This window comes from Lolium perenne, chromosome 3 (genome assembly GCF_019359855.2).
Source record: "Lolium perenne isolate Kyuss_39 chromosome 3, Kyuss_2.0, whole genome shotgun sequence".
Taxonomy (NCBI): Eukaryota; Viridiplantae; Streptophyta; class Magnoliopsida; order Poales; family Poaceae; genus Lolium; species Lolium perenne.
Window position 1 is genome coordinate 44,494,601 of NC_067246.2, and position 72,089 is coordinate 44,566,689.

The 72,089-nt window shown below is 44.0% G+C and overlaps 2 protein-coding genes and 1 long non-coding RNA gene across 3 annotated transcripts; 1 reads left to right on the top strand and 2 right to left on the bottom strand.

The window, feature by feature from the left end:
- Positions 1–48,353: 48,353 nt before the first annotated feature.
- On the bottom strand, positions 48,354–49,706 carry LOC127338193 (uncharacterized). The gene is made up of 2 exons (XR_007874234.1): positions 49,623–49,706; positions 48,354–48,406 (listed from the first exon to the last, which is right to left on the bottom strand). It is a non-coding gene; the product is annotated as an uncharacterized lncRNA (long non-coding RNA).
- Positions 49,707–49,724: 18 nt separating this feature from the next.
- LOC127339313 (uncharacterized) lies at positions 49,725–51,819 on the bottom strand. Its single transcript, XM_071827167.1, has 5 exons — positions 51,753–51,819; positions 50,614–51,612; positions 50,124–50,242; positions 49,841–50,017; positions 49,725–49,760 (listed from the first exon to the last, which is right to left on the bottom strand). Exons 1-5 carry the CDS (start codon positions 51,817–51,819, stop codon positions 49,725–49,727), a joined length of 1,398 nt encoding a protein of 465 aa, XP_071683268.1.
- Positions 51,820–64,940: 13,121 nt separating this feature from the next.
- On the top strand, positions 64,941–65,437 carry LOC139837864 (uncharacterized). Its single transcript, XM_071827168.1, has 2 exons — positions 64,941–65,063; positions 65,105–65,437. The coding sequence occupies exons 1-2, from the start codon at positions 64,941–64,943 to the stop codon at positions 65,435–65,437; spliced, it is 456 nt and encodes a 151-aa protein (XP_071683269.1).
- The last annotated feature ends 6,652 nt before the right edge of the window (positions 65,438–72,089 follow it).

Consider the following 72,089-nt stretch of genomic DNA (forward strand, 5'->3'; position numbering starts at 1 on the left):
GATGCAAAGCCTGTTGTTGAACATCAGCGTCGTCTAATTCCTAAGATGAAGGATGTGGTAAGAAATGAGGTATTAAAACTTCTTGAAGCTGCTATTATATATCCTATTGCTGATAGTAGATGGGTTAGTCCTGTGCATTGTGTTCCTAAGAAAGGAGGAATGACTGTTGTGCCTAATGATAATGATGAGCTCATACCTCAAAGAGTAGTTGTAGGGTATAGAATGTGCATTGACTATCGAAAAGTTAATAAGGTTACTAAGAAAGATCATTACCCTTTACCTTTTATTGATCAAATATTAGAAAGGTTGTCTAAAAATACTCATTTTTGCTTTCTTGATGGTTATTCTGGGTTTTCACAAATTGCTGTTAAAACTAAGGATCAAGAGAAAACCACTTTCACTTATCCTTATGGAACTTATGCTTATAGTCGCATGCCTTTTGGTTTATGTAATGCCCCTGCTACTTTTCAAAGATGCATGTCTGCTATTTTTCATGGCTTTTGCGAGAATATTGTAGAGGTATTCATGGATGATTTTTCTGTCTATGGGAATTCTTTTGATAATTGCTTGCGGAACCTTAATAAAGTTTTGCAGAGATGTGAAGAAACTAACCTTGTTCTTAATTGGGAGAAATGCCACTTTATGGTTAATGAAGGAATTGTATTGGGACATAAAATTTCTGAAAGAGGTATTGAAGTTGATAGAGCTAAAGTTGAAGCAATTGAGAAGATGCCCTATCCCAGGGATGTTAAAGGTATTCATAGAGTTCTTGGTCATGTTGGGTTTTATAGGAGGTTTATTAAAGACTTTTCCAAGATTTCAAAACCTCTTACTAATCTTCTTCAAAGAGATGTACCTTTTGTTTTTGATGATGATTGTAAGGAAGCTTTTGAAACTCTAAAGAAAGCCTTAACAACTGCTCCTATAGTTGAACCTCCTGATTAGAACTTACCATTTGAAATTATGTGTGATGCTAGTGATTTTTCTGTAGGCACTGTTCTTGGACAGCGAGTAGATAAAAAATTGAATGTTATTCATTATGCTAGTAAAACTCTTGATGCTGCTCAAAGAAATTATGCTACAACTGAAAAGGAATTGTTGGCTGTAGTCTTTGCTTGTGATAAGTTCAGATCTTATATTGTTGATTCAAAAGTTACAATTCATACTGATCATGCTGCAATTAGATACCTTATGCAAAAGAAAGATGCTAAGCCAAGGCTTATTAGATGGGTGCTTCTGTTGCAAGAATTTGATTTACATATTGTAGATAGGAAAGGTGCTGATAATCCTGTTGCTGATAATTTGTCTAGATTGGAAAATATTGCTTATGATCCTGTTCCTGTTAATGATAGTTTTCCAAATGAACAATTGGCTATAATAAAGGTGAGCTCGCGAGATAGCCCTTGGTATGCTGATTATGCTAACTTTATTGTCTCCAAGTACTTGCCTCCAACCTTTTCAGCCCAACAAAGGAGGAAATTCTTTTATGACTTGAGGCATTATTTTTGGGATGACCCACACTTATATAAAGAAGGAGTGGATGGTATTCTGCGAAGATGTGTTCCCGAATATGAACAACAAGAGATATTGAGTAAATGTCATGGTAGTGCTTATGGAGGACATCACGCCGGAGATAGAACAGCGCAAAAGGTTCTACAATCAAGTTTTTATTGGCCAATTCTCTTCAAGGATGCAAGGAAGTTTATTTTATCCTGTGATGAATGTCAAAGGGTTGGTAATATCTCCAGATGCAATGAAATGCCTATGAATTATACTCTTGTTATTGAACCATTTGATTGTTGGGGATTTGACTTCATGGGACCTTTTCCCTCTTCAGAAGGTAACACTCATATACTTGTTGTTGTTGATTATGTTACTAAATGGGTGGAAGCCATACCTACAAAAAGTGCTGATGGTGAGACCTCTCTAAGAATGCTTTTAGATATTATTTTTCCTCGATTTGGAGTTCCTAGATATATTATGACTGATGGAGGTTCTCATTTTATTCATGGTGGATTTAGAAAAACTCTTGCTAAATATGGTATTAATCATAGAATTGCTTCTGCTTATCATCCTCAAACTAGTGGGCAAGTAAAATTATCAAATAGAGAGATTAAATCTATCTTGGAAAAGACTGTTAATAAAACTAGAAAGAATTGGGCTAGTAAATTGAAGGAAGCACTATGGGCTTATAGAACTTCTTATAAAAATCCCATGGGTATGTCACCTTATAAAATGGTTTACGGAAAAGCTTGTCATTTACCTTTAGAACTAGAGCACAAAGCTTACTGGGCTGTAAGAGAACTAAATAAAGATCCTAAACTTTCCGGTAAGAAAAGATTGCTACAATTGAGTTCTCTAGATGAATGGAGAAGTGAAGCTTATGAAAATGCTAAACTCTTTAAGGAGAAAGTTAAGAAATGGCACGATAGAAGAATTATCAAAAGAGAATTTAATATTGGGGATAAAGTCATATTGTATTGGTCTCGTCTCAGATTCTTTGCAGGGAAATTACTCTCAAAATGGGAAGGACCATATGTCATTGAGGAGGTGTATCGTTCAGGAGCAATTAAAATTAGCTCTCTCCAAGGCGATGCCTCACAAGTGGTGAATGGACAAAGACTCAAGCATTATATCTCAGGTGATTCTTATAATGAAGATGTTGATGTTATTCGAGTGGAAACACCTGAGGCTTTCATCAAAGGTCAAATTGACAGTTCGCCAGAGTTCGACTTTGAATAGGTAACAGTACTGGTAATGAAAAGTTCGCGTTTTACTTTCCGAACAATGTTTTTGCTGTTTTTGGAAAATATGAAAAATTACGAGATCGAAACGGAGTGGAGGAGACGCACGAGGGCATGCCCCCATAGGCCGGCGCGGGCCCCAGCCTGGCCGCACCGACCTATGAGGTGGCCACCTCGTCGCCCCTCTCCGACTCTGGTTCGACCTGGTACTTTCCTTGTGTAGTAAAAATTCCTGCTATATAATCCCCCGGACCCCTGGAGGTCCGTATATCGTTTTCTCGACGTGTTTTGTTTCGAGCTGTTTCTGCCAGGATCTGTTTTCAATTTAGAAGCACCATGGTCTCGAACAACAAGGGCAAGGGGGTTTCGGATGAAGATATTCAAGATCCCAAGTGGAAAGAGGTGGACGAGAGCGTCAAGGAAGAATATGAAGAAGAAGTGGAGGATGATTCGCACGTATACCCGCGAGCTACCATCGCAAGCATCGAGGTGGTGGATAACCCTTTTAGTGCAAAGAGGAGCGCAAGAATTCGCACCGGAGGAAGGGTTCCACGTCATTACCTAGCCCCAAAGACATCTTCTTCAGGCACTTACCACCCCTTCCGCAATCTAATTTACAATAGTCAAATTGAAAGGACTCCCAAGGCAGCATTGCCTAGCAATTGGGATATAGATCGTTCTAACACTGCAGGAAGGATGAAGCCTGAAGTTGAAGAGTGGGGAAATAACTCCAAGAGTTGGGACTCGCCGTCGGACATACTTCTTAACCGCGTTGAGCACAATTCGGAGATGACCCGCAACCTCATGTACAAGATTGATGAGCTTCAGGAGCTTGTTGAGAAGCTTGTCAAGAATTCATCACCACCACCGCCGAAGGAGTAATTCATCATCGGTATTGGCATCCCCTTGGTTTGTTCCAAGCTTGGGGAGTGCTGCGGTATCACATCATCACTATCTTTAAATTTTTACTATCAAGTAGTGTCATATCATGAGTAGGGAAGTTATCATATAAGATGGGTTGCAGTGTGGAAGTATCTCTCCTTTAGTTGGTTGTCTATGTATCCCTTGGTGTGAGTTATCGTTATGGAATATTAATGAGAAGTCCTATCATTTACATATTGCACATCTTATTTTAGCTTGCAATCTCTATTATATGATTGATCTTGTTATTAGTATTGGTATCACTTTGGGAGCATTGAATAAATCTATTTGGTTTTGGCGAACTTAGCATTGGTCAATAGCAACAACACTTTGAGGTTTAAGTAGAAAAGAGAAATACATGTAGATATGTTGTTTCATTGTCTCTCTTTCTTGTTAGCTCCTTAGCTTATTATTCTGAAGTTAAAATTGTTTGTGCTTACAAGGAAGATGCATGATTGTTTCTATCACATGTATATTTGTTTGTTTCCCTCCACTCTTGTGCTTGCTAATTAACCTTGCTAGCCAAAAACCTGTACTGAGAGGGAATGCTTCTCGTGCATCCAAACCTTAACCCAAAAACATATGCCATTTGTGTCCACCATACCTACCTACTACATGGTATTTCCTGCCATTCCAAGTAAATACTTCATGTGCTACCTTTAAACAATTCAAAATTTACTATCTCTTATTTGTGTCAATGTTTTATAGCTCATGAGGAAGTATGTGGTGTTTTATCTTTCAATCTTGTTGGGCAACTTTCACCAATGGACTAGTGGCTTCATCCGCTTATCCAATAATTTTGCAAAAAGAGCTGGCAATGGGGTTCCCAGCCCCGATTAACTAACCTTCATAATTTTATAAATAGACACTCCTCCATGGTATGTGATTGTTGGAAGGCACCCGAGGATTCGGTTAGCCATGGCTTGAGAAAGCAAAGGAGGGGAGGAGTGTCATCTAAATAAAACTAAAATAAAAGGGCACTCCTCCATGGTATGAGATTGTTGGCAGGCACCCGAGGATTCGGTTAGCCGTGGTTTGTGAAAGCAAAGGTTGGGAGGAGTGCCAACCTAAAATAAAACTTTATGGGAGCCGCTCTTCGAGAGTTTGTCTGGCAAGGGGGTTAGAGTACCCTCTACCATTCGTTGACAACAACAAACACCTCTCAAAATGTTACTTTTATTCTCTTTATATGATTTCAAAACTGAAAAAGCTCTAGCACATGATTTAATCCCTGCTTCCCTCTGCGAAGGGCCTGTCTTTTACTTTATGTTGAGTCAGTAAACCTATTTCCCTCCATCTTAAGCAAGCATTTGAGTTGTTGTGATCAAACCATCTATATTGTGATTTACTTCATCATGTCTTTTACTCTTCCTTGTTGAGTACAAGTTTTATCCGAATGAATATAGCTTTGAAAGTTATCAATGATTATGAGGAGATTATTATGATTGAGTATGCAAGTTGTGCCATATAAACGTTAACATGAGAGCGCTGCTCAATAGATAAGTGATGACCCACAAGTATAGGGGGTGTATCGTAGTATTTTTGATAAGTAAGAATGTCGATCCCAACGAGGAGCAGAAGGTGTTGACAAGCAGTTTCGATGAAGGATTCACTGTAAATGCTCACAGACAAGTATTCAGGGGGTTTTGATGTAACAGTTGAATAAAGTACGAGTAAGTAAAGTGCGAGAGTAACAATTGCAGCGAGTGGCCCAATCCTTTTTAGCACAAGGGACAAGCCGGTTTGTTTACTTATAATGACCAAACGTTCTCGAGGACACACGGGATTTTAGTCTAGTGCTTTCGCTACATACGGCTAAATAATCTTCATTGTTATGATAAGTGTTGTGTGGGTGAACCTACGCTAATGTACCGCCCTTCCTAGGACTAATACATACTTGTGATTATACCCCTTGCAAGCATCCGCAACTACAAGAAAGTAATTAAGAATAAATCTAACCACAGCCTTAAACTCTGAGATCCTGCGATCCCTCCTGCATCGATATACCAACGGGGGTTTAGGTTTCTGTCACTCCGGCAACCCCGCAATTGGCAAACGAATACAAGATGCATTCCCCTAGGCCCATAAATGGTGAAGTGTCATGTAGTCGACGTTCACATGACACCACTAGAAGAATAACACCACAACTTAAATATCACACCATTGAATATTACTCAACCATAGTTCACTACTAACATTTAGACTTCACCCATGTCCTCAAGAACTAAACGAACTACTCACGAGACATCATATGGAACATGATCAGAGGTGATATGATGATGAATAACAATCTGAACATAAACTTGGTTCAATGGTTTCACTCAATAGCATCAACAACAAGTAGAGATCGATACCGGGAGAGTTTCCCCTATCAAACAATGAAGATCAAACCCAAATTGCTACGGCGGTGACGGTGTCCAGCGGTGGAGACGGCGGTGATGATGGTGGAGATGATGATGATGGTGATGGAGATGATGTCCAGCTCGATGACGGTGACGATGGCGTCGATTTCCCCCTCCCGGAGGGAATTTCCCAGCGGATTCCTGCCTGCCGGAGAGCTCTTTCTCTCTGGTGTTCTCCGCCCCGCAGAGGCGGCTGTAACTCTTCGCGAGGTACCCTCTGTGGCTTAGGTTTTCGGGACGAAGGATTTCGCGAAGAAAAGGAGGCGAAAGGGGCTGTGGGCCCCCCACACCACATGGCGGCGCGGCCAGGCCATGGGCCGCGCCGCCCTAGGGTGTGGGCCCACCCTGGGTCCTCCTGGCTCCTCCTTCTGGCTTCCTTTGTCATCTTGAAAAATAGGATTTTTGGTATAATTTCCTTCCACAGTTGATCTTCCGAAATATTGCGTTCTGACGGTGCTTTTTCCCGCAGAATCCTGGCTCCGGTGCTTGATCCTCCAATAATGATGAAACATGCAAAATAGATGAAATAACATAAGTATTGTGTCTCAATATGAAATATATCAATGAATAACAGCAAATTATGATATAAAATAGTGATGCAAATTGGACGTATCAACTCCCCCCAAGCTTAGACTTCGCTTGTCCCCAAGCGAAACTGAGCTCGATAGACAGGACCACATGTTTATGGAGTGAAGAGTCGATAAATAAAATACGGACAAGAAGCATCATATTCATTCACACAAGACATTATAGTAAACAACCTCTTATAACTCAACTTGAAACAAGTATAAGGTAATCACAAATAAAGGTGCATAAGAAATCATAATTGGTGATGGCAAACTTCGTTCTTGGTCAGAGAACAATTAACAGATTATATTTATCTCATTGAGCAGCGCTCTCATGTTAAAGTTTATAAGGCACAACTTGCATACTCAATCATAATGGTCTCTTCATGATCATTGATAACTTGCAAAGCTACATTCATTCAGATAAAACTTGTACTAAACAAGGAAGAATAAAAGACATGATGAAGCAAATCACAATATAATAGTTTGATCACAACTACTCAAATGCTTGCTTGAGATGGAGGGAAATAGGTTTACTGACTCAACATAAAGTAAAAGACAGGCCCTTCGCAGAGGGAAGCAGGGATTAAATCATGTGCTAGAGCTTTTTCAGTTTTGCAATCATATAGAGATAATAAAAGTAACATTTTGAGAGGTGTTTGTTGTTGTCAACGACTGGTAGCGGGTACTCTAACCCCCTTGCCAGACAACCTTTAAAGAGCGGCTCCCATATTATTTTCATTTTATGTGGCACTCCTTCCAACCTTTCTTTCACAAACCATGGCTAACCGAATCCTCGGGTGCCTGCCAACAATCTCATACCATGAAGGAGTGCCTTTTTATTTAGCTTTATTATGATGATGACACTCCCCCCAACCTTTGCTTACACAAGCCATGGCTAACTGAATCCTTCGGGTGCCGTCCATCAATCACATACCATGGAGGAGTGTCTATTAGTTTAATTAATTTGGGATTGGGAATCCCATTGCCAGCTCTTTTTGCAAAATTATTGGATAAGCGGATGAAGCCACTAGTCCATTGGTGAAAGTTGCCCAACAAGATTGAAAGATAAAACACCACATACTTCCTCATGAGCAATGAAACATTGACACAAATAAGAGATACTAAGTTTCGAATTGTTTAAAGGTAGCACATGAAGTATTTACTTGGAATGGCAGAAAATACCATGTAGTAGGTAGGTATGGTGGACACAAATGACATAGGTTTGGGTTAAGGTTTGGATGCACGAGAAGTATTCCCTCTCAGTACAGGTCTTTGGCTAGCAAGGTTAATTAGCAAGCATAAGAGTCGAGGGAAACAAACAAATATACATGTGATAGAAACAATCATGCATCTTCCTTGTAAGCACAAACAATTTTAACTTCAGAATAATAAGCTATGAGCTAACAAGAAAGAAAGACAATGAAACATCTACATGTATTTCTCTTTTCTACTTAAACCTCAAAGTGTTGTCGCTATTGACCAATGCTAAGTTTGCCAAAACCAAATAGATTTATTCAATGCTCCCAAAGTGATACCAATACTAATGACAAGGTAAATCATATAATAGAGATTGCAAACTAAAATAAGATGTGCAATATGTAAATGATAAGACTTCTCATTAATATTCCATAACGATAACTCACACCAAGGGATACATAGATAACCAACTAAAGGAGAGATACTTCCAAACTGCAACCCATCTTATATGATAACTTCCCTACTCATGATATGACACTACTTGACAATAAAAGTAAAAGGTAGTGATGATATGATACCGCGGCACTCCCCCAAGCTTGGAACAAACCAAGGGGATGCCAATACCGATGATGAATTACTCCTGCGGAGATGGTGGTGATGGACTCCTCCCGCGCTTCTTAATAAACTCCTTCAACTTCAGTTTCTCAGCTTGACAATTCTGCACTAAGACTCGAAGAGATTCATTGTTATCTGAAGTTGGCGATGACGACCTTGTGATGCGAATCGAGTGGTATTCCAGCATTCTTCGGAGACGGCAATTCTCCTCTTGGAGTATCTCCACTTCTCTTCTTAGAGCCCGATATTGATCACAAAACTCATCGGTAGTCCGTAGAACTTCTTCCAACATGGGGAAGGAGTCGAGGCTAAGAGCGGGTGGTAAAGGTCCCTGCAGGTTATGAGAAAAAGAACGTCGAGTGTCAACAGATCCCACCAAGATTTGCTTGCTTCCTCCGGCTTGCTGCTCTTGTCTTGATGGCACCTCCTTCACTTCTTCCTCCGAAAGCCCCTTGCCCTTGTTGTTGGAGGCCATGGTGCTTCTAGACCGAAAACAGATCCTGGCAGAAACAGCTCGAAACAAAACACGTCGAGAACACGATATACGGACCTCCAGGGGTCCGGGGGATTATATAGCAAAAAATTTCTCGACAAAAGGAAAGTACCAGATCGAACCAGAGTCGGAAAGGGGCGACGAGGCGGCCAAACCATAGGGCGGCGCGGGCCCAGGCTTGGCCGCGCCGGCCTATGGTGGCGCCCCCTCGTGCGTCCTTTCCACTCCGTTTCGAACTCGTAATTTTTCATATTTTCCAAAAACAGCAAAAATATTGTTCGGGAAGTAAATTGCGTACTTTTCTGTACCAGTACCGTTACCTATTCAAAGTCGAGTTCTGGCGGACTGTCAATTTGCCCTTTGATGATAGCCTCCGGTGTTTCCACTTGAATAATATCAACATCAACATTATAGGAATCACCCGAGATATAATGCTTGAGTCTTTGTCCATTCACCACTTGCGTAGCATTGCCTTGGAGAGAGCTAATTTTAATTGCTCCTGAATGATACACCTCCTCGACAACATATGGTCCTTCCCATTTCGAGAGTAATTTCCCTGCAAAGAATCTGAGACGAGACCGATACAATAGGACTTTATCCCCAATATTAAATTCTCTTTTGATAATCCTTCTATCATGCCATTTTTTAACTTTCTCTTTAAAGAGTTTAGCATTTTCGTAAGCTTCACTTCTCCATTCATCTAGAGAACTTAATTGCAACAACCTCTTATCACCGGCAAGTTTAGGATCTTTATTTAATTCTCTAATAGCCCAATAAGCTTTGTGCTCTAGTTCTAAAGGTAAATGACAAGCTTTCCCATAAACCATTTTATAAGGTGACATTCCCATGGGATTTTTGTAAGCAGTTCTATAAGCCCAAAGTGCATCCTTCAATTTACTAGCCCAATTCTTTCTAGTTTTATTAACGGTCTTTCCCAAAATAGATTTAATCTCTCTATTTGATAATTCTACTTGACCACTAGTTTGAGGATGATAAGTGGAAGCAATTCTATGATTAATACCATACTTAGCAAGAGTTTTTCTAAAACCTCCATGAATAAAATGAGAACCTCCATCAGTCATAATATATCTAGGCACTCCAAATCTAGGAAAAATAATATCTAAAAGCATTCTTAAAGAGGTCTCACCATCAGCACTTTTTGTAGGTATAGCTTCCACCCATTTAGTAACATAATCAACAGCAACAAGTATGTGACTGTTACCTTCTGAAGACGGAAAAGGTCCCATGAAGTCAAATCCCCAACAATCAAACGGTTCAATAACAAGAGTATAATTCATAGGCATTTCATTACGTCTGGAGATATTACCAACCCTTTGGCATTCATCACAAGATAAAATAAACTTTCTCGCATCCTTGAAGAGAGTTGGCCAATAAAAACCTGATTGTAAAACCTTTTGCGCGGTTCTTTCCCCGGCGTGATGTCCTCCATAAGCACTACCATGACATTTACTCAATATTTCTTGTTGTTCATATTCGGGAACACATCTTCGCATAATACCATCCACTCCTTCTTTATATAAGTGTGGGTCATCCCAGAAATAATGCCTCAAGTCATAAAAGAATTTCCTCCTTTGCTGAGCTGAAAAGGTTGGAGGCAAGTACTTGGAAACAATAAAGTTAGCATAATCAGCATACCAAGGACTGTCTCGCGAGCTCACCTTTATTACAGCCAATTGTTCATTTGGAAAACTATCATTAACAGGAACAGGATCATAAGCAATATTTTCCAATCTAGACAAATTATTAGCAACAGGATTATCAGCACCTTTCCTATCTACAATATGTAAATCAAATTCTTGCAAAAGAAATACCCATCTAATAAGCCTCGGCTTAGCATCTTTCTTTGTCATAAGGTATCTAATTGCAGCATGATCAGTATGAATCGTAACTTTTGAATCAACAATATAAGATCTAAACTTATCGCAAGCAAAGACTACAGCTAATAATTCTTTTTCAGTTGTAGCATAATTTCTTTGAGCAGCATCAAGAGTTTTACTAGCATAATGAATAACATTCAGTTTTTTATCTACTCGCTGTCCAAGAACAGCGCCTACAGCAAAATCACTAGCATCACACATAATTTCAAATGGTAAGTTCCAATCAGGAGGTTCAACTATAGGAGCAGTTGTTAAGGCTTTCTTAAGAGTTTCAAAAGCTTCCTTACAATCATCATCAAAAACAAAAGGTACATCTTTTTGAAGAAGATTAGTAAGAGGCTTTGAAATCTTGGAGAAATCTTTAATAAATCTCCTATAAAACCCAGCATGACCAAGAACACTACGAATACCTTTAACATCCCTCGGATAGGGCATCTTCTCAATTGCTTCAACTTTAGCTCTATCAACTTCAATACCTCTCTCGGAGATTTTATGTCCCAATACAATTCCTTCATTAAGCATAAAGTGGCATTTCTCCCAATTAAGAACAAGGTTAGTTTCTTCACATCTCTGCAAAACTTTATCAAGGTTTCGCAAGCAACTATCAAAAGAATTCCCATAGACGGAAAAATCATCCATGAATACCTCTACAATACTCTCACAAAAACCATGAAAAATAGCAGACATGCATCTTTGAAAAGTAGCAGGAGCACTACATAAACCAAAAGGCATACGTCTATAAGCATAAGTTCCATAGGGACAAGTAAAGGTGGTTTTCTCTTGATCTTTAGCTTTAACAGCAATTTGTGAAAACCCAGAATAACCATCAAGAAAACAAAAATGAGTATTTTTAGACAATCTTTCTAGCATTTGATCAATAAATGGTAAAGGGTAATGATCTTTCTTAGTAACTTTATTAACTTTTCGAAAATCAATGCACATTCTATACCCTACAACTACTCTTTGAGGGATGAGCTCATCATTATCATTAGGCACAACAGTCATTCCTCCTTTCTTGGGAACGCAATGCACAGGACTAACCCATCTACTATCAGCAATAGGATATATAATACCAGCTTCAAGAAGTCTTAATACCTCATTCCTTACCACTTCCTTCATCTTCGGAATTAGAAGACGCTGATGTTCAACAACAGGCTTTGCATCATCTTCCATATTAATAGCATGTTGGCAAATAGAAGGAGAAATCCCTTTCAAATCATCAAGAGTATAGCCAATAGCGCCTCGGTGCTTCTTCAATATTTCCAATAACCTTTCTTCCTCAATCTCTGAAAGCTTAGAACTAATAATAACAGGAGATATTTTCTTATCATCAATATGAGCATATTTAAGGTTATCAGGCAAAGGCTTTAATTCAAAAACAGGATCTTCCTTTGGTGGCGGTGTTGTACCCAAATCTTCCACCGGTAAATCATGCTTGAGAATAGGTTGGCGGAGAAAAATTTCCTCCAGCTCATCTCTTTCTTTCCTAAAAACTTCACTCTCGCTATCCTCCAAATGTTGCTGCAAAGGATTATTAGGAACAAGAACAATAGATGCACACTGCTCCATTTTAAAATCATTATTAGGCAAATCAGCTTTATAAGGAGTTTTGGTAAATTTAGAGAAGTTAAACTCATAAGATTCACCAGAAAATTTAGTCAAAATTTTCTCTTTCTTGCAATCTATAATAGCTCCACAAGTATTTAGAAAAGGTCTACCAAAAATAATAGGACAATAAACTAGCAGCAGAACCAAGTACCAAAAAGTCAGCAGGATATTTAATCTTACCGCATAAAACTTCCACATCTCGAACAATACCAATTGGAGAAATAGTTTCTCTATTAGCCAGCTGAATAACCACATCAATATCTTCAAGTTCACAAGAATCAATTTCGTGCATAATCTCCGTGTAAAGCTCATAAGGAATAGCACTAACACTTGCACCAATATCACATAATCCATAATAGCAATGATCACCAATTCTAACAGATAGCATAGGAACACTAGCTTGTTTGGGTTTATTAGGATGTGAAACAATATTAGAAGCATCTTCACAGAAAATAATATGACCATCCTCCACATTTTCAGTCACAAGATCTTTAACTATTGCAACAGCAGGTTCAACTTTTATTTGTTCCTCAGGTTCTACAGGTTTCTTTTCACTTTTATGAACTGCACTATTTATAACAGAGTACTCCTTCATTTTAGCAGGGAAAGGAGTTTTTTCAATATAAGCTTCAGGAATAATATGATCAGCAGTTCCAACTACAACGCATTTATTAATAGATGAATCAATTTTATCTTTATACGGTTCATGATACTTATCAAAATTCTTCTTTGGCAATTCATAATGAGAGGCAAAAGCTTTATAAAGATTTGCAGCAACTTGAGAATCAAGACCATATGTAGCACTCATATTACGAAATTTATCAGTATCCATAAAAGCTTCAATGCATTTATAATCATAAATTATACCTGATTCTCTATCCTTGTCGTTCTCCCAACCTTCAGTATTTTCTTGGATCTGATCAAGAAGGTCCCTTTTAAACTCTTCTTTGTTGCGTGTAAATGATCCAGAACAAGAAGTATCCAGCAAGGTCTTGTCTTGAAAAGAAAGTCTTGCATAGAAATTATCAATAATAACATTACCAGGAAGCTCATGAATGGGGCATTTGAGCATTAAAGACTTCAATCTCCCCCAAGCTTGGGCAATACTCTCTCCATCATGAGGCCAAAAATTATATATGCGATTCCGATCCTTGTGAATTTCACTTGGAGGATAGAACCTAGAATAAAACCGGGGCACAATATCATTCCATTCAAGAGAATCCCCATTATCCAGTAATTTATACCAATGCGCCGCCTTACCAGACAGCGATCAAGAGAATAGTTTCTTCCTCACTTCATCCATAGCAATACCTGCACATTTGAATAACCCGCATAATTCATGCAAAAACAGTAAATGATCACCGGGATGGACAGTTCCATCCCCTTCATAGCGGTTATCCATAACACGTTCAATAATTTTCATAGGTATTTTATATGGTATCACTTCCTCACCTGGCGCCTCATCCACTACCGTTGCAGTAGTAGTAGATTTCCCAAATAAAAATTGAAGAGAAGATCTCTCCATAATGACTTATAGCAGCAGGCAGAAATAAAATCAGCACAAACAGTAAAGGTTTTCCTTACCAATTCCACTTACCAATAGCGCTTCACTCCCCGGCAACGGCGCCAGAAAATAGTCTTGATGACCCACAAGTATAGGGGGTGTATCGTAGTATTTTCGATAAGTAAGAATGTCGATCCCAACGAGGAGCAGAAGGTGTTGACAAGCAGTTTCGATGAAGGATTCACTGTAAATGCTCACAGACAAGTATTCAGGGGGTTTTGATGTAACAGTTGAATAAAGCACGAGTAAGTAAAGTGCGAGAGTAACAATTGCAGCGAGTGGCCCAATCCTTTTTAGCACAAAGGACAAGCCGGTTTGTTTACTTATAATGACCAAACGTTCTCGAGGACACACGGGATTTTAGTCTAGTGCTTTCGCTACATACGGCTAAATAATCTTCATTGTTATGATAAGTGTTGTGTGGGTGAACCTACGCTAATGTACCGCCCTTCCTAGGACTAATACATACTTGTGATTATACCCCTTGCAAGCATCCGCAACTACAAGAAAGTAATTAAGAATAAATCTAACCACAGCCTTAAACTCGAGATCCTCGCGATCCCTCCTGCATCGATATACCAACGGGGGTTTAGGTTTCTGTCCTCCGGCAACCCCGCAATTGGCAAACGAATACAAGATGCATTCCCCTAGGCCCATAAATGGTGAAGTGTCATGTAGTCGACGTTCACATGACACCACTAGAAGAATAACACCACAACTTAAATATCACACCATTGAATATTACTCAACCATAGTTCACTACTAACATTTAGACTTCACCCATGTCCTCAAGAACTAAACGAACTACTCACGAGACATCATATGGAACATGATCAGAGGTGATATGATGATGAATAACAATCTGAACATAAACTTGGTTCAATGGTTTCACTCAATAGCATCAACAACAAGTAGAGATCGATACCGGGAGAGTTTCCCCTATCAAACAATCAAGATCAAACCCAAATTGCTACGGCGGTGACGGTGTCCAGCGGTGGAGACGGCGGTGATGATGGTGGAGATGATGATGATGGTGATGGAGATGATGTCCAGCTCGATGACGGTGACGATGGCGTCGATTTCCCCCTCCCGGAGGGAATTTCCCCGGCGGATTCCTGCCCGCCGGAGAGCTCTTTTCTCTCTGGTGTTCTCCGCCCCGCAGAGGCGGCTGTAACTCTTCGCGAGGTACCCTCTGTGGCTTAGGTTTTTGGGACGAAGGATTTCGCGAAGAAAAGGAGGCAAAAGGGGCTGTGGGCCCCCCACACCACATGGCGGCGCGGCCAGGCCATGGGCCGCGCCGCCCTAGGGTGTGGGCCCACCCTGGGTCCTCCTGGCTCCTCCTTCTGGCTTCCTTTGTCATCTTGAAAAATAGGATTTTTGGTATAATTTCCTTCCACAGTTGATCTTCCGAAATATTGCGTTCTGACGGTGCTTTTTCCCGCAGAATCCTGGCTCCGGTGCTTGATCCTCCAATAATGATGAAACATGCAAAATAGATGAAATAACATAAGTATTGTGTCTCAATATGAAATATATCAATGAATAACAGCAAATTATGATATAAAATAGTGATGCAAATTGGACGTATCAATAAGTATAACCTGTTAATTGTTCTCTGACCAAGAACGAAGTTTGCCATCACCAATTATGATTTCTTATGCAGCTTTATTTGTGATTACCTTCTACTTGTTTCAAGTTGAATTATATGAGGAAGTTGTTTACTAGAATGTCTTGTGTGAATGAATATGATGCTTCTTGTCCGTATTTTATTTATCGACTCTTCACTCCATAAACATGTGGTCCTATTTACCTAGTTCAGTTTCGCTTGGGGACAAGCGAAGTCTAAGCTTGGTGGAGTTGATACGTCCATTTTGCATCACTATTTTATATCATAATTTGATGTTATTCATTGATATATTTCATATTTGGAGATGATACTTATGTTATTTCATCTATTTTGCATGTTTCATGATTATTGGAGGATCGCGCACCGGAGTCAGGATTCTGCTGGAAAAAGTGCCGTCAGAATGCAATATTTCGGAAGATCAACAATTGACGGAAATTATATGAAAATTCCTATTTTTCCAGAAGACGAAGGGAGCTAGAAGGGGGAGCCGAGGAGGGCCGCCGTGGGCCCACCTCATAGGTCGGCGCGGGCCAAGGCCTAGCCGCGCCGCCTTGTGGGGAGGGGGCCCACAGCCCCCTCTGGCCTCCTCTCCTTCGCGTATTTCTTCATCCCGAAAACCTAAGCTCCAGGGGGACAGTCTTGAAGAGTCACAGCCGCCTCTGCGAGGCGGAGACACTAGAGAGAAAAGAGCTCTCCGGTAGGCTGAGATCCGCCGGGGAAATTCCCTCTCGGAGGGGGAAATCGACGGCATCGTCACCGTCATCGAGCTGGACATCATTGATACGTCTCCGACGTATCGATAATTTCTTATGTTCCATGCCACATTATTGATGTTATCTACATGTTTTATGCACACTTTATGTCATATTCGTGCATTTTCTGGAACTAACCTATTAACAAGATGCCGAAGTGCCAGTTGCTATTTTCTGCTGTTTTTGGTTTCAGAAATCCTAGTAAGGAAATATTCTCGGAATTGGACGAAATCAAAGCCCAGGGGCCTATTTTCTCACGAAGCTTCCAGAAGTCCGAAGGAGAGACGAAGAGGGGCCACGGAGGGGCCACACCATAGGGCGGCGCGGCCCCCCCCCCCTTGGCCGCGCTGGCCTGTAGTGTGGGGCCCCCGTGCCGCCTCTTGACCTGACCTTCCGCCTATAAAAAGTCTCCGTGACGAAACCCCCAGTACCGAGAACCACGATACGGAAAACCTTCCAGAGACGCCGCCGCCGCCGATCCCATCTCGGGGGATCCAGGAGATCGCCTCCGGCACCCTGCCGGAGAGGGGAATCATCTCCTGGAGGACTCTACGCCGCCATGGTCGCCTCCGGTGTGATGTGTGAGTAGTCTACCCCTGGACTATGGGTCCATAGCAGTAGCTAGATGGTTGTCTTCTCCCCATTGTGCTATCATTGTCGGATCTTGTGAGCTGCCTAACATGATCAAGATCATCTATCTGTAATTCTATATGTTGCGTTTGTTGGGATCCGATGAATAGAGAATACTTGTTATGTTGATTATCAAAGTTATGTCTATGTGTTGTTTATGATCTTGCATGCTCTCCGTTATTAGTAGATGCTCTGGCCAAGTTGATGCTAGTAACTCCAAGAGGGAGTATTTATGCTCGATAGTGGGTTCATGTCTACGTGAATGCGGAGGAGTGACAAGAACCACTAAGGTTACTGGATGTCTTGTTGCCACTAGGGATAAAACATTGGTGCTATGTTCAAGGATGTAGTCACTGATTACATTACGCGCAATACTTAATGCAATTGTCTGTTGTTAGCAACTTAATACTGGAGGGGGTTCGGATGATAACCTGAAGGTGGACTTTTTAGGCATAGATGCAGTTGGATGACGGTCTATGTACTTTGTCGTAATGCCCAATTAAATCTCACTATACTCATCATGATATGTATGTGCATTGTCATGCTCTCTTTATTTGTCAATTGCCCAACTGTAATTTGTTCACCCAACATGCTGTTCGTCTTATGGGAGAGACACCTCTAGTGAACTGTGGACCCCGGTCCAATTCTCTTTACTGAAATACAATCTACTGCAATACTGTTCTATTGTTTTCTGCAAACAATCATCTTCCACACAATACGGTTAACTCTTTGTTACAGCAAGCCGGTGAGATTGACAACCTCACTGTTTCGTTGGGGCAAAGTACTTTGGTTGTGTTGTGCAGGTTCCACGTTGGCGCCGGAATCCCTGGTGTTGCGCCGCACTACATCTCGCCGCCATCAACCTTCAACGTGCTTCTTGGCTCCTCCTGGTTCGATAAACCTTGGTTTCTTTCTGAGGGAAAACTTGCTGCTGTGCGCATCATACCTTCCTCTTGGGGTTGCCCAACGAACGTGTGAAATACACGCCATCAAGCTAAATTTCTGGCGCCGTTGCCGGGGAACTGAAGAAAAGTTACACCACAAAGATTTCTATCTCCCACGTCAACTGCACGCCAGCAGTAAATTTCTGGCGCCGTTGCCGGGGAGATCAAGACACGCTGCAAGGGGAGTCTCCACTTCTCAATCTCTTTACTTTGTTTTTGTCTTGCTTAGTTTTATTTACTACTTTGTTTGCTGCACTAAATCAAAATACAAAAAAATTAGTTGCTAGTTTTACTTTATTTGCTATCTTGTTTGCTATATCAAAAACACAAAAAAAAAAAAATTAGTTACTTGTTTTACTTTATAATATCATGCATGTTTTTATTTCACTAGTTAAGCATAATGGAAAACAACAAAAATATGAGAGATCTTTATGAACTTTATCTTGAATTAGGACATGATGTGTTTGAAGAGAGAATTAAAAAACCCATGGAACTTTATATGCATGCTAATGGGAATGTTATTACTATGGATGCTTTGAACACCATTGTTGCTAATGCTATGGAAAATTCTAAGCTTGGGGAAGCTGGCTCTGATGAGCATGATCTTTTTAGTCCCCCAAGCATTGAGGAGAAAATTTTCTTTCATGATTACAATATGTCTCCTATATATGATGATAGCCACTTTGTTGAATTTGCTCCCACTACAACTAATAAAATTGATTATGCTTACGTGGAGAGTAATAATTTTATGCATGAGAATCATGATAAGAATGCTTTATGTGATAGTTACATTGTTGAGTTTGCTCATGATGCTACTGAAAATTATTATGAGAGAGGAAAATATGGTTGTAGAAATTTTCATGTTACTAAAACACCTCTCTATGTGCTGAAATTTTTGAAGCTACACTTGTTTTATCTTCCTATGCTTGTTACTTTGCTCTTCATGAACTTGTTTATTTACAAGATTCCTATGCATAGGAAGCATTTTAGACTTAAATGTGTTTTGAATTTTCCTCTTGATGCTCTCTTTTGCTTCAAATACTATTTCTTGCGAGTGCATCATTAAAACTGCTGCTGCCCATCTTAATGGCTATAAAGAAAGAACTTTTTGGGAGATAACCCAAGTGTTATTTTGCTACAGTACTTTGTTTTTATTTTGTGTCTTGGAAGTTGTTTACTACTGTAGCAACCTCTCCTTATCTTAGTTTTGTGTTTTGTTGTGCCAAGTTAAGCCGTTGATAGAAAAGTAAGTACTAGATTTGGATTACTGCACAGTTCCAGATTTCTTTGCTGTCACGAATCTGGGTCCACCTCCCTGTAGGTAGCTCAGAAAATTAAGCCAATTTACGTGCATGATCCTCAGATATGTACGCAACTTTCATTAAATTTGAGCATTTTCATTTGAGCAAGTCTGGTGCCATTTTAAAATTCGTCAATACGAACTGTTCTGTTTTGACAGATTCTGCCTTTTATTTCGCATTGCCTCTTTCGCTATGTTGGATGAATTTCTTTGATCCACTAATGTCCAGTAGCATTATGCAATGTCCAGAAGTGTTAAGAATGATTGTGTCACCTCTGAATATGTCAATTTATATTGTGCACTAACCCTCTAATGAGTTGTTTCGAGTTTGGTGTGGAGGAAGTTTTCAAGGATCAAGAGAGGAGTATGATGCAACATGATCAAGGAGAGTGAAAGCTCTAAGCTTGGGGATGCACCCGGTGGTTCACCCCTGCATATATCAAGAAGACTCAAGCGTCTAAGCTTGGGGATGCCCAAGGCATCCCCTTTTTCATCGACAATATTATCAGGTTCCTCCCCTGAAACTATATTTTTATTCCGTCACATCTTATGTGTTTTGCTTGGAGCGTCGGTTTGTTTTTGTTTTTGTTTTGTTTGAATAAAATGGATCCTAGCATTCACTTTATGGGAGAGAGACACGCTCCGCTGTAGCATATGGACAAGTATGTCCTTGGTTTCTACTCATAGTATTCATGGCGAAGTTTCTTCTTCGTTAAATTGTTATATGGTTGGAATTGGAAAATGATACATGTAGTAATTGCTATAAATGTCTTGGGTAATGTGATACTTGGCAATTGTTGTGCTCATGATTAAGCTCTTGCATCATATGCTTTGCACCCATTAATGAAGAAATACATAGAGCATGCTAAAATTTGGTTTGCATATTTGGTTTCTCTAAGGTCTAGATAATTTCTAGTATTGAGTTTGAACAACAAGGAAGACGGTGTAGAGTCTTATAATGTTTTCAATATGTCTTTTATGTGAGTTTTGCTGCACCGGTTCATCCTTGTGTTTGTTTCAAATAAGCCTTGCTAGCCTAAACCTTGTATCGAGAGGGAATACTTCTCATGCATCCAAAATACTTGAGCCAACCACTATGCCATTTGTGTCCACCATACCTACCTATACTACATGGTATTTTTCCGCCATTCCAAAGTAAATTGCTTGAGTGCTACCTTTAAAATTCCATCATTCACCTTTGCAATATATAGCTCATGGGACAAATAGCTTAAAACTATTGTGGTATTGAATATGTAATTATGCACTTTATCTCTTATTAAGTTGCTTGTTGTGCGATAACGATGTTCACTGGGGACGCCATCAACTTTTCATTGTTGAATTTCATGTGAGTTGCTATGCATGTTCGTCTTGTCTGAAGTAAGAGAGATCTACCACCATATGGTTAAGCATGAATATGTTAGAGAAGAACATTGGGCCGCTAACTAAAGCCATGCTCCATGGTGGAAGTTTCAGTTTTGGACAACAATCCTCAAATCTCAAATGAGAAAATTATTAATTGTTGTTATATGCTTATGCATAAAAGAGGAGTCCATTATCTGTTGTCTATGTTGTCCCGATATGGATGTCTAAGTTGAAGAATAATCAATAGCGAGAAATCCAATGCGAGCTTTCTCCTTAGACCTTTGTACAGGCGGCATAGAGGTACCCCTTTGTGACACTTGGTAAAAACAATGCATTGTGATGACCCGGTAGTCCAAGCTAATTAGGACAAGGTGCGGGCACTATTAGTACACTATGCATGAGGCTTGCAACTTATAAGATATAATTTACTTGATGCATATGCTTTATTACTACCGTTGACAAAATTGTTTCATGTTTTCAAAATCAAAGCTCTAGCACAAATATAGCAATCGATGCTTTTCCTCTATGGAGGACTATTCTTTTACTTTCAATGTTGAGTCAGTTCACCTATCTCTCTCCACCTCAAGAAGCAAACACTTGTGTGAACTGTGCATTGATTCCTACATACTTGCTTATTGCACTTATTATATTACTCTATGTTGACAATATCCATGAGATATACATGTTACAAGTTGAAAGCAACCGCTGAAACTTAATCTTCTTTTGTGTTGCTTCAATGCCTTTACTTTGAATTATTGCTTTATGAGTTAACCCTTATGCAAGACTTATTGATGCTTGTCTTGAAGTGATATTCATGAAAAGTCTTTGCTATATGATTCACTTGTTTACTCATGTCATATACATTGTTTCGATCGCTGCATTCACTACATATGCTTTACAAATAGTATGATCAAGATTATGATGGCATGTCACTCCAGAAATTATCTGTGTTATCGTTTTACCTGCTCGGGACGAGCAGAACTAAGCTTGGGGATGCTGATACGTCTCCGACGTATCGATAATTTCTTATGTTCCATGCCACATTATTGATGTTATCTACATGTTTTATGCACACTTTATGTCATATTCGTGCATTTTCTGGAACTAACCTATTAACAAGATGCCGAAGTGCCGATTCTTGTTTCATTGCTTTTTGGTTTCAGAAATCCTAGTAAGGAAATATTCTCGGAATTGGACGAAATCAAAGCCCAGGGGCCTATTTTCTCACGAAGCTTCCAGAAGTCCGAAGGAGAGACGAAGAGGGGCCACGGAGGGGCCACACCATAGGGCGGCGCGGCCCCCCCCTTGGCCGCGCCGGCCTGTAGTGTGGGGCCCCCGTGCCGCCTCTTGACCTGCCCTTTCGCCTATAAAAAGTCTCCGTGACGAAACCCCCAGTACCGAGAACCACGATACGGAAAACCTTCCAGAGACGCCGCCGCCGCCGATCCCATCTCGGGGGATCCAGGAGATCGCCTCCGGCACCCTGCCGGAGAGGGGAATCATCTCCCGGAGGACTCTACGCCGCCATGGTCGCCTCCGGTGTGATGTGTGAGTAGTCTAGCCCTGGAGTATGGGTCGATAGCGGTAGCGAGATGGTTGTCGTCTCCCCATTGTGCTATCATTGTCGGATCTTGTGAGCTGCCTAACATGATCAAGATCATCTATACGTAATTCTATATGTTGCGTTTGTTGGGATCCGATGAATAGAGAATACTTGTTATGTTGATTATCAAAGTTATGTCTATGTGTTGTTTATGATCTTGCATGCTCTCCGTTATTAGTAGATGCTCTGGCCAAGTTGATGCTAGTAACTCCAAGAGGGAGTATTTATGCTCGATAGTGGGTTCATGTCTCTGTGAATCTGGAGGAGTGACAAGAACCACTAAGGTTACGGATGTGCTGTTGCCACTAGGGATAAAACATTGGTGCTATGTTCAAGGATGTAGTCACTGATTACATTACGCGCAATACTTAATGCAATTGTCTGTTGTTAGCAACTTAATACTGGAGGGGGTTCGGATGATAACCTGAAGGTGGACTTTTTAGGCATAGATGCAGTTGGATGACGGTCTATGTACTTTGTCGTAATGCCCAATTAAATCTCACTATACTCATCATGATATGTATGTGCATGGTCATGCTCTCTTTATTTGTCAATTGCCCAACTGTAATTTGTTCACCCAACATGCTGTTCGTCTTATGGGAGAGACACCTCTAGTGAACTGTGGACCCCGGTCCAATTCTCTTTACTGAAATACAATCTCTTGCACATCTTGTTCTACTGTTTTCTGCAAACAATCATCTTCCACACAATACGGTTAACTCTTTGTTACAGCAAGCCGGTGAGATTGACAACCTCACTGTTTCGTTGGGGCAAAGTACTTTGGTTGTGTTGTGCAGGTTCCACGTTGGCGCCGGAATCCCTGGTGTTGCGCCGCACTACATCTCACCGCCATCAACCTTCAACGTGCTTCTTGGCTCCTCCTGGTTCGATAAACCTTGGTTTCTTTCTGAGGGAAAACTTGCTGCTGTGCGCATCATACCTTCCTCTTGGGGTTGCCCAACGAACGTGTGAAATACACGCCATCAAGCTAAATTTCTGGCGCCGTTGCCGGGGAACTGAAGAAAAGTTACACCACAAAGATTTCTATCTCCCACGTCAACTGCACGCCAGCAATCATCTCCATCACCATCGTCATCATCTCCATCATCATCACCGCGGTCTCCACCGCTGCACATCGTCACCGCTGTAACAATTTGGGTTGGATCTTGATTGTTTGATTGGGGAAACTCTCCCGGTAATGATTTCTACTTGTTATTGATGCTATTGACTGAAACCATTGAACCAAGGTTTATGTTCAGATTGTTATTCATCATCATATCACCTCTGATCATTTTCCATATGATGTCTCGTGAGTTGTTCGTTTAGTTCTTGAGGACATGGGTGAAGTCTAAATGTTAGTAGTGAATTATGGCTGAGTAATATTCAATGTTATGATATTTAAGTTGTGGTGTTATTCTTCTAGTGGTGTCATGTGAACGTCGACTACATGATACTTCACCTTTATGGGCCTAGGGGAATACATCTTGTACTCGTTTGCCAATTGCGGGGTTGCCGGAGTGACAGAAACCTGAACCCCCGTTGGTATATCGATGTAGGAGGGATAGCAGGATCTCAGAGTTTAAGGCTGTGGTTAGATTTATCTTAATTACTTTCTTGTAGTTGCGGATGCTTGCAAGGGGTTTAATCACAAGTATGTATTAGTCTTAGGAAGGGCGGTGCATTAGCATAGGTTCACCCACACAACACTTATCAAAACAATGAAGATTAATTAGCTATATGAAGCGAAAACACTAGACTAAAATCCCGTGTGTCCTCAAGAACGTTTGGTCATTATAAGTAAACAAACCGGATTGTTCTTTGTGCTAAAAAGGATTGGGCCACTCGCTGCAATTGTTACTCTTGCACATTACTTACTCGTACTTTATTCAACTGCTACATCAAAACCCCCTGAATACTTGTCTGTGAGCATTTACAGTGAATCCTTCATCGAAACTGCTTGTCAACACCTTCTGCTCCTCGTTGGGATCGACATTCTTACTTATCGAAAATACTACGATACACCCCCTATACTTGTGGGTCATCACTCCTCATAGTCAATGATGACCCACTCCTCATAGTCAATGCCATACCTTTGTTTAAAACCTTTTGCAACAAGATGATCTTTATACCTATCAATAGTGCCATCAGCATGTTTCTTGATACGGTAAACCCATTTGCAGTCAATAACATTTTTGGTGCGGTTTGGAGGCACAAGGTGCCAAGTGTTGTTGGATAGAAGTGCATCATATTCCTCTTGCATTGCCTGCTTCCAAGTTGGATCAGCAAGGGCCTCTTGCAATTTTGTCGGTTCTCCTGTAGATGTGAGCAGAGCATATCGAATTGTACCATCGGTATGAATTTTTGGGTGACGTATACCTTTTTGCAGTCGAGTGCGCGGTTCAACAGTTGGCTGAAATACAGCAGTATCTGGTGCAGAAGATCCCAGGGGAGGCAAAGGAGCTGAACTGCTGTCAGCTGAGCTGCTGCTGTCAGCCGCATCTGAGCCAGGAGACGTGGCCGTGGGGCTATCGGCTGATGGAGACGTTGGCGTGGGGCTGGTGGCAGGAGACACGCCCAGCGAACCAGGAGGCGACACACGCCCAGCCTGCCCATGTGCAGCGGCAGCGTCGCCTGGAGATGGGCCAGCAGCATCCAAGGCGTCCGGCGCGCGCGACGAGATGACGACGCCAGGCGAACCTTCGACGTCAGGCTCTGCCAGGGAGCGATCCAAGGTAGATTCTTGTCCAGAATCTAGCTCGGGATTTGTGTTGTTTTCTGGTGGTGAGTTCTCGGAACTGGGAGCATCATTGGATGTGCAGTTTTCAGCAGATTCTTCAGAATTTTGTGTAGTTTCTTTGTGAGAGAACATTGAGGAACCATCAGCTGCAACCTGAGAAGTAGGAACAGTAGGAACAAGTTGCAAAAAATTGTCATTAGCTTGCACACCCCTATCACTAGATGCCGAGGGAATAGAATCACGAGGAAGCAAGAGAATTTCATCATGAAGACGCCGTGCAGCGTTTGGGTGTAGTGCAGCAAACGGAAAAATATTCTCATCAAACACAACATCGCGAGAAATATAGACACGTCCAGTGCTGATATCTAGACATTTGACACCTTTGTGAAGAGGGCTATAGCCAATAAAAACACATTGTTTGGATCGAAAAGAGAGCTTGTGTTTGTTGTATGGGCGTAAATTTGGCCAACATGCACAGCCAAAGACACGGAGAGATTCATAGTTAGGTGTGACTTGAAGAAGTTTTTGTGTAGGGGTCTCAAAATTTAGAACTTTTGTAGGGAGAAGATTGATAAGGAAAGTGGCTGTGAGGAAAGCATCATCCCAGAATTTCAAGGGCATGGATGCATTGGCAAGCAAGGCAAGACCAACTTCAACAATATGGCGATGTTTGCGTTCAGCAGAACCATTTTGTTGATGAGCATGAGAACATGATACATGATGAGTAATGCACACTTTTTGAAAGAACCCATGTAATTTTTCATATTCACCACCCCAATCAGTTTGCATAGTAATAATTTTGCGATCAAATTTGCGCTCAACAAATTGTTGGAAATTAAAAAATACTTGATACACATCTGAACGTTTCTTAAGCAAATAGATCCAAGTAAACTTGCTAAAATTATCAATAAAGCTTACATAATATGAATGTTTGCCTACAGACAAAGGAGCTGGACCACATACATCAGAGAAAACTTGTTCCAATGGAACAGGGGAGACACTAGTAGATATATGATAGGGTAGCTGGTGACTTTTTGCCTGTTGGCATGGATCACATATATGAGCATTAATATCTGGAGCATATAAAAGATTGTTTGTCCTAAGAATTTTCTGAACAATAAAAGAAGATGGATGCCCGAGACGACGATGCCATGTGGAGGATGCAGGCTTGGTGGTGGCAAGAGCATGCTTGGATGAGTCCTTGGAGGTAGGAACAAGAGGGTATAAGGCACCATGACATGGACCTCTAAACAGGACGTGCTGCGTTGCCTGATCGTTATATAATCAAGAAAAAATGGGTGAATTTCAATGAAGGCATTGTTGGCTAGGGAAATTTTATCAGCAGAAAGCAAATTCATGGAAGCACTAGGAACATGTAATATATTCTTGAGTTGTATAGAGCTATGAGGGGTGTGCAAAACTGAATGACCAATATGTGCAATATCCATACCTTGTCCACTGGCATTGTGAACTTGATCCTGACCCTGGTAGGTCCACTACTAGGAAAAAGGCATTCAGTGGCGCACCACTTATAGCCTTCAGTGGCGCACCACTAGTGCGCCACTGCTAACTCCTAGTAGTGGCGCACTAGGGGTGCGCCACTACTAGCTTGGATACCTGTGGCGCACTGCCTGGTGCGCCATTGACATGTCCTGCAGTGCGCCACTATTACTCCAAAGTGGTGCGCCACTGTTGGTTAGAGGCAGTGCGCCACCACTGTGTAGACGAGGTGCGCCACTGCTACCGTCTTGCGTGCGCCACTGTTCCAGCGCGGAGGTGCGCCACTGCTGCGTGTGGACGTGCGCCACTGCCATCTCCAGGACGTGCGCCACTGCTGCTTATTCTGGTGCGCCACTACTAGTCTCGGAGAGGATCACAGGGCAGTGCGCCACTGGATCCAGAGCAGTGCGCCACTGCTACTTAATGGCAGTGCGCCACAGATGGTCCACTAGTGCGCCACTGCTATGATTTCGAATTTTTTTTTGTATCCTGGTAGGTATTTATACAGGTTGTATATGATAGTACAATAGCACAATACAGGATATATAACATCATATAAACAACAACACAGCTTATCCATACATAGTTCTTCACATTAGCCCCACATGATTCACAAGCATTCACATTAGAGAAGTTACGAGAGGTTACAATGCAAGTTACGGGGTTACAAGTCACAAATGAGCTAGTGGTTACACAAGGTCGATCATCTAAACTAGCATCACATAGAAGAGAGCTAGAGTCACTACTAGCACAGTCCCGATGAAAGTGGTCTTCATCCGGTTCCTCCTCCGCTCCGTCCTCTCTCCCGCCAGATAGCGTGCGTATCTGTCTTCGGCCTCCGCTCTAGTGGTGTACCCTTTGTAGCTGTTACCGCTAAAACGGTGAACCTGTCTCCGACACTCCTCCCAGTCGTTGTAGACTCCGGGAACCTTGCCCTTGTACACGACATACCACGTCATATCTGCACATATATGAACAAGCCAAAGAAACATTATTGCACGCTCATAGATGTTTGCAACGAATAAGAGCAAACTCAAAAACGATCCAAGTAGTATGAACTAAATGGAATGCCTCATACATTGTTGGTCGAAACAAATATGAACATCCCGGGATGGCGTTAGTGAGGCCAGGTAGGATGCACAAGAGATTGATATTTGTGCCATCACACCAGGCTCACTGGCGTCACACCGGAGTGTACAGTTGATCAAACATTCTAATCATCGGCATTTTGAGATACCAAAGCAAATGGAATGACAAGGGCCTCATACATTGTTGGTCCAAACAAATATTAACACTGAGGGAAGGTGTTAGCGAGACCAAGTAGGATGCACAAGAGATTGATACTTGTGTCATCGCACCAGGCTCGCTAACGCCTCCCCCAAGTGTAGTGACCACAAAATTTAATCATCGGCCAATGCAATTAAGAAGTGCCAACTCAAATAAGAGACAAGTAGCTAGTATGAACTAAATGGAATGCCTCATACATTGTTGGTCGAAACAAATATGAACATCCCGGGATGGCGTCAGTGAGGCTAGGTAGGATGCACAAGAGATTGATATTTGTGCCATCACACCAGGCTCACTGGCGTCACCCCGGAGTGTACAGTTGACCAAACATTCTAATCATCGGCACTAAAATGGAAGAAAGGCCAATGCAATTAAGAAGTGCCAACTCAAATAAGAGACAAGTAGCTATTATGAACTAAATGGAATGCCTCATATTTTGTTGGTCGGAACAAATATTAACATTTGGAGAAGGGGTAAGCGAAACCAAGTAGGATGCACAAGAGATTGATATTTGTGTCATCGCACCAGGTTCACTGGCCCCTCCTCCAAATGTATAGGTGACCAAACATTCTAATCATCGGCATTCTGAAAAACCAAAGCAAATGGAATGACGATGGCCTCATACATTGTTGGTCGAAACAAATATGAACATCCCGGGATGGCGTAAGTGAGGCCAGGTAGGATGCACAAGAGATTGATACTTGTGCCATCACACCAGGCTCACTTGCGTCACCCCGGGGTGTACAGTTGACCGAACGTTCTAATCATCGGCGCTAAAATGGAAGAAAGAGCCAAGTGGTACCAACTAAATGGCATATGCAAACAAAATGAAACAAACATAGCCGAACTAGTAATTAATAGCATCGATTACATATAAGTTCAACAACCGTCGAAACTAATTAAACAGACATGCAAGTAAAGTGTTGGATAAAGTTTATTACAACACAAGCTCGTCTTTAGTTCACAACTACATAACTAGGCTCGCACATCAAGACTCGGCTAAACGGATGACGGAGCGTGGATAAAACCGCCGCCTTTCTTCAAGCACATCCATGAGCGGTAGTCATCACCCTGCATTTTAAGCATTGTGTCTATGTCACTGTTTGACGGCTGATAGCCGGCATAGAACTCCCCCGCGCTTCTAATGACATCTTGAAAGATGATTTCACAAAACTCTACTTGGATGCGAAAGAACTCTTGCTTGATGCCGTCGTCCCGGATCCGCGACAAGCCTTTGCCCCATTCTCTGAGATGCTCAGGCAGCGTAAGCTGCTGCTGGTCCCGTATGAACACCTCCATGTGGTGGAGGGTGTAGTAGGCATCCTTCTTACTAGAAGGCGGCTTCTTGACGCAGGGGAAATTTGTTATGTGCTTGAACACGTGCTTCCCGCACCTACGATTTGGCCTCTCCATGATGCCTTTAGCTTTGACGTAGCCATTGAGAGCTTCATCAAGTACAGCCTTGACATTCGTGTAGTCCGTGCTTGACTTACTATCCGCATCAAAGTATGTGGCCATGGAATATTTCGGGGTTATGGAGATGAGTGTGCAGGTATTGTCTCTGCGTATAGAACACATAATGTTTAAGAACATGACGATAGAAATCTAAAACAATCACGTGTTAAGACCGGTGAGGGGATGACTTACTCGGGAAATATAGGCAGGAGGAGGTTCTACTTCTTCTGGTTCGCTAGAAAGAAGCCTTTGAGGTACTCAGCCACCACTTTCCGGTCACCGGCGCTGGCCAAGTGGACGGCACGCATGTAGAAGTGGTCGGCTATCGCGATGCCCGGGGTCTTGTCTCTAATGATCCGCATCGCCTTACTGATCGAGTATAGGCGAACGAAGGTGTAGTGCAGCGGATAACTGTTCAACATGGCGAAGATGTCATCATACCGCAAGAAGATCTTCTGGGCGAAGCCGCTATCGACAAAGCCATGGCCCGAGGGCACCTTGGCCACATACACCGGGTATCCATTATCTTTCTCCTTGAGACACCGCTCCTCCATATGCCAAACACCGTCCACCAGAGATCGCATAGGACCGGGTGCAGCATCGTACAATCTTTTAATTAGCATCGGCTCACCCGACACATGCACCCTCGACTCCATATCCTTGGGCACTGGTGGCCCGTCCTGAGCACGGATCGGTGCCGGCTGGCTGGCAGACTTGTCGTCCTTCTTCTATCTTTTCCGTCCCTTCGGCTTCGTATGTATTGGGACTGCATTCTTCTCTTCGCAAGCCTTCTTCAGTGTGTTAGGACTGATAACACTTCTCACCTCGGCTATCGGCTGAGTCTCGGTGAAGTCGGCAGCTGGAGGCGTCTCCTGTGAACAGAATAGGCGCCTCTTGTTGCAATAGGTTTTCCCCTTGGCGGCAGCTTGAGAGGGTTGGCCAAGGAGATCATAGTCCATCGCAAAATTGAAGTTGCAGTCAAGGTTGGCAAACGTACTGTCCTCATCCGGACCATCGTGAGGATCCTGTGCCATATGCATGTGCTCGTCGGCTGATGGCGGCACCGTTGTGGTGGTCTTGCCATGGCTTGGCGCCGGCACGGCTTGGGGTGCTGTCTGTGGGGTGGTGTCACTCGCCCCCAAACGAATCTGGCTCTTTGGCCAAACCATGGACCAATTGAAGCATTGGTGGAGGCTAAGGACCCCATCTTCGTCGGCACCATGGGGTTGAAAGGGAGGTACCACGTCGTCGTAGCCACTAAGCACCCGAACCAGTTGAATCCTATACACGTCGGGTGCCATGGGTACACCGTGTAACTGGCGGTTGCTCGGTTGAACGATTTTGGCCATGGCAACATCGATCAACTCTTCACAAAATGCAGGAGAGTGCATGGGACGTCGGCGGTGGCACCCTGCGGAAAACATGTAGGGCGTTAGGGATGGCTAGCTAGTCAAAGGCAAGGATATTGAAGTCATCGGAGACGAGGGTTGGTTACCGTGATGGCGTCCAGCTCGGCTAAGGTCGAGGCACCGCCGGCGGCGGGCGTGCCACTGATGGAGTGGCCGCTTGTTGGCGCGGTGTGATCCGTCTCCAACGTATCGATAATTTCTTATGTTCCATGCTTGTTGTATGACAATACCTAAATGTTTTATACATACATTATGATGATTTTATGCGTTTTCCGGAACTAACCTATTGACGAGATGCCGAAGTGCCAGTTCCTGTTTTCTGCTGTTTTTGGTTTCAGAAATCCTAGTAAGGAAATATTCTCGGAATTGGACAAAATCAACGCCCAAGATCTTAAAATCCCACGAAGCTTCCAGAACACCCGAGAGCCGCCAGAGGGGGGCCACAGGCCCACCAGACAGTAGGCCGGCGCGGCCAGAGGGGGGGCCGCGCCCCCCTACTGTGTCGTCGCCTCGTCGACCCTCCGACTCCACCTCTTCGCCTATTTAAAGGTCCCTGACCTAAAACTTCGATACGGAAAAGCCACGGTACGAGAAACCATCCAGAGCCGCCGCCATCGCGAAGCCAAGATCTAAGGGACATGAGTCTCTGTTCCGGCACGCCGCTGGGACGGGGAAGTGCCCCCGAAAGGCTTCTCCATCGACACCGCTGCCATCTCCACCGCCATGTTCATCAACGCTGCTGTCTCCCATGAGGAGGGAGTAGTTCTCCATCGAGGCTAAGGGGCTGTACCGGTAGCTATGTGGTTAATCTCTCTTCTATGTACTTCAATACAATGATCTCATGAGCTGCCTTACATGATTGAGATTCATATGAGTTTTGTATCACAATTTATCTATGCGCTACTCTAGTGATGTTATTAAAGTAGTCTATTCCTCCTGCACAGTGTAATGGTGACAGTGTGTGCATCGTGTAGTACTTGGCGTAGGTTATGATTTTAATCTCTTGTAGATTATGAAGTTAATTATTGCTATGATAGTATTGATGTGATCTATGCCTCCTTCATAGTGTGATGGTGACAGTGTGCATGCTATGTTAGTACTTGGTGTAGTTGTGTTGATCTATCATGCACTCTAAGGTTATTTAAACATGAATATCGAATATTGTGGAGCTTGTTAACTCCGGCATTGAGGGTTCGTGTAATCCTACGCAATTAGTGGTGTTCATCATCCAACAAGAGAGTGTAGAGTATATCATTTATCAATTATGTTATGTGATCAATGTTGAGAGTGTCCACTAGTGAAAGTATAATCCCTAGGCCTTGTTCCCAAATACTGCTATCGCTGCTTGTTTACTGTTTTACTGCATTTGTACTGCCTGCAATATTACCACCATCAACCACACGCCAGTTGTAGCATCAAGCTATTTTCTGGTGCCGTTACTACCCTCATATATATTCATACCTCCTGTATTTCACTATCTCTTCGCCAAACTAGTGCACCTATACATCTGACAAGTGTATTAGGTGTGTTGGGGACACAAGAGACTTCTTGCTTTGTGGTTGCAGGGTTGCATGAGAGGGATATCTTTGACCTCTTCCTCCCTGAGTTCGATAAATCTTGGGTGATCCACTTAAGGGAAACTTGCTGCTGTTCTACAAACCTCTGCTCTTGGAGGCCCAACACTGTCTACAAGAATAGAAGCACCCGTAGACATCAAGCACTTTTCTGGCGCCGTTGCCGGGGAGGAAAGGTAAAAGGTACTCACACTCCGGATCTCGGCTACTAAGCTATTTTCTGCCGTTGTAAGTACTCGAAGCTATTTCCTTTAGATCCTGCAATTGCATCTTTTTGTTTCTTGTTTTACACTAGTTTGGCATAATGGAAAGCAACATGGAGCTTTTTATTCTATTTCCTGAGTTAAGACATGGATGGTTTGATGCGAAAATTAAAAAACCCATGGAACATATTAGTATGAATACTTTGAATACCATTGTTGCTAATGATATGGAAAATTCTAAGCTTGGGGAAGCTGGTTTTGATGAGCATGATATTTTTAGTCCCCCAAGCATTGAGGAGAAAATTTACTTTGATGATACTTTGCCTCCTATTTATGATGATTATAATGATAGTAGTCTTTTGGTACCGCCTGTTATGGAGGATAAATTTGATTATGACTACAATATGCCTCCTATATTTGATGATGAGAATAATAATGATAGCTACTTTGTTGAATTTGCTCCCACTACAACTAATAAAATTGATTATGCTTATGTGGAGAGTAATAATTTTATGCATGAGACTCATGATAAGAATGCTTTATGTGATAGTTATATTGTTGAATTTTCTCATGATGCTACTGGACATTATTATGAGACAGGAAAATATGGTTGTAGAAATTTTCATGTTACTAAAACACCTCTCTATGTGCTGAAATTTTTGAAGTTGTGCTTGTCTAGTCTTTCTATGCTTGTTGAATTATGCCTACATAACTTGTTCATTTACAAGATTCCTATGCATAGGAAGCATGTTAGACTTAAATGTGTTTCGAATTTGCTTCTTGATGCTCTCTTCTGCTTCAAATACTATTTCTTGCGAGTGCATCATTAAAACTGCTGAGCCCATCTTAATGGCTATAAAAAAAAAACTTCTTGGGAGATAACCCATGTTTTTGTTTTACTACAGCAATTTTGTTTTATATTTGTGTCTTGGAAGTTGCAACTACTGTAGCAACCTCTCCTTATCTTTATTTTATTGCATTGTTGTGCCAAGTAAAGTCTTTGATAGTAAGGTTCATACTAGATTTGGATTACTGCGCAGAAACAGATTTCTTGATGTCACGAATCTGGGCCTAATTATCTTTAGGTAACTCAGAAAATTATGCCAATTTACGTGAGTGATCCTCATATATGTACGCAACTTTCATTAAATTTTAGCATTTTCATTTGAGCAAGTCTGGTGCCTCTTAGAAATTCGTCTTTACGGACTGTTCTGTTTTGACAGATTCTGCATTTTATTTCGCATTGCCTGTTTTGCTATGCTTGATGGATTTTTCTATTCCATTAACTTTCAGTAGCTTTGTGCAATGTCCAGAAGTGTTAAGAATGATTATATCACCTCTGAACATGTGAATTTTGATTGTGCACTAACCCTCTAATGAGTTGTTTTAAGTTTGGTGTGGAGGAAGTTTTCAAGGGTCAAGAGAGGAGGATGGTACAATATGATCAAGGAGAGTGAAAGCTCTAAGCTTGGGGATGCCCCGATGGTTCATCTCTGCATATTTCAAGAAGACTCAAGCATCTAAGCTTGGGGATGCCCAAGGCATCCCCTTCTTCATCGACAAATTATCAGGTTCCTCCCTTGAAACTATATTTTTATTCGGCCACATCTTATGTACTTTACTTGGAGCGTCTGTTTGTTTTTGTTTTTGTTTTTGTTTGAATAAATGCTTGTGTGGGAGAGAGACACGCTCCGCTGGTTCATATGAACACATGTGTTCTTAGCTTTTAATTTTCATGGCGAAGGTTGAAACTGCTTCGTTAATTGTTATATGGTTGGAAACAGAAAATGCTACATGTGGTAATTGGTATGATGTCTTGAATAACTTGATACTTGGCAATTGTTGTGCTCATATAGATTATGTTTAAGCTCTTGCATCATATACTTTGCACCTATTAATGAAGAAATACATAGAGCTTGCTAAAATTTGGTTTGCATGATTGGTCTCTCTAGAGTCTAGATATTTTCTAGTAAGGGTCGAACAACAAGGAAGATGGTGTAGAGTCTTATAATGCTTGCAATATGTCTTTTATGTGTGTTTTGATGTACCGGTTCATACTTGTGTTTGTTTCAAATAGCCTTGCTAGCCTAAACCTTGTATTGAGAGGGAATACTTCTCGTGCATCCAAATCCTTGAGCCAAACACTATGCCATTTGTGTCCACCATACCTACCTACTACATGGTATTTCTCCGCCATTCCAAAGTAAATTGCTTGAGTGCTACCTTTAAATTTCTATCCTTTATCTTTGCAATATATAGCTCATGGGATGAATAGCCTAAAAACTATTGTAGTATTGAACATGTACTTATGCATTTTATTTCTTATAAGTTGCTTGTTGAGCGATAACCATGTTCCTGGGGACGCCATCAACTACACTTTGTTGAATATCATGTGAGTTGCTATGCATGTCCGTCTTGTCTGAAGTAAGGGCGATTTACCATGAGTTGAATGGTTTGAGCATGCATACTGTTAGAGAAGAACATTGGGCCGCTAACTAAAGCCATGATTCATGGTGGAAGTTTCAGTTTTGGACAACAATCCTCAATCTCTTATGAGAATATTATTCGTTGCTGAATGCTTATGCATTAAAGAGGAGTCCATTATCTGTTGTCTATGTTGTCCCGGTATGGATGTCTAAGTTGAGAATAATCAAAAGCGAGAAATCCAATGCGAGCTTTCTCCTTAGACCTCTGTACAGGCGGCATAGAGGTACCCCTTTGTGACACTCGGTTAAAACATATGTATTGCGGTGATAATCCAGGTAATCCGAGCTAATTAGGACAAGGTGCGGGTACTATTAGTATACTATGCATGAGGCTTGCAACTTGTAGGATATAATTTACATGATACATATGCTTTATTACTACCGTTGACAAAATTGTTTCTTGTTTTCAAAATCAAAGCTCTAGCACAAATATAGCAATCAATGCTTCCCTCTTCGAAGGGCCTTTCTTCTACTTTTATGTTGAGTCAGTTTACCCACTTCCTTCCATCTTAGAAGCAAACACTTGTGTTAACTGTGCATTGATTCCTACATACTTGCATATTGCACTTATTATATTACTTTATGTTGACAATATTCATGAGATATACATGTTACAAGTAGAAAGCAACCGCTGAAACTTAATCTTCCTTTGTGTTGCTTCAATACCTTTACTTTGAATTTATTGCTTTATGAGTCAACTCTTATGCAAGACTTATTGATGCTTGTCTTGAAAGTACTATTCATGAAAAGTCTTTGCTATATGATTTAGTTGTTTAACCATTGTATTTACCATTGCTTTGAATCGCTGCATTCATCTCATATGCTTTACAATAGTATGATTAAGATTATGTTGGTAGCATGTCACTTCAGAAATTATCTTTGTTATCGTTTACCTACTCGGGGACGAGTAGGAACTAAGCTTGGGGATGCTGATACGTCTCCGTCGTATCGATAATTTCTTATGTTCCATGCTTGTTTTATGACAATACCTACATGTTTTATACATACTTTATGATGATTTTATGCGTTTTCCGGAACTAACCTATTGACGAGATGCCGAAGTGCCAGTTCCTGTTTTCTGCTGTTTTTGGTTTCAGAAATCCTAGTAAGGAAATATTCTCGGAATTGGACGAAATCAACGCCCAAGATCTTAAAATCCCACGAAGCTTCCAGAACAACCGAGAGCCGCCAGAGGGGGGCCACAGGCCCACCAGACAGTAGGCCGGTGCGGCCAGAGGGGGGCCGCGCCCCCCTACTGTGTCGTCGCCTCGTCGACCCTCCGACTCCGCCTCTTCGCCTATTTAAAGGTCCCTGACCTAAAACTTTGATACGGAAAAGCCACAGTACGAGAAACCATCCAGAGCCGCCGCCATCGCGAAGCCAAGATCTGGGGGACAGGAGTCTCTGTTCCGGCACGCCGCCGGGACGGGGAAGTGCCCCCGGAAGGCTTCTCCATCGACACCGCTGCCATCTCCACCGCCATCTTCATCAACGCTGCTGTCTCCCATGAGGAGGGAGTAGTTCTCCATCGAGGCTAAGGGGATGTACCGGTAGCTATGTGGTTAATCTCTCTCCTATATACTTCAATACAATGATCTCACGAGCTGCCTTACATGATTGAGATTCATATGAGTTTTGTATCACAATTTATCTATGTGCTACTCTAGTGATGTTATTAAAGTAGTCTATTCCTCCTGCACGGTGTAATGGTGACAGTGTGTGCATCGTGTAGTACTTGGCGTAGGTTATGATTGTAATCTCTTGTAGATTATGAAGTTAATTATTGCTATGATAGTATTGATGTGATCTATGCCTCCTTCATAGTGTGATGGTGACAGTGTGCATGCTATGTTAGTACTTGGTGTAGTTGTGTTGATCTATCATGCACTCTAAGGTTATTTAAACATGAATATCGAATATTGTGGAGCTTGTTAACTCTGGCATTGAGGGTTCGTGTAATCCTACGCAATTAGTGGTGTTCATCATCCAACAAGAGAGTGTAGAGTATATCATTTATCTATTCTGTTATGTGATCAATGTTGAGAGTGTCCACTAGTGAAAGTATAATCCCTAGGCCTTGTTCCCAAATACTGCTATCGCTGCTTGTTTACTGTTTTACTGCATTTGTACTGCCTGCAATATTACCACCATCAACCACACGCCAGTTGTAGCATCAAGCTATTTTCTGGTGCCGTTACTACTGCTCATATATATTCATACCACCTGTATTTCACTATCTCTTCACCGAACTAGTGCACCTATACATCTGACAAGTGTATTAGGTGTGTTGGGGACACAAGAGACTTCATGCTTTGTGGTTGCAGGGTTGCATGAGAGGGATATCTTTGACCTCTTCCTCCCTGAGTTCGATAAACCTTGGGTGATCCACTGAAGGGAAACTTGCTGCTGTTCTACAAACCTCTGCTCTTGGAGGCCCAACACTCTCTACAAGAATAGAAGCACCCGTAGACATCACGGTGTCGGGCGGCGTATTATCCGCAGCGACGGGTGCATTGAGCTGAAGTAATGGCGCCACGGGAGACACCAAGGTTGGCGCCGCGGGAGCCACCAAGGTTGGCGCCGCCGGAGCCACCAATGTTGGTGCCGCTGGAGCCACCAAGGTTTGCGCCGCCGGAGACACCATTGTTGCCACTTGCGGACTCACCGATGGCTCCACGTTGTGTGAGTTGCTTCTCGTGAAACTGGGAACCGGGGGAGGCCCCTTTTTTCCTCCCCTATACCACGCATCCACACCGGCAACCAAGGTAGGGATGATAGAGCTAAGCGTGTTGCCCACTTGGTCCTCCACTTGCTGCCGTTGCGTCCTCTATTGGGTCTCCACGATATGTTGCACTTGTTGTCGCACTTGCTCCTCGACCAATGTCTCGACCAATGTCGGGATCTGCGCAACTTGTGCCTTGAGATGTGCGACCTCCTTCTCATCGATGGTGGCCTTTTTCTCCTTTTTCCCCGACTTGTAGTAATCTGACCATTTCATAGAGCATCCTTCGCCGACCACACGACCAGCCGACGTCGGCTTACTCAATGGATCCCTCTTCTTGTGGGCATTCAACGCCCTATTTAAAGGGTTGTCCCAAGGGGCACACTGCGAGGAGCTCGTGGACCCCGTGCCGCTACTGATTTCAACTTCCTCATTATCCTACGGGAGGAACATGCATGAACCACTTAGTAATTTGGATTCATCAATTCGAATGCAACCATAAAGGAGCTAATTAAGCGGTGCACTCCTTACCAGAAGAGCCTCAAACTCCTTCACGTCCGGATTGGTGGTGAGCTCCTTTGTTTTCAGGTCAACACGGTACCGGGCCAGGAGGAACTGCCTGGTTTTCTTGTTTTTTGTATTGTGAGAAGAGGGGTTGGAGGCCGTTCTTCACACGCTCCTTATCCTGGGCGTCCCATTTCGGTTGAGCCGCCCTAAACCCGCCAGGACCAAGTTTGTGGGTGCCTAAGTTCAGACTCCGCATCTCCTTCCCCCACTGACTAGAATCCGACGTTGACTCACTCTCGCACTTGATCTTGAAATCATCGTAGTCTTTCTCGGTGATAGAAGGATTTGACTCCTTGATCTTCTCGTAACTCTCGCCCTTCTTAATCATTTTCTTCACTCGGTTCCGCCAACTAGCGAGGGCGGTGCTCATCTTCGTGAGGGCGGCATTGTGCACTTTGTTCCGCCCAAGACGTTTTTCTGAGCAGTCCACCGGGAACTCGTACCATTCGTGCAGCTTCGTGAAGAGGAGGGAGCGCAAATTCGCTCGGTCAGGATACCTGAGGTTCTCGGTGTTGATCGAGACCGTGCTCCGGAGGATGCACCCGAGTTGGGCCGAGTACCCTTTGACCAGTTCAGGGGGCGCCGTTGGATGCCCACTGGCGTCCACTTCGGTGAATGCCTGCTTCACGGTGCTGAGCACATTCGGGCGACGCTCCCTCCGTTGCTTCCTCGGCTCGCCGCCGTCCGTGTGTTCACCGTCGTCCATGTGTTCGCCGGCATCCGTGGTGTCATCCTCTGCGGCACCATCTTCAGTGGAGGCATCCTCGGTGGCATCATCCGCTAGGTAGTCTGGATCGGTGCCATCATCCTCGCCGTCGTCACGGTGAGGTTGTGACTCCATCATCTCCACTTCATCGGTTATCATCCAGAACGGCTTGCTGCCGCTGCCGCCGGCCTCATCGTTGTCGGCCATGTTAGAACTAAGTAGGAAAAAATGCATAAAGTTAGCGCAAATTTCCACGGAAAAATTGGGCATGACCTATGCTAATTTATGTACATATGAGTGCCCCATTTTCACCGAAACGGAAATGAATCAACATTTCGGCGATAATGGGCAACTCAGTCGATCCCTGCACAAGATATGACACCATATACACACTACAGAAATGTTGACACCACCATATATAAACCAGCAACAAAATGCTAGCAGCAGTAGCAACAACAAAATGCACCAGATGGCATGCAAAAGCTAGCTAGCAGCACCAGCTACCAGCAGCATCAGCATCAACAATAAAATGCACTAAGTGCTTCTCCAGGTGCTCCACAAAAACAATGGATAAATATATCACTCAGGTAATCAGCACATTAGTTACAATTTACCAAAAGTACACCAATGCCCAAGCTGACAGCAACCTTGTAAACTATGCAAGTAGCAGCAGCAAGCTGAGCAGCCAGTAGCACCATCCAACAGCACCTAGTAGCACCACCAAGCTAGTAGCAGCAAGGTAGCAGCAGCCAGCAAGCTAGCAGTAGCACCAAGCTATAGCAGCAGCAAGCAACCTAGCAGCAGCTAGCAGTAGCACCAAGCTATAGCAGCAGCAAGCAACCTAGCACCTAGTAGCACCAGCAAGCTAGTAGCAGCAAGCTAGCGGTAGCACCAAGCTATAGCAGCAGCAAGCAACCTAGCAGCAGCTAGCACCAAGCTAGGAGCACCAATCTATAGCAGCATAAGTAGAAGGCCTGAAGCAATTACCAGCAGCAGCAATAGCAAATGAGCAAGTCCGGCTCCGGGAAGAAGACGACGACGCTCCGGGAAGAAGACGACGATGCTCGAGCAGGTCCGGCTCCAAGTCGATGAAGGGTGCCGACGAGGTTGCAGCCACTGGAGCACCTAAACAAAGAAGCTATGAAGGTTACTGGAAGTTGTAAATAAATAAAAGAAAGCAGCAGCTAGCACACCTAGCATGCTACACCATAGCAAAATAAATGTGCATTACCCTAACTAACTGCATTTGCAACAAAGAACTCCAATGAACTACAGAGAACCACCTTTTGTGAAATCAAAATTCCTCATTTGGTTTGCATAAGGTGCACAGACTAGTTACTTAGCAATTTTAAACTAAGTCATTTAAAGAAAACTAAGCTAAACTCAAATGTTTTGCATCAATGAATGCCAGTGCTCAAGTCATTTTCAATAATGTTGTAGCTAACATCAAAATACAGAGTCATTTTCAATATTAAAATCCATCATGAGCAGCAGCAAGCAGCAATATTAAAAATCTAATTTGATATCCTAATTTTGACACCACATGTACTTCTAATTTGACACTTGAGCCATCAGATCACATAGTTACTAGGCACCATATGCAGAAACAGTTGTTTAAGTACAATTGTGTTGAATAAACATGTAAGGGAAAACCATATGTAGCAAAAACTAAATGATCAATGAACTAAATGATACACATATGCAGCAAGAACATCAAGCTTTCATCCAGTAAGCTAAAAAAACTAACTGCTTTAAATTGTAAGCACATAGCAGCAACAAATTTGCTACTGCTACCTAAACCTAAATTTGGTACTGCCACCTAAATTTGCTACTGCCACCTAAATCCTAAACCTAAATTTGCTACTGCCACCTAAATCCTAAACCTAAATTTGCTACTGCCACCTAAATCCTAAACCTAAATTTGCTACTGCCACCTAAACTAAATGAAACTGCTAACAAATCCTAGCAGTAACAAATCCTAGCTATTTCTATATCACCAAACTAAATGAAACTACTAACAAATCCTAGCAGTAACAAATCCTAGCAGTAACAAATCCTAGCAGTAACAGAGAACCTACTGAGGGGAGAGGAACCTACTGCTAGCAGGGGAGAGGGGAGGGGAGAGGGGAGATGGCGTAGGAGGCTTCGCTCACCCTCGGCGTTGTGGTGGAGGTCGCAGACGAGGATGCCGACGAGGTCGCCGACGAGCTCGCAGACGAGGACGCTGATGTGGAGGAGCAGAGTTCCGTTGTGGAGGCGCCGATGTGGAGGAGCAGGGGCGTCGGTGACGATGCAGAGGAGAGGCACCCGCGGTGGGAGGAGGGAAATCGAGGGGATCTGGCCGCCGGAGATCAAGATCGAGGGGGCGTCGGAGAGGTGGCGAGGGCGTCGGAGAGGTGGCGAGGAGAGGAGGGCGTCGCCGGGGTCGTGAGGGCGTCGGAGAGGTGGCGAGGAGAGGAGGGCGTCGCCGGGGTCGCTCGTGTCGCTCAGGGGAGGTGGCGTCGTCGTCGGAGAAGAAGAATGGGGAATGGGGATGTTGGGACGGTCGGGGGGAATTTTTGGCTAAGTTCCCAGACACACTTAGCAATAGCACACGTCTAGGGGTGCGCCACTGTGAGGCTTAGCAATGGCGCACCTCTAGGGGTGCGCCACTGCCTCGTTAGGTTTAGGTCAAAACGAGCGCGACACCTACAGTTGACAAGAATCGCACTGTACCGTAATGGCTAGCTCCCCCTGTTTGGTTTACTTTTTTCACCTTTTTATTAAATTGATTTAGCACTATAATAAATAGCATAAAACACCAAAATAAAAAGGCATAAATAGTTATAATTATGTAGAATATTTAAAATACTATAGAATCTAGAAAATATCCAAAAATATAAATTATATGACTATTTTGATCGGTACAATGTGTAGATTAACAATATGACATCCATTATTCATACAAGAAAATGATACATAATTATCTTTTCACAATCTTCTTGCCCTTCTTTCTCGCGGTTGAATAATTTAGCCCCGGAACTCCTAAACTTCTTCTCTTGAATGGACGGCCTTTAGGTAGGGTTGTCCTGCTTCTTCTTGTTGTGTATGGTTCTTCATCATTGTCGTCGTCATCTTCCATCTTCGGATCGCCGTACTGGTCAAAGTCTAGCTCGTTGGCGGCTCCATCCATTCCGATGATGCTCCTTTTGCCTCTCCTCACGACAACACGGCTGGGCTTTTGCGGGTCGGTAATGAAGAAGCATTGGTCCACTTGGGAAGCTAGTACCCATGGCTCATATTTCGCGGTGACCTTTGCGCCCGCTGTCTTGCATTTGGCTTCGGGTATAACCATGGTGGTGAAATGTCGGTCTTCTTTTACGACATTCTTGGCCCACCTGACACGGAACATCGACACATTCTCTCCGGCGTAGCTCAGCTCCCAGATCTCCTCGATCTTTCCGTAGTATCTCTGCTTGATGTCACCGGTGTAGGACTCCATCGTTACCCCGGAGTTCTGATAATCGCTCTTCATGTCCTTTTCCTCGGTGTAGAATGTGTAGCCGTTGATATCGTACGCCTGAAATGTCATCAGGTTGTGTTCGGCGCCCTGTGACAAGGCGAATATGAGTTTTTCTTCGGCAGAAGAATCCTCGTCTATAGGGTACGTCAGCATCTTGTCCTTGAACCACCGCGTGAAGGTTGAGTTGTGCTCTTTGATTATATCTCTGTCCGTCCTCTGTTGGCCCTGATCATTGTACGTCGTGGCGATGAAGGTTTTGTGCTCTACCACCCAAGGATCGACCACGTATATGTGTTGTAGCGCGACTAGGTTTGCTCTTTCAAAGTCCGCGATTTGACCCTTGAAGTCGACATGCATTTCACGGCTACCATCGCGGTGAACCCATCCAGCGAGCTTCCCGAGGTGCCTGTTTACGGGCAGACCGACGGGATTCTCGATTTCTAGATAACTCGTGCAGAAGGAGATGCACTCTTCGGTCAGAAAGCCCTGGGCTATGCTTCCGTCTGGACGTGCCCTGTTGCGAACGTACCCTTTGATGACACCATTCATCCTTTCGAACGACATCATGCTGTGCAGGAACGTCGGCCCCAGTTGGATGATATCCTCCACGATATGTACCAGCAGATGCACCATAACGTCGAAGAATGCGGGCGGAAAGTACATCTCAAGCTCGCACAGTGTCACCACGATCTCTTCCTGTAGCCTTCTAAGTTGCCTCATGCCAAGACTTCCGAGAGATGACGTCGAAAAAGTTGCATAGGCCAAAAAGCGTTTCACGGACGTGCGCGTCCATGATCCCACGGATTGCAACCGGAACTATCTGCGTCATCAGCACGTGACAGTCGTGAGACTTCATCCCGCTGAACCTCTGCTTCGCTTTGTCTAGGTACCTTCTTATCTTCCCCGCGTAACCGTAAGGAAGTTTTACTCCTAGGAGACAGTCGAAAAACTGCTCGATCTCCTTCTGACTTAAAGTGAAGCACGCGGGGGGGGCAGTAATATTCGATCTTTTTGGCCTTTTTGCCCTTGCGACGACTTTGCGTATCCTCTGCCTCATCATCGTCATCGTCATCATCATCATCATCATCATTACGGCATCCCGCGTGAAGCTCCTCCCTGATCCCAATTGATTGCAAGTCGTACCTTGCTTTTGGCCCATCTTTGGTCTTCTCTGGCATGTTGAGGAGGGTACCAAGCAGACTCTCGCACACGTTCTTCGTGATGTGCATGACATCAAGGCTGTGAGGCACACGGAGGATCTTCCAGTACGGCAAGTCCCAGAAAACAGACCTCGTCTTCCATACCTTAAGCAGCGGCTCCGGCGCCTTTCGCTTCTTTCCCGGCGGTGGGCACTCTTTCCAATTTTTCAATAGCTCGTCTATTTGCTCGCCGCTTCTCGTACGTGGCCGTCTTCGTGGTTCGTCTTGACCATCGAACAGATCCTTGCGTTTCCTCCATGGGTCGTCCTCGCGAAGCCACCTCCGATGTCCCATGAACACCATTTTTGAGGACCCGGGATCTCTATCTAGCTGGCGGTATGTTGTGTCGTCCATGCACCTGACGCATGCATTGAATCCGTGGACCACCTGCCCCGCAACATATCCGTAACCGAGAAAGTCGTGCACCGTCGTGAGCAGTGCGGCTCTCATAGGGAAATATTCTTCCGCGGCGGCGTCCCACGTATTGGCAGGCGTGTCCCATAGCGTGGCTAGCTCCTCTTTCAGAAGCCCCATATACATATTGATGTCGTTCCCTGGTTGTTTCGGCCCTTCAATTAGCATACTCATTTGAATGTACTTCCTCTTCATGCACAACCAAGGGGGGGTTGTACATCCACACAAACACGGGCCAGGTGCTATGCGTGCTGCTCTGGCTGCCAAACGGATTGAATCCATCGGTGCTCGCGCCCAGCCTTATGTTCCTAGGATCGTCCCCAAATTCTGGGTACTCGAGGTTCAACGCATTCCACTGGCTAGCATCCGAAGGGTGTCTCAACATCCTGTCCTTTTTCTTTTTGTCTGGATCATCTGCGTCATCTTCTCCCTTCCTCATCTCCGCGTGCCAGCGCATTATCTTTGCTTGCTTAGGATCCGCGAAATACCGCTGCAGACGAGGAGTGATCGGAAAGTACCACACCACCTTCCGAGGAGCTTTCTTCCCCTTCTTGTACTGACTGACGCCGCACTTCGGACATATGGTAGACTCCGCATGCTCGTTCCGATAAATGATGCAATCGTTCAAGCACACATGGTATTTCACATGCGGTAAATCCAGAGGACACGCGATTTTCTTGGCCTCCTCGATACTAGTCGGACACGTGTTACCTTTGGGAAGACGTTCGTGCCAGAATGACATGTTGTCGTTGAAGGATGTGTCCGTCATTTTGTGCTTTACCTTCATCTCCAGAGCCATGAGCGTTACTTTCAGGCGGGTATCCTCCGGCCTGCATCCTTCATACAATGGAGTAACCGCGTCTACCTCCAGTTGATCCATCTTGGCTTTCTCTCGGGCGGCAGCTCTTGCGTTACTGCTCGCTTGAGAAGCAGCTCTTGAAGATAAGGGTCCTGCACCCAGTCCATCGACGATGGTCCATCGTCTTCATCTTCATGATCGTCATGATGACCTCCATCTTGATCTTCCTCATCATCAGGTCCAGGATCTCCTACATTGTGATCATGATCGTCTCCGGGATCTTCTACATCCTGATCATGTCCGGGATCTTCTACATCCTGATCATGTCCGGGATCTTCTACATGGTGCTCACCTCCTTCCTTATTTCTTGTTGAAATCCCATGGACAAATTCATAATCATCTTCATCGCCTTCCCACCGATAGCCATCCATGAAACCACGCATGAGAAGGTGGTCCCGCACCATATCGGCTTTAGGGTCCATAAGGCTCGTCAGCTTGCATCTTCGACACGGACATCTTATCTCCTTTTGGTTATTTTTAATCATCTCGGCCGTCGCGGCTTTCAAAAACCTAGCCACAACGCCTTCGCTCATCATGCGGACCATGGTCGCCTGCGGGTATAGAGAAAATGGATATCTTAGTATACCAAAAGAAAATTTTGGCATGACCTTCCCTAAAAATAGGACATATATATATGCGCAGTATGCCCATTATTCACCGAAACGGAAATGAATCAACGTTTCGGCAAAATATTGGTAACTCCATCGCATTTCTAATCCCTGCAAACAAAAACATGCAACACATGCATGTGGAGGCTTCGCATATACAACACATGCATGTGGAGGCTTCGCATACAACACACACATATGCACTTCGATCGCGCGCATGCATGCACAACACATGCGGAGCTTTCACATAACATATATGCGCACACACGTGTGCAAGACGATCGTAACCGGTCACACACAAAGCATAAAACCAACAAAGTTACCGATACGGCGAGACCGAGAGTGTTGGATGAGGAAAAAAGTTGAGATTGAGTAGGTATTGAGCTATAGAAAGTTTCACCCTTACTTACCTACGAAGAAAATTAAGTTTACCACTTAATTTGGGTGAATGAAGAGGTCAAAATGAGGTGGGGAGGAGGAGCAACACGACCAGATCCAGATTTGGTGGGAGGTGGTGGTGGAAGAGTGTTTGGGGAAAGTGGGTGGCACATGTGAGTGGAGGGGGAAAAGCTGGAAATGGTCCTAGGTTAGCAGTGGCGCACCACCTAGCCGTGCGCCACTGCTAGGGTGACATAGCAATGGCGCACTGCTTAGTGGTGCGCCACTGCTCACCTGGTACCTGCACCCCACGCCCCTGCCCAACTTAGCAGTGGCGCACCATTCTGGTGGCGCGCCATAGCTAGTAGTGGCGCACCACGGCAGTGCACCATTGCTAAAGCCCTCATCTGTAATGGGCCCCTGGCCACCTCCTAGCAGTGGCGCACCACTATGCCGTGCGCCATAGGTAAGCAAAGTAGCAGTGGCGCACCACCCCGACGTGCGCCACTATTAGTTTTGGGTAGGAGCTGGCCTCCTGCCAGGAATTAGTAATGGCGCACCCAAAACAAGGTGCGCCACTACTACATTTGTAACAGTGGCCCACCATTTTGTGGTGCGCCACTGCTAAGTAGTAGTGGCGCATGGCTTTCATGGTGCGCCACTGAAGTCTGTCTTACGGCTAGGCCTTTTCCTAGTAGTGGTCTCATGAACAGCGAGCTTTTTCAATTGTCTAGTGACATGATTCGTAGCGCCAGTGTCCATGTACCAGTTTGTGTCAACTCCATATGCGCCTTTGGGATCAGGTGTCGTGTCATCATCATCATCATCACCGTAACGCCACCAACACTCATTGGCGGAGTGGCCTTCCTTCTTGCATATCTGACACATGATACCATCTTGACATTGGGTGGCGACACGATCCTTTTTTCCACGCCCCCCTTTAGGCTGACGACCCTGATCAGGACGACCTGGTGGTGGAGGCACACGAGGTGGCTGCTGTTGGGGTCGCGGCGGACGGAAAATCTGCTGAGGGTGCGGCGCCATGGGCTGCTGGTAGTTTGGCGGGTAAGGGAGTAGTGGTGGAAGGGCATAGGCGGGTTGGTGCATGTATGGTGGTTGTTGTATGTATGGTGGCTGTGGCATGTATGAGGGTTGATGTGGATAGGGCTGCTGTGTGTAGGAAGGTTGTATGGGCTGTTGGTTGTAGGTTGGGGTTGGAGGCGGGTAATGTGGAGGAGGAGGTAGAGGCGGGCGACCCTAACCAGCAAAAGCATCAAACGAAGGACGCCGAGGAACAGCGTTAATGGAAGAAGTGAATGTATTGGTGCCTTGACCCGATGCAGCAAGCATGTTTTCACGGTATTCATAAGATAGCAACTGAGAACACATGTCGTTGAGAGTTGTAGAAGGAACCGCATTGATAGATGCAACAAGTGGATTGTAGGAACCGTCCAGACCATTCAGAATATAGTCTTTTAACTCATCATCATCAACCTTCTTGCCTGCGGCAGCAAGCTCTGAGGCAAAGCCTTTCATCTTGGACAGAAATTGTTGAGCCGTCAAGTCGAGCTTTTTGGTGTTTGTGAGAGCACCGCGGAGAGTAGAAACACGGGTCTTGGACTGTGTGGAGTAGAGTTCATTGAGAGCTGTCCAGACATCCTTGGCATGATCAAGACCGAAGACTTGAGAGAGCACGTCTTTAGAGAGGGAGTTCACAAGAAAACTCACGACCCGCTGGTCCCTCTCGATCCAGGCTTCATAGGCAGGGTTGGGGATGGAGATGGGCTTCTTGTTCTCATCTTCAGCGTCGAGATGTTCAGGAGGAGCGGGATTAGTCCCGTCGAGAAGACCCATCACACGTGCACCGCGGAGAGAGGGCTGCGCCTTCCAATACAGGAAGTTCTCGCGCGTGAGTTTGGTGGCCGGTGGTGCAGCAAGGGCGCCCGGCGCAGACGTGGTCGAGGACATCGCCATGAGAGCAGGAGATCTCGTCGGGAGGGAAGGGGAGGGTTTTCGGGGATCTGTGGGATCACAGACAGCAGGAGATTTCGTTTTTAGGGAAGGTAGCAATCGGGGGGGGGGGGGGGGGATTTTGGGAGTTTTTGGGAGGAGATCGTGGAGCAGAATCAGATCGTAGATGGGTTTCGTCCGGCGGCTAGATAGGATAGGGAAGGGTTCTGGATACCATGTTAGTTTTGGGAGAACGATGCATAACCCGTTAGGGCCATCGGTTGCATGTTTAATAGGTTGGAAAAAGCCCCCTACATGGCAATACAAAGGTGTGTACGTATACAATCAGAGTACTACTCTGTATTGTATACAGACAGATATTACATACTCTAACACAAGCAAGTGCCATGTCAAAATGTTTGCAATTGAAATCCTGAGAAAAGACTAGACCAGACAGAAATCAGCATCTATTTGCATTTTTATATTATCTAGAAGAATAAACCGATGGCCCACCAAATAAACCGATAATCCGACATTCATAAGTGACAACCGCAATACACAGGAAATCTCAGGATCTAAGATCTGGATATCGAAAAGAAAACAAAGTAGCATATCAGCCACCTTGAGATCTATTTTTTTTGATAAAGGGAATATATTAATATCAAGAAGATACCAATTACATCCAGCCTCTGCAACAGCGCACCACCCTAATAGCACTACGGATGCACACAGCCAAAAACGAGAAAAGAAAACTAAGAAACAAAAGTCCCGCTATAGTATCTCGGGCCTAACAACAGTAATACATCCACCGCCAAGACAACACCTGAATAACAGACTCTCAAAAACGACGCCTCCAAGAAGGGAACAGTGCTCAAACACCGTCGTCGCTCGATCAAAGATCTTAGGTTTTCACCCTGAAGATCGTCCCCGCTCTCAAAACAATGTCTCCACCAAGGACATTGCCAGGCACAACCAATTAAGGCCAGACCTTGGGTTTTCACCCTGAAAGGTAGGACTATGCACTTCACCTGTGTTGTCGCCCCTACTTTCATACCGCTGCTGTGAAGCCCGGAACACCAAGCAAGTCCCACAACAACGCAGAGACTTGAATCTCCCTTAGCTAGTCCTCCCCTCCGGCCTTCATGAAATTCTCTTCTTCCGACTTTCATCATGGATCCATAATCACTTGATGTCAACAAAGAAAAAGAGCTTCGCGCCGCTCCCTCCAGAACAAATCGGTCGGAATAAAAATATGGGTGAGCACGACCGAATACCTCCGATCCAACAAACTCCAGGCAAAAGCACTGTTACATTCACCGGCGGAGCCTTCCGGAACTCAACACTCCGGCCAGATCACGAGTCCAGGCCTCCGGTAGGTCCTCCTCTTCATGCAAGAGAGGCCCTAGGACCGCCACCTTTATTCAGGTCGGACCCCCACGTCGGCGACCATCCTGGGCTGGCCATTCCAACCCTCCACCGGCGACACCATCGCCGGCTTCCAAGCTCCTCCATCTCACCGCTGGAACGAGTAGGTTAGCGATAGTTGCTTGACGATGCCTTCAACAAGATAACGGCGCAGATGCCGCCATCGCCCGCCATGACCGGATTCGGCTCGGTTTTCACCGGCTACTATGCCTCCCCGTCTCGCTGCCGGCGCTTAAAGTGGGATCAAAAATCCAACACAGTCGCTGCCGGCGCTGAAAGTGGGATCAAAAATCCAACACAGCCAGCCTGGCCGACTGCCTTCGGTGGATGAAGTCAGCCACCACCACCATGCCCGGGCCGAAGACCCGGACGTCCTCAAGCCGCGAAGAAGACCCAGCGAAGCCACCACCACCTTGAGCTCTATACAAGCAGCCCATCAGTTCATCCACAGGTCACAACCACCAGCCCACGCTAATAATATATATAAGGTATTTGCACCATCCTCCTACTGTAATTAGCTGCACCACGCAGTGCCCCAGTTGGTCAGGATCTGGTGCACAAACAAACCCATGTTCTTTTTCTGTAGGCTACAGTCTCTGTAATTTGTGGACTACCTAATTTGTGGACTACCGAGAAGAGGTTCGGGAGACAGCACGGCGCAACTGTGAACCAGCTCAAGAAAGCCATGGCGGTAGCAGCCATAAAACATGGGCAGCGGTTATCATAGCAAGCCTCCACATCATCGCTGATGAAAGTGGTGATGCCTGCCGACGCGCATGCAGCAGTGAAGGTCAGTGCTCCGGTGATCTGCAGAGGGCAATATGCAGGTCAGAAGGCTTGTGAGTCCACAGGGAGGGGCGGATGACTGTTTGATCAAGGTAGGTGCCTGTCTGCCTGAGAAAACATGACTCACCCAGTCCCCAACGCAGAGTATGGCGATGGCTCGTGGAGTTCGGTAGGAACGGCCGACGAGGAGCGCGTAGAAGTAGAGAATGGTCAGTGCCGGGCTCCACATGCATTGCAAGGCTGCTGCTGATATGAACGAAAGTTCATTCATCTATAAAAGAAAATCGATCCGTCATTCTGGGTTGGAAAAGCAACATCCCAAGCTTTTTGCTGAATGCCTAGGAACTAAGGATGCAAACATTGAACTCCTAATTTTCATAGTAACTTTCATAAAAATTAACAAAGATACACTAGCTTATTGAAATCCAAACCATCTGCTTCAAGCCTATCTAACAATTTGAAGGGGGGAGTGGCAGCAAACAAACTTCTCAGCTTTGGAAGGTCACCCTTTTTTGAGTTAATCAACATTAAACTCCTAATTTTCATAGTATCCTCTTGGTTTTGGAAGGTCACCCTTTTTTGAGTTAATCAACATCCTCTCAGTTTTGGAAGAATACCCTTTTTTGCACGTTGATCAGCAGTTATGTTGTCGTCTGGTAAATGAATTGTGGCAGACGAGTTGATCCTCTTGGTGAGTTTCTTTAGCACTGTACTTTTCTGTTCGGGGTTAGACGGGTACTTCAACGGGCGGTTAGTGTAGCTATGCTCGCACTTCATGCAGTTTAGCCTATGGTACAGGAAAACATCCTTCAGATTGACAGCCGCTTCTATGACACGTCTGACATACCTAACCATGCAGTCAGACTGAAAGCCAAAGATTACTAGCGTGTCCAGGCTATGCTGCTGGAAATCAGGTCCAGGTGATTTCCACTCAACACCCTTCTTCTCGCTATACGAGAGTGCTCGCCATTCCTCCTCATTTGTTGTCATTATACACAGATGATCCCATACCATCAGGTATAGCTCCTTCAGGTTGGGAGCAGCTTCAAGGATGAACAATGTCCATGTGAGATCACACCCTTCAGCAATATTATCTAGATTCACAAACTTTAGTTGATGGAACACAGATGACAATTTTTTCGTCACACTTTCTGGTTGAACCCAAATCCTTTCGCATTCAAATCCCAACCTCAGGGATCGTGGAGAGGTACCACCAAACATCTCAGTTAACTTGACCATCTTGTGATGACTAAGACTGACAGTACTAAGGCTAACAGCCTCAAGCAATGGGACATAACCCAGGAACAGTGGATCTTTTGACTTCCAACCCCCGAAGATCATCCATATGAGTTTTGGCAGCGAGTTGAGCTCGACTTTTTCAAAACAACAATTAAAAATAAGCAGCTCACTGAGTTTAGAGTGCTCAACTTTCATAATGGTCCCTCTTGTGGCATTACAATAGGACAGGCTTAGATGCTTTAATCCTTTGCATACTTTGAGGACGTTAGGGATGTCTGATTCACCAAATCTCAAATTCTCTAGGCAGAGGCGTGTGACACCACCAAATGCAATTCGACAAGAATCGACAAACAACCTGAATAGTATCCCGAGTTGATCTTACCATCCTGATTGCAACGAGTGTAATCCATCTCTGTAAAAACTGTGATTTCAAAGTCAACCGTGTGGAACGCCATGATGTACTCAACAGCTTGTCCAATGGATATTATGTCATCTTCTCTCAAGAAGAACGCCATACACATGGAGCGAATCTTGTTTGGGCTTGAAACCCTGCGTGCCAGGATGCTCTTTGTCACTTCAACCATAGTTATATTGCCCCGTTCAATTTCTTCTCCATGGCACGTTGTGGCAGGTTTAGCGGTGAGACGAGAGAGCATAGCAGGGAGATGCAGCTACCGCCGGGCAAGGACACTGGTTCTTACAGCCTCTCGGACATTGAGTCTGTCAAGGATGTTAACCAAAATATCGTCAGGTAAGCGGCCAAGCCTATCTTCTCGAACGATTTTCGTCATGGCACAAATATGCTGAAGACTGAGAGGATCAACCATGGCATCCGTCGCCTGGAGAGATTTTCTGATGGTCTGCTGGTATTTGGTCTCCTCTGAACCTGACGGCATCGGGGGCGCCGTCGCCTGGAGAGCTTTTCTTGCCTGCTGGTATCTGGTCTCCTCTGAATCTGACGGCATCGGGGGTGCCCCCCTGGAAATATATGTAGAGCGTATTGGTCTCCGCTTCTGGCTACGACTCTGAGATTGAGAAAGGATCGGCTTCGTTGAGGAAAGGAATCGATTTCCTGGAGAGGCCGATATGCGATTCCGGCTTGAGCTGCTTAGAGCACGTCTAAGAGGCCCCGTATAACCCGTCCACCCCGTAAAATTTCGGCGGGATACGGGGCAGGCGCGATATGGGCCGTCTAGCAGGCCCCGTATTCGGGCCGGCCCGCTTCGACGGAATACGGGGCCCAGGAAATCGGCCCCGTCGCCCCCTACTTATACTGGGCGTAGGTGCGAGTGAGGGGTTAACCCCTCACTCGCAACCCTAGCTCCGCCGTGCGCCGCCGCCTCCGTAGTTAGCTCCGGCGAGCAATTCCTCACTCTCCCGCGCCGCATTCCACCCCAGCTCCGGCATGGACGCCCGCCGCCGCAGTACTGCCTCGCCGGCGAGCGGATCGAAGCGATCCCGCTCGCCGGACACCGTTGAGGAGGCGTGGCGGCTCAAGTGCAAGAGATCCGCCACCGGGAGCCGCCGTGCGGCGTGCCGGTACGCCGGCGCGCTGTACGTGCCGGATTCGCTCCGGGAGTTCGCCGCGGGTGGGCGGTGGTACCGACAAGACCCGCCGCTCAAGCCGATGAGCGGCGGAGCCTTCGAGAAGTGGCTCGCCGAGTGGCAGCGCGACCGCGCGTCCAAGGCGGCATGGGCGGCGACCATCGGCAGCACCAGCGGCGGAGGAAGCGGAGGCGGCGAGGAGGAAGAGGAGGCGGCAGAGGAGGAGGCGGCCTTCCGGCGTGCGGTGGCCGAATCCGAAAAGGATGCCGCCGAGAAAGCTCGGGCGGAGGCAGAGGAGGAGGCGGCGACCATCGCCGCCGTCCGGGAGTTCGAGGCGCGGTAGGCGCAGGAGGAGGCGGCCTCCATCGCGTTCATCCCCTTCATCATCCTTGACGAGTAGATGTAGGATAGATGTAGTATGATCGCAATGTATGTATGATCCGTAGTATGATCAATGAAGATGAACTTCCCGGGGTTTCTATTTTTGAAAATACGGGGCGAAATACGGGATCTGCTAGACGGAATGGCTCTTCCGTTAGCAATTTTTCGATACGGGGCGAAATGCGAGCGTTATACGGGGCAGCGAAATACGGGACCTGTTAGACATGCTCTTAGTGTTGGTCTGCCTCTTCTGACACTGCACACCGGCGTAGGAGAGGCAGCAACAAACGGAGTCTGGCCAGGCGATTCAGAGCGGCGGCTCTCCGGCGCAGATGAGGTTGGAGTGGATCTCGTCAGGTACCGCCTCCTTCACTGAATCTCGGCGCTCCTATCTGACTCGCGCGCAGGCACGGCAGGGACGGGCACCCGACGGTAGCTGAGTCGCCAGCCGCCAGGCATGTGCACATCACCTAGGCGTCGCACGGCGTCCAGTTCGCCTCCCCACGCTGACGGGCGGCAGCACCCTGTTCGACCGCTCCTCCTTCTTGGTGCCGCTGCCGGACACCTCGAAGTCGTTCTTCTTCTTCCCCATGGTGCTGCGGCGGTGGTGGTGGGAGTGGAGGAGTGGGCGATGAAGGAACGATACCGGTGGACTTTTAAGGCTAGCCGCGCGCGGGAAACGATGCCATTGAAGGCGGCGCAGAAGCCCAACCGCCGCCCGCTAGTGCGCGCGCAGAAGAGGCAGCCGCGACATTGATGGCGAAGGCTGCAGCGCAGACGCGGAAGCGCTGCGCAGAAGCAATGACCGCGAAAACGATGCTCTCGATACAGGCTCGCTGCTAGGTAGGCCTGGGGGAGATGCGAGCGGTCACTTGGTGCGTTCGTAGCGTCCGTCGCGACACATTCCAGCCGCAAATACGCGCCGGGTTTGCATCGACGCGGATGGCCAGATCATGATGCGTCGCCCCGCTAGAGGTGGTACCAGATGCATTTTCGGCCCAGGAACGCAAATGGTCGCTCGGAGATGCCCTTAGGGAACCTCCAACTTTAGCTCAAGATGTCTCGTGTAATTTTTTTATCAGCTTACCACTGTTGATAGACCCAAGTACTTTTCGGAGAGAGCCTCACAAGAGATGTGAATCGATGTCTCATGGCCTCTGCTCTTTTTGACTCTTTGCTGCTTAACTCCTTCTCTTCAAACCTATGACATCCTAGCTCAGCTTAATAGGGTTCATAGAATACATGTAGCCTCTAGTTATAACTTTTTTTCCCGAAAGATCTTCTTCAACTCTTCCAGGTTATAATTTTTTTTTCGAAAGATCTTCTTCACTTGAAACGATTTAAAGATGGGTAGCCGAGCACACTAGTAGAAAAAGAGGCTTCCGTCCTCCCCCATTAGTTCGGGAGGTGACCCGCGACTAATGATCCATCCAAGACGAAAGGGTACCCCTTTAGTCGCGGTTGGTAATACCATCCGAGACTAAAGGGCTATGGAGGGATGCGGCCGACGGAAAAAACTTTAGTCCCGGTTGGGGACACCAACCGGGACTAAAGGGGGGACACCAACCGGGACTAAAGGGTACCCCTTTAGTCCCGGTTGGTGGCCCCAACCGGGACTAAAGGTTTTTCCGAGTTTTTTTACTCCCACGCAGCCTGCACCACCCCCCCCCCCCCCCCCCCCCCGGGGATCGCCTTTTTTTGGTTTGTAAAATACAAAAGAAAATGATAGAAAATTCAAAAAAAAAATTGTTTTCAGATTCTTGAATGTTATGCAACCTACTATTCGGAGAAATTAAGAAATTCGAATTTTCACTTTTTTTGCAAAAAAAGTTCAAAAAATGGTAAAACCGCAATAACTTTTGCATACGACGTCGAAAAAAAACGTATAATATATCAAAAAAATCCTGGGAAAAAGTTACATCCAACTTCACCCGGGTTTACCCGGTTAGCCAATTTTTAGATTCTCAAAATTCCAAATGAAAGTACGAAAGCAGGAAGATTTTAGTTTTTGCTATAAATTATGGATTTTATATTTTTAAAAATTTTCAAAAAAATAAAATTAATAATTGCATCCAGCATAAAGATTACTATTACTTTTACCCAATTTTTAGATTTTCAAATTTTTAGGTTTTGGCAAAAAAAATATTTAAAAAATAAAAAATTATAAATAATTAAAATAATTAAAATTAAAATGTTAATATTTATTTATTTATTCACGATTATTATTAAATCATTATTTTTGTTTATAAATACAATTATTTGAAATTCAAACAATAAAAAAATGTGATATCGACCAACATGTTAATAGGATTGATATGATACTAGTATCACATACATGTGTGCGTAGCACTTGGATGCGGGACGGAATGGAACTCGGAAGTTAAGCGTGCTAGAGGTGGAGTAGTGGGAGGATGGGTGACCGAGCGGGAAGTTTGACCACGAGTAAGTAATTTAACTAGAGATAAGTGTAGTTAGAGATAGAGACTAAGCTATACAAATAACTGAAATAATAGAAATTCTGAAAAAAATAAAAAAAAACGGAGTGAAAAAAAATTAGAAACCCAAATGAATTAAAAAAAAATAACGAAATAGCCTTTAGTCCCGGTTGGGGACGGTCCTTCGCCCAGGCGCACCCTAGCCGCCCACGTGGACGGACCTTTAGTCGCGGTTCGTAAGCAACCGCGACTAAAGGGGGGGGCTTTAGTCGCGACCATTTAGTCCCGGTTGCGCAACCGCGACTAATGGCAGTTGCGAACCGGGACTAAAGCCCTTTTTTCTACCAGTGGCAGAAAGGTTTTCCAAGTTAATCTCTCAGCTGCCCACGAGGCAGAAACAACCGCAAGCACTAATCTTAGGCGCACCAGGAGAAGAAGAAACAAGAAGCCTGCTTAATTCGTGTTTTGTGCGCAAATGCATCATGCTCGTATTTCTTAACGTAATCCACCATGCACGTACACCTCATGGGTTGAATAAACCGCCAAAACAGGAACAATCCGCCGTCTGATTTGATAAGAAGACATTGCACGTACGTGTCGTGTCAAAATTGACACTCAAGCGACCTTCCACATTAGGTGTTGGAGACATGGTACAGATTTTGCGTGCATGAATATGTATGATTTTTCTGTAAAGCGCATCAATCAAGCAAAATCAGTGGCAGAAAAGAAGAGGGGATATTTGCACTCCCTTTCACGACTTTGCGCGTCGTACATTATTGGCAATCTTTATAGTCGACCGATCTTTTGACGCCACTTGTTTCCTTGTTGCCGATATTTACCATTTGTTTCCTTGTTGGTGCCGTGCAGTGGACCATGCATGCTCCACTTTTTTTTTCTGAAAGCATGCATGCTCCACTTGTTTTTGGACGTGTGTTTTGCTAGATTCTTCAGTTTGGTGCAACCAAAAGAAAAATATTGACGTGTATTTACTCGTATGCATATCCTTAAGAGTTGCACAGGTGCCATCGTCGCCTGCTAGTAATTGCTTATGACTGAGAGTGTTCACAATATAGATTTTTTTTCAAAGTTATAGCTCAAACGGTCGTTTTCCTCTAAACTAGTGGACGAAGTTTGAACAACTAGATACAACGAGCCTTTCTTTCTGAACCATCTTCTTTCCATCATGACGCCTGCCTCCTCAATCCATCCTTACTTCTATCTGTATCCACACCTCCTTGATCTAACATTGCATTTGTATTCATTGCCACCTCCTCAATCTTGCATATTCGACATCGTCGGTCTCATGAATTTAAGCTCACCTCTCGACGTCACAACCTGTGGCTTATAAATTATAATGTTTGGTATCATCTATTTCTAGGCCGACTGCCCCTTCGTTGTAAATCCTTGATCCTTGTTTTGTTTAGTGTAACTCAAATATTTGATTTAAAATCACACTTGACTTTTGTATTATGGAGCCAATGGCCCATCCTTATTTTCATTCTCAACCATGTTCTTCCGATTATCATAGCAGCCACCTCCATAGTCTCGCATCATATTTTTCATAGTCTCCACTTTGTTGATCTAACCTCGCATGTCGGTGCCGCAACCTCTAGCTCTTCATTTTTAGCAGTTGTCATTGCAATCTCGATCGAGCATGCAGTGCCAACCTTTCTCTAGTGAGCTGAGCACTCCCAACACTAATCCCTAATTATCATGGCCCCTTTAGTTTTGCTGTACCGGTTTCCCCCACATTGGCTATGGCTCGCTGAAAAGGAAATACATGCATGACAATAATGATGGTGTCCCAAAATTCATGTCTCGGGCTGGGGTTAGAAATTTGATTGTTTTCTTGGTGAAGATTCGAGGAACGCATATGAGGATTTAATGAAATAACAGAAAAGGTCACTGGCGCGATCAGGGTAAAACAAAAGGAAATCTGCTTCCATGCAGGTATTATAGGTTGAGCATGAAGTTCATTTGTGACGATCCAACTGGAATAGATGCATTGGAGCGTTTTATTTTTTCTTAAAATAACAAAATACTAGTATCATTCTAGCATATCACAAAGGGAATAACAATGTGGCGCATGATTGCGCCATGCATGCATGTGATTGGTTGGAGGCGTGATTGATATGGGGGCACATGCCACATGACGATGGGGATGGGGATGTGCCTGGAGAGATGCGATTGCGATATCTGTCCAGTGTCCACTGGCTGGCGTGGAAAAGATGTTTTATCTAACCCTACTTTGTTTCTGATGTTCGAGAGACCTTTCAAGTGAGCCTAATAAAAATGAATTGGCTTATGTAAATCCAGCCGTACAGGAGCCGTTTTGCATATGTACACATAAGTACTATTATTACGTACATGTAATTACTTCCAACAGGTATTTGCATAACAATACTCTTTTAGGTACAGTAGACAGCGGGAGAAAGACTGAAAGAGAGAGAGAGTGTGTGTACGGATATGAGGTACGGCCCGTCCTGGCCTCACCGACAAAATCAAAGAAACCTAGCGAACTGGACCTACCGATACAGCGGCCACCTCATAGCCATACCCCCGTGCGTGCAGATGCAGAACAGGCAGGGTCACCTTCTCTCCTAATCTGTTTGATTTGAATTGAAACCCGATCGATTCCCATTAATTATCTTATCATAAACGATAGATACCTTTGCTTTGCTACTGATGAACGAACAGGTAGGACAGCAACAGCAGCAATCAACGAGCATCCTGTCATCCCCCAATAATTTAATCGATCGGGTCCTAGCCTGCAGTTGTGCACTTGTAGGTACGGTAAACATAGTCCCTCCATTTCATATTAATTGTCGTACATTCAGATATGTACGACACACACTCTCTCAAATCAACACAAACATAGTTTAAATTCGCGGTAGCTCAAGTGCAAAACGGCTCCTGTACAGGGACACACACTCTCAAATCAACACAAACATAGTTCGAATCCTGCAAAATATTTACGATTATTAGGATATATTTTTGCACCTTCTCTGTGGGAAATCCACTTTGACTCATATGAGCATATGAACCCGTTGTGTGAAAATACATTTTGAAGTGTCAAAAAAATTTGAAATAAAATTTTGCATGCACATCTAGACATTTTATGTTCGTACACAAGTTTTCAGAAAAAAAATTAAAATTTCGGCGTCTCCTGCAAAAAGAACATAAATTTTGATGCTACAACACGACTACATACAGGACATTTTTTTTCTCTTTTTTGTACATGCCACATAAAATGTTGTTTTTTCACGAAAACTTGTGTACTAACATAGAATGTCATGATGTACACGATAAATTTTATGTCAAATTTTTTTAACATTTTTTTAAATTTTTATTAATTGTTTTGCATAATGGGTGCAAATGCTCCTATGAGCTACCTCCCTTCTCTATCTCGTAAGTTACCGCAGTACATATACTCCACACACACTCTCTCAAATCAACACAAACATAGTTTGAATCCAAATAAGATGTACACGAAAAAGATCTGTGTCGATGATACGAACCAATTCCCATAATCGGTTTCGAGTCGGTCGTAAATCGTCAATTTCGTGTATGAAGTTTTAAGCGAATTTTGTCAAATTCGTCGCACACGCTTAACCGTTTGAAATTTCCTTTCAGGAGTAGGTTCACCGCACTATTCCGCATGACCTTCATGTTGACAGGTTTTTGTTTCGGTGTACATACGCTGATACATAATTGACTCACAAGTATACTGCAATCTATACGTATGTGTGACTAAGGTTTGGAGTACTTTTGCTCAACTTCTCGCTTGTCATTTTCATGGACGACGACGTGGTGATGATAGGTGAGAATTGAGAGGTGATAATTCATGGTGGTGTTCGTCTTCCTGGTCGGCGATGTGCTGTGACCGACGTGACTGACGGTGTCATGATGATGTTCGTTTTCGTGGTCGGCGATGTGCCCATGCTTGTGACCGGCGGTGTCCTGGTGGTGTTTGTCTTCTTGGTCGGCGACATGGTGATGCTTGTGACCGGCGTCACCAATGGTGTCGTGGTGGTGTTCGTCTTCGTGGTCGATGACGTGCCTATGCTTGTGACCGGCGTGACCAGCGGTGTCCTGGTGGTGTTCGTCTTCGTGGACGGCGACCTGGTGTTGCTTGTGACCGGCGTCACCGATGGTGTCATGGTGGTGTTCGTATTCGTGGTCGGCGACGTGCCCATGCGTGTGACCGGCGTCACCGATGGTGTCATGGTGGTCTTCGTCTTCGTGGTCGGCGATGTGCCCATGCTTGTGACCGGCGTGACCGACAATGTCATGGTGGTCTTCATCTTCGTGGTCGGCGACCTGCTCATGCTTGTGACCGGCGTGACCGGTGGTGTCATGGTGCTCTTCGTCTTCGTGATCGGCGAGGTGGTGATGGTTTTGACTGGCGTGACGGTGGTGCTATGGTGGTGTCTGCCTTCGTGATCTTCGACGTGCCAAAGAGGTGAGAGGTAAGGTCACTATGTGGATAAATGGTGAGGCTAGAACTGGGCTCGTATGTAACCAAACGATGGGGTCTGACTTCCTTCTCTGGCGTGCAAAAGGCCGCACAGCCTACCAAACGAACCGTCTTTCATGACCCATGGTCCATTCGTGACGCGCATGTAAGCCCATCTCGCTAACGCAGTGAGTCACGATTTCGATGCAGGCAACCAAACACGCCCTAAGCTATTCCCTGCCCGTTGGATCCTGAGTTGCTGATCCAGATCAATGCATGCACATGGTTTTACACTTAAAGCCAGAGCTCTACCAAAATCAACCCCCAGTCCACCTCCTCTCTTCCTCATTATTTAATGTATGCATTAATTGTTTCATCCAAACAGAGAAAATACTAGAGTATATTATTTGAACCGGGTGTCCAATATGGGATCAGTTTTCATCATCCTCTTCGTCTCACAATCTTGGAAACAAGATCAATGTTCAATATATTTCCAAAAATCAAGATTTCATTTTGTTGAAACTCAAACTGAAAGATTATGAAACTTCTCATAACATTCTTATGCACATGTAAGTTTCGTATAGGTTTCTGTCCGGTTTCATAATTTCATAAAACTTAAATATGAGTTACAATAGAGTTCGATTGTGGTTTGTGTTTCACTCGGATGAACATGTGCGAAACACATGCTACTGTAAGAAAAATGAACAAAATCTATGTGAAATCTGGGCAAGCTTTAGACTAGAAAATTTTAAATATTTTGAAAAGTTACTATGGAATAAACTCAAATTTTCTACAGAAGTAGTGAAACCAATGAAAATGTAGTACAATATTTGGCAACTGTGCTCAACCACCTATGAACCCCCATACGAACACACATTCTTTTGCTGAATTACCAAAACTGCAGGGTGGTATTATGAAGTGTACATGAGCCACCGATATTTTGATCATGTGGCTGTGAACGCATAGTACACTAGTACACCTGACCAAAAAAAGGGGGGATGATGCTAACAACCGATGTCGGATAGGAAGAGGGAACACATTGGATCCTATATTGTAAGTCTTATTTGAAGGATCTTCGTCGCCACTGCATGTGGCCAAGTCACGAGATTTCTCAATTCATAATCACACATCATTTGATTGTGAAATCTTCTTAGTTATGTCATTGCATTAGCCTTCAGAACCAGTTCCATGATGTACAATAGATTTTCAGAAAAATGATGGCATGCAAACTTAGTATTGAAGTATCACCATATTAAACAATGAAACATCACACAATGTAACATGTTAAGATAGCATCTAGAAATCTGATTTAATTTACTAGATTTTATATATCAAAAAAGTTTTTCATTTGTAATAACAAATAAATTCGTACCGTGAATACGTGTCCGACATTATCAGTCAAGGACGGTGGGGGTAACCGAACTGACAGCTGAGACCGGGTCTTTGACCAAAACAGTAGTAGTTTATCAGTGCTTCTAGTAGTTGTTTAGTGATGATTTGTGTGGCAATGTGCATTTCGAATTAATATGTCAAAGTGGAACGTTAATTTTGTTTATGCATGTTTGCGATATCAAATGTAATTGTCCAATTTGTGTGCTTTTAAGCAAAACTCAAGTTGTTAATTATATTTTTTAAATTGAATTAACTATTGGATTATTTTTTGTAGTATAATATAAATGATGATCAATAAATATAATTAAAATGGGAAAAACCAACACATGTCCGAGATCACTTTTGTGGTGTCATTAGGCACTCACTCCATGTATCCGCGCAAAGTTTTTTTTTCGAAACATAGCACGCACGCAAACACTCACATATACATACATACACTCACCTCTGTGAACGCATGCACACCCTATTCCTATGAGCACCTCCGAAAGATTGAGTCCAAGAAACCTATCCGACGGGTTTTGAGATTGACGAAGCCACCAAGGCTGACTTGGTGTCGACGGGAGCGTCGCCTCCCGCTAAAGTATATCCCGCCTTTTAATGAGACATCAAAGTGTCAAATCTAGGATTGAACTCTGGTGGGCTAGGAATGCCACACCTTCCTAACCATCCAACCGCCGGTTGGTTCTCTATCCGCGCAAGGTTTTGGACACCCCTAGCTGGACATAGTTTAAGGCGTGCCCATTGATCGATATGTCGAATTTGTCTTCCTGGATGCCAGGTACTAAACTACAAATAAAAATCACTTTGGTTTGAGAGTGGACAAATGGAGGCCGAGCCACATGTAGCTTTTATTTTCAAAAAATTAAAAATCATATTTTTAAGTTTTAAAAAATTCTGAAAATAAATCCTTGATGTAGCCAATGATGGAATCTACAAACATACAAAATCTCAATGCAAAATTCTTAGTAATTTAGGCTACACAAAAATGACAAATGTGTGGATATGAGAATAGTGAATAGTGCACATGTCAAAACTATAAAACATGTCAGATTTTGTCATTTTTGTGTAGTCTACAATACAAAGAATTTTATATTGAGATTTTTGCATGTTTGTAGATTTCATCATTGTCTACATTCAGGATTTTTTCAAATTTTTTTAAAACATAAAACTATGATTTCCAAATTTTTAAAAACAAAGAACTACATGTAGCTCAACCTCCGTTTGCAGTTTTATTTTGGTCCATATTGTTCTCAACCCAAAGCCTAGTTTAATTCTGGTTTTATGCACATGCATCGTGCATGTGCTTTAGACCAGAGGCTCGAACAAGCCATTCCTGAATGGCGCAACATACCACGAGAGCTTGTCTGTCTCTGTGTGCTACTCGTCTCTAGATCCAATCCCCACAACGACGCCTGGGTGAAAAAAATGAATGAATCATGCCACATACGGAGTAGTAATCATGCATGCATATATGCATGCAACCTGTTGCATGTACTACCGAGAAATGTATCTGCTTATGCGTGACATCCTGTGCATGTTTATGCCGTGAGATTCACTCTGTTTAATGCTTTGAGATCTCTCCTACCAGGTATCATACAGTTTCATTAAGTTCCGAAAATCCGTAACGAATGGGCACACAACAAACCTAATGATTCTGTACATGGAACAATCGCAAATTAATGTCAACATATGTATTATGCTCCATCCTAACAAATAAGACTTACTCCTGTATTCCTTTTTAACGTCAAACTACTTAATTTTTTAAAAAAATCATTAACATCTAGTATAATTTAAAACCAATGCCATTAAATGCACTATGAAGTATATTTTATGTGATATCTATATAATCATATGTTCTTGATACTTAAGAAAAAAAAGGACTTATTCATCAAAATTGGAGGGATTAGTTTGTTTGTAAAGCACATCAACCTGGATGGTTAGGAGGGTAGTGAAACGGAAATGCATCCGTGAAGCTGATATGAGCAGAGTTGAAATCTGGGCATAGGGATATCCATTCTTGGGTCCCAAATATATTTGACTATTCATTTTAGAAGATTCCCTTCTCCAAATGCACTACTAATTGAGAAACTAGCATAACTTTCACGTAACAAATGCAAATTAGTTTTTGTTTTCATATTAGACTTCCTCGCGACGAGTTCTTCAAAATGAGTCTAATATTCAATATTTTAAAAGTTATTTCATAAATTACATCTATAGAGTTATTTATTATTTGGGCATGTAGTCCGGACCCTATGTCCATGTAGTCTTGCGATATGTTGTACTGGTTTTATAAAGTCCTTCCAAGTGCAGTACTGTCAAGAGTACTTCTATTTTTACACACGTGGCAGTTGTAGATTCCTTTTCTACATGGGGACCTTCCGAATCTCGAGGAAACTTGAATAGGAAGAGTGGCTTTGATATCACCCTCCGTCCCAGATCAGCCGCACTATTTGTGTGTCCTGCAGTGGGGCCCCTAGTGTACCAGAATTTAATCTCAGGATTGATACTTTGGTGTCTCATAAAAGGTGAAATATTTTTTCAGCGAGAGGCGAAGTTCCGTTGATAATGAGAAACTCAAGACTTGGGCGCCTCATGATCGCCCAAGCAATATTAGGAGGCGACGTTCTGTCAATCTTAAGATCTGGTGGATCAGTTTCTTGTACTCTGTCTTCCTAAGTCACTCATAGAGATATGATGTGCGGACACTCATATATAGGGATATGCATTTGTATTGTGTTTTGCAACAAAATGAAACAGAAAATCCAAGGAAAAGGAAAAACACACAGAAAGAGGAAACATCTTCATACTCGTACGGCGCACTACCAATTTGCAACGCTGGGTTCTGCACTCCTGGTCCCTTTCTCTTTCACCACTATTGTACACCGCCTATTCCGTGTTTTATCACATCATCCGGACTCCAAAGAGAGCCGGCGGGAGCAGTAGAGGGCTGCGAATCTGTGATCGATCGATCTTTTCGCGCCACTCGTCACCGGCCGGCCGGCCGTGCATTATTGTCGATCTTTACCATGTTGGGGCCGTGCAGGCGCTATAATTTGGCTCAACTTGTTCTAGACGCGCTTTGCTCAGATTCTTCTGTTTGGTGCAACCAACTGAAAGAAAAAGATCGATGTGTCTTTTCTTCTCTGCATAGAGCCTGCTTCTATGGACGCGTTTGGCTTTGGCTCGCATGTGTCCCGTACTTTTTAAACCGTTTAGTTGCCCGCACTTCTCCGTGTTGTCTCATTGCACGATTCTTAAAGCATCTCCGGGATAGACTCGGGAGGAACGCCTAGTTTGACAGTTTCTCCACGGGACAGACCCTGGCGAGACGAAAATCGACAACACCGTTCACGCGGGCGCTCAGCCTCCGCATGGCGGGAGAAGCCGAAATCCCAGCGATGTTGCGCGGCAAAGGTAGGGGTAACCTCCCTCTTCGGTTACCCTCTCCATTAGCCGAAATCCCAGCCAGAACGTGTTAGCAGCTGTGGATTTCGATATGAGGTTCACCTACGTGCTTACTGGGTGGGAGAGTTCAGCTCATGACGCGAGCATCCTGGCCGACAGCTTGTCAAGACCTGATGGGTTGCAAATCCCTGAGGGTAAATTCTACCTTGGAGATGTTGGATATGCATGCCGATCTGGTATTCTACCTCCCTTCAGGAAAACAAGGTGTACCACCTCAACGAGTTCTCTCCCAGGCACCGACCTCAGAATGCGAAAGAGTTGTTCAATATGAGACACTCAAGCCTTAGAGTCACCATTGAGAGAGCCTTTGCTGCATTGAAGAACAGGTTCAAGGTCCTTGACCAGAAACCGTTCGACAATTTTGGCACTCAAGTAAAGCTGGTCCTTGCTTGCTGCATTCTTCACAACTGGATATTAGGTTGGAGCGATGATGAGTTCTTCGAAGAGGTTGTCACTTTTAATGAAGTAGAGACCGGCCATGGCGTCGACGCATGCGACAATGAGGCCTGGAAGGAGAAGAGGCAGTAGTGGGCAGATGCAATGTGGGAAGTCAGAGGCAACACCAGCATCCGAGAAGAAGTGAAGAAGTGGAGAAGTGAAGAAGTGAAGAAGAAGAAACCCCCCTTTGATCCCCTGTTTCTCGAACCCCAATTTGATCCCCGTATGTTGAACTACCTTCTGATGATAAACCGTCATTCGTAGTAGCTAGGGAGCATCGTTATGAACTACCATTTGTACTAGCTAGGGCTGATTTCGTGAACTGATAGCTTCGTTAGTCTGCAACTGTCATAAACTGATTTCCGTGTGATGGGAGGTGATAGCATGGTAAGGCTACCAGTTGTATAAAAGAGGTGACCTTACGCATGCCTGGATGGTACCAAACAGACCTAATCTCACCTCCATCGAGATTTGGGGTTGGCTACAGGCAAACAAACAGAAAGCCCTTTTCGACCCAAACGATGCAGCCTGACCTACCAAACAACATGCCAATTCGGCCCGTGGCTCGTTCCGGACACGCAGGTGTACCACTGCATCAGTGAGCCACAATTCGGGCACATGCTATCTGACAAGGTATTAACTTGTCAATGCCTACAAGTAGTAGACTAGGGTTTCGTTGGATGTAGAGGGAAAGTAGATCTCGAATGTTTCAGCCGAAAAGTACTCGACGATGTAAAAGCTAGGGTTTGGGAAAACAATGATTCGATCATCTCTTTGTCCCTCGACTCCCCCTTATATAGGAGGCGGAGTCGAGGGATTCGTAATACACAAGTTTACAGAGTCCGGGAGGGTTTCTGACCCCTCCCGCAAGATTACAATTTACACTTCCTTTTACAACTCTAGCTTTCCATAACTACATCTTGGGCTTCTGAATCTTCTTATTCTTCGATACGTGGGCCTTCAGTAAACTTCGGGTACTATCTTCGGCAGGCCCATTGGGGATGCCTATGTCAGTAGCCCCCGAGATTTTGTTTGAGTCGTAGAGTCAAGGAAAATCTCCACTTTTATATTTATTCGATATCTTTGAACTTTACCGCATATCTTTGCGTACGAATTTCTATATTGTACAGGGATAATGGTAGTTGGGGCTAGTTCATCTGACGGATCAGGTACTAGTTAACTGCTCTAGTGGCAATCCGCAAAAACCTACTTCAAGATCACGTCCCTGGACATGATCTCGGGATACTGGTGTAAACTTCGACATGCGCCGCTTAAGGTCTTACCATTCTGTCGAGTCCCAGTCATATTTATCGGGTACCTAACGCGTCCGTTAGGATTTTTCTTCGTATCTGTTGATACGGAAAAAAGTAGCAAACCGACGTCAGAGACGGCGCCACACCACGCAGAACGGATCTGGGGTCTTACCTTCGCAAAGTTTTGCGGCATTCAGAAATTGTTCGCAACTTTGGCGTTCTGAGAATATATTGTCGAGTGCTTATTCGGCTGCTGGAATAGCACATTTTATTTAGTCAACGGATGACTTATATTGTTCTCCCGATGGGAGTATATGTAGAGTTATTTACATAACTCGAAATATGCTCCCTTTTTCTTTTTCTTTTTCTCTCTCTTTTTATAATTTCATCGGGCACGCGAACAGCGTTCCCGATGGGAGTAGCCCCCGAGGCTACAGCCAAGGACTAGTGCTTGGTTGTAGGCTCAACACCTTAATGCGTCGTGTCGCTATATTGTCATTCTTTCTCGAACTTTTATCTCTATCAGGTGCGCGAACAGCGCTCCCGATGGGAGTAGCCCCCGAGGCTATGAACAAATGCTTGCGTTTGATCATAGGCTCCCGCAATTTCTATATTGTCATACTCGAATTTTACTTTTTTCCAAATTAGCCCCCGAGCATTTGGGCAAAAACTTGTATTTGATCAAAGGCTCCCGAAGTAATAATTTTCCTTGCCGTCGATCTTCTTATTTCATACTTGTCGAGATTTTCCCCTTGGTCAAAGTGAACTTAATGCTGACGATAGCCGCGATCTTTGCATCCGAGAAATTCGAGTACTGCTGTCACTGTCTTGTGGGTCCAAAGTTCCTACCATGTTGACACGTCGTGCAAGTGGGGGACACACGTCCTCCGCTTTTCCTGGCGCACGTACTGTAGCGCCTGTTCTGTTCCATTGAAGTAAAAATACCATTTTACCCTTTAATTACGAGCTCCTTGTCCACCGCACGATTTCTTCATCCGACGGTGCGTCGATTCAGCACACCCTTATTTAAGGTCATCGTCTTCCTCCTTCCATACTTTCGCTCGCGCCGTTCCTCTGCTTCCCTTTGCAAAAATCTCCCCTTGCGCCCATAGTTCTTAGAGCTCCGCCTCGCTCGCCCTGTGCTACTCCACCATTGTTGATGCCACCGCGCAAACTCACCAGGCACACTACCCCAGAATCCGCAATGGCTGCCGCGGATCTTGGAAGCGCGGAGTGGGAGAGATCCAAAATCACCTCCCAGGATATCAACCTGCTCAAGAAACTGCGGATCAGCAAGAAACCAGACGCGCTGCGCTTCCCCAGCGAGGAAAGCTACCCAACCCCTCCAATGGAGTATCGGGTTAGTTTTGTTGACCATCTCATCCGCGGCCTCTGATACGTCTCAAACGTATCTATAATTTCTTATGTTCCATGCTACTTTTATGATGATACTCACATGTTTTATACACATTATATGTCATATTTATGCATTTTCCGGCACTAACCTATTAACGAGATGCCGAAGAGCCAGTTGTTGTTTTCTGCTGTTTTTGGTTTCAGAAATCCTAGTAAGGAAATATTCTCGGAATTGGATGAAATCAACGCCCAGGGGCCTATTTTGCCACGAAGCTTCCAGAAGACCGAAGAGAAGACGAAGTGGGGCCACGGGGCTCCGCCACACTAGGGCAGCGCGGCCTACAGGGGGCCCGCGCGGCCCTGGCGTGTGGGGCCCCCGTGACTCCTCCGACTCTGCCCTTCCGCCTACTTAAAGTCTTCGTCGTGAAACCCCCAGTACCGAGAGCCACGATACGGAAAACCTTCCAGAGACGCCGCCGCCGCCAATCCCATCTCGGGGGATTCAGGAGATCGCCTCCGGCACCCTGCCGGAGAGGGGAATCATCTCCCGGAGGACTCTACACCGCCATGGTCGCCTCCGGATTGATGAGTGAGTAGTTCACCCCTGGACTATGGGTCCATAGCAGTAGCTAGATGGTTGTCTTCTCCTTATGTGCTTCATTGTCGGATCTTGTGAGCTGCCTAACATGATCAAGATCATCTATCTGTAATGCTATATGTTGTGTTTGTTGGGATCCGATGGATAGAGAATACTATGTTATGTTGATTATCAATCTATTACCTATGTGTTGTTTATGATCTTGCATGCTCTCCGTTATTAGTAGAGGCTCTGGCCAAGTTTTTACTCTTAACTCCAAGAGGGAGTATTTATGCTCGATAGTGGGTTCATGCCTCCATTAAATCTGGGACAGTGACAGAAAGTTCTAAGGTTGTGGATGTGCTGTTGCCACTAGGGATAAAACATTGATGCTATGTCCGAGGATGTAGTTATTGATTACATTACGCACCATACTTAATGCAATTGTCTGTTGTTTGCAACTTAATACTGGAAGGGGTTCGGATGATAACCTGAAGGTGGACTTTTTAGGCATAGATGCATGCTGGATAGCGGTCTATGTACTTTGTCGTAATGCCCAATTGAATCTCACAATACTCATCATGTCATGTCTGTGCATTGTCATGCTCTCTTTATTTGTCAATTGCCCAACTGTAATTTGTTCACCCAACATGCTATTTATCTTATGGGAGAGACACCTCTAGTGAACTGTGGACCCCGGTCCATTTTTTTAATCGAATACAATCTACTGCAATACTTGTTTTACTGTTTTCTGCAAACAATCATCATCCACACTATACATCTAATCCTTTGCTACAGCAAGCCAGTGAGATTGACAACCTCACTATTTCGTTGGGACAAAGTACTTTGGTTGTGTTGTGCAGGTTCCACGTTGGCGCCGGAATCCCTGGTGTTGCGCCGCACTACACTCCGTCACCAACAACCTTCAACGTGCTTCTTGACTCCTACTGGTTCGATAAACCTTGGTTTCTTACTGAGGGAAAACTTGATGCTGTACACATCATACCTTCCTCTTGGGGTTCCCAACGGACGAGTGCTTTACCGTCACAAGGAAGCTACTTTCTGGCGTCGTTGATCCCACGTCAACTCCCACGTCAGCAGCTCTTTTTCTGGCGCCGTTGCCGGGGAGATCAAGACACGCTGCAAGGGGAGTCTTCACATCGCAATCTCTTTACTTTGTTTTTGTCTTGCTTTATTTTATTTACTACTTTGTTTGCTGCACTAAAACAAAACACACAAAAAAATTAGTTGCTAGTTTTACTTTACTTACTATCTTGTTTGCTATATTAAAAACACAAAAAAATTTAGTTACTTGCATTTTATTTTTGTTACCATATCTAGTTCTGCACTTGTTACTTCTTCACCTGAAGAATTAGTCTTCACTTTTAAACAAGGGGATGAGGAGAGTTTTAAAGATGCTTGGTCCAGAATTTTTACTTCTTATCGCAAAACTGAACCACAAATGACTCTAAGTTTACTCCTTAGTAACTTTTATTTTGGGCTTATGATTCGCTATAGATATGCTTTGGATGCTTTAGTGGGAGGAGATTTCCTTCATTGCAATGGGGATCAAGCTTTTAATGCCATAAAGAAGTTGGTTGCATCACATGATTCAGCTAATAACTTTGATTCAGCCCTTATTAGCATTTATAATAGATTAAATACTCTTGAGACAAGTGCATCTTGCTTGAATGAAAATTATAGATATGTTCGTAACCGTCTTGATCTAGTTTTAGTGAACTCTGAACCTTCATTATGGGATCCTACTATTAAAATTGTTATCGGTGACCAAACTCTTCATGCCAATTGTGATATTATGTCTGAATTTTGCCTAATGCCTAAGAGTATTCATGAATCTTTGAAACTTTGGGATTTCATCGAAGGGGGAGAAGGAATAACTCTTATTGATAACTCTGTTATAAACCCTAAGGGAATAGCTGCAGGTGTGCATACAACCATTCTTGGAAGAACAATATCCATTGATTATCTTGTTATTGAATGTGTAGGAACAGGACAAATCACACTTGGAAGATCCCTGCTGAAACTATTGGGAGCAGTCATAGATATGGGAGAAGGCACCATGAAATTCACCTCTACACCAGGGGGAAGACATATATTCCCTAAAGCAAAGGGTAAGAAAAAGAACAAGAAAGGTAAGGGCAAAGCCCAAGGTAAGGTTGATACACCATCTCTTGATAATACTTGATACACACTTTCTGCGCCTAGCTGAAAGGCGTTAAAGAAAAGCGCTTATGGGAGACAACCCATGTTTTTATTACAGTACTTTTGTTTTATATTTGAGTCTTGGAAGTTGTTTACTACTGTAGCAACCTCTTCTTATCTTAGTTTTATTGCATTGTTGTGCCAAGTAAAGTCTCTAATAGAAGGATGATACTAGATTTGGATTACTGCGCAGAAACAGTTTTCTTTTCTGTCACGAATCTGGGTCTAATTCTCTGTAGGTAACTCAGAAAATTATGCCAATTTACGTGAGTGATCCTCAGATATGTACGCAACTTTCATTAGTTTTAAGTTTTCTCATCTGAGCAAGTCTGGTGCCTGTTAAAAATACGTCTTTACGAACTGTTCTGTTTTGACAGATTCGTCCTTTTATTTCGCATTGCCTGTTTTGTCATGCTTGATGGATTTTTCGATTCCATTGACTTTCAGTAGCTTTGTGCAATGTCCAGAAGTATAAAGAATGATTGTGTCACCTCTGAATATGTGAATTTTGATTATGCACTAACCCTCTAATGAGTTTGTTTTGAGTTTGGTGTGGAGGAAGTTTTCGAGGATCAAGAGAGGAGGATGATATACACTATGATCAAGGAGAGTGAAAGCTCTAAGCTTGGGGATGCCCCGGTGGTTCACCCCTGCATACATCAAGAATACTCAAGCGTCTAAGCTTGGGGATGTCCAAGGCATCCCCTTCTTCATCGACAACATTATCAGGTTCCTCCCCTGAAACTATATTTTTATTCCGTCAGATCTTATGTACTTTGCTTGGAGCGTCTGTTTGTTTTTGTTTTTGTTTTGTTTGAATAAAATGGATCCTAGCATTCAATGTGTGGGAGAGAGACACGCTCCGCTGTTGCATATGGACAAGTATGTCCTTAGGCTTTACTCATAGTATTCATGGCGAAAGTTTCTTCTTCGTTAAATTGTTATATGGTTGGAATTGGAAAATGATATATGTGGTAATTGGTATAATATCTTGAATAATGTGATACTTGGCAATTGTTGTGCTCATATTTAAGCTCTTGCATCATATACTTTGCACTTATTAATGAAGAAATACATAGAGCATGCTAAAATCTGATTTGCATGTTTGGTCTCTCTAAGGTCTAGATAATTTATAGTATTGAGTTTGAACAACAAGGAAGACGGTATAGAGTCTTATAATGTTTACAATATGTCTTTTATGTGAGTTTTGCTGCACCGCTTCATCCTTGTGTTTGTTTCAAATAACTTTGCTACCCTAAGCCTTGTATCGAGAGGGAATACTTCTCATGCATCCAAAATCCTTGAGCCAACCACTATGCCATTTGTGTCCACC

What these genes read in the sequence shown, in the direction of transcription:
- LOC127339313 (XM_071827167.1), bottom strand. Translation starts at nt 51,819, where the DNA reads ATGGTTGAAGTGACAAAGAGCATCCTGGCACGCAGGGTTTCAAGCCCA. An exon ending in TGATCAACGTGCAAAAAAGG is followed by an intron (nt 50,243 to 50,613) that starts GTATTCTTCCAA and finishes CGTTCATATCAG; the next exon opens with CAGCAGCCTTGCAATGCATG. An exon ending in GTCTCCCGAACCTCTTCTCG is followed by an intron (nt 49,761 to 49,840) that starts GTAGTCCACAAA and finishes TTTGTGCACCAG; the next exon opens with ATCCTGACCAACTGGGGCAC.
- LOC139837864 (XM_071827168.1), top strand. Translation starts at nt 64,941, where the DNA reads ATGAGGTTCACCTACGTGCTTACTGGGTGGGAGAGTTCAGCTCATGAC. An exon ending in GTAAATTCTACCTTGGAGAT is followed by an intron (nt 65,064 to 65,104) that starts GTTGGATATGCA and finishes ACCTCCCTTCAG; the next exon opens with GAAAACAAGGTGTACCACCT.